This window comes from Protopterus annectens, chromosome 6.part0, assembly GCF_019279795.1.
Source record: "Protopterus annectens isolate FY-2018-M chromosome 6.part0, PAN1.0, whole genome shotgun sequence".
NCBI classification, from domain to species: Eukaryota; Metazoa; Chordata; order Ceratodontiformes; family Protopteridae; genus Protopterus; species Protopterus annectens.
The window spans coordinates 394,127,880-394,199,968 of NC_056737.1; the positions used below are offsets into that span (position 1 = coordinate 394,127,880).

Below are 72,089 nucleotides of genomic sequence, written 5' to 3' on the forward strand. Positions count from 1 at the left end.
TGAAAAAGGATCCCTGGATTCAGAGACAACTGCTGAATCCACCAGAGAAGTTCCTGTATGAGACAAGGAAGAAGAGGAACTACAAAGTCTAGAGGATGTGCAAGTTGGAGCCACTCTGACTTCAAAAATGTCTGAAACTTTCTCATGTGAAGTTTGGTTTGAGGGAACATCAGAATAGTGGATTACATGAAACCTAGTTGTAGGGGTCTATATCAAATGCTTGAAGAGGCGTTGCAGCGAATGCCTCTTCATGGAGACATACACAGCGAATGCACAAAACTGTGAATGCTGACATCAGCAATTTCTTTCCCTGGGAAAGAAATCACATGGTCATCCCTATAAGTTTGCCGTTTTCCCCATTGTAGTGCGATCTTGGAGTTGGTATATTTAGTTAGGGGGGTTATGGAGGGTGAAGCCCCCCAATTTGTTATGTTTGTAATGATGTGTTTATGTTTTGAGGCAAGCAATTTTTTTCCTAGGGAAAGAAATCGTTGATGTCAGCGTTCATGGTTTTGTGCATTCTCTGTGTATGTGTTGAAGAGGCGTTCGCTGCAATGTCTCTTCAGTGATATGATATAGACCTCAGTTGTAGAATAGTGTGTGTGTGTGTGTGTGTGTGTGTGTGTGTGTGTGTGTGTGTGTGTGTGTGTGTGTGTGTGTGTGTGTGTGTGTGTGTGTGTGTGTGTGTGTGTGTGTGTGTGTGTGTGTGTGTGTGTGTGTGTGTGGTGTACCTTTCAGAAGTGTTTCAAGGACAGCACATGCATATAAATTGCAAGGATGTGCTAGCTTCAGTGCCATTTTAAGAGTGCAGCCAAAGCATGTATGAGTGTGACAGCCAGTTAGTTTATAAGATTATTTAAGTTAAAGTTATTAGGCATCAATCCTGATGTGTTTGTACCCAACAAAGCTGCTTGAATGGAACCTACAGATGTTCATCTGTTTTATACTGACCAGATGAGCTACATGGTGTCAGAACTGGGATTCCAGGGCCTCCTTTTCAAAGCTACAAGGTGCAGAGTTAACAGCGAAGGTAAACTAAGTGAATTGAGTACAAAAAAGGGCCAGAAATTATTTAAAAGTAATGAAAACTTGCACAAATGATTTATTTTATCAAAAAGATAAAATGGTGCATTACAAAGGCACAGAACACATTATAAAGCAAATGAGAGGCACAAAAAATGTATTAATTAAACAAAATGTTTAAAATTAAGTTATTTGATAAAACAATTATCAGAAAAGCATATAAGGGGTTTGGAATTACCTCGGAATTACAAAACGAGCATGTTTAAAATAAAATGAGCATGTTTAGAGTAAAACGAGCACATGAAAAGTATAATGGGCATGAAAAGAGATTAAACGAACAAAATGTTGCGTCTTTCAGCTTTTCCCGGTTAAGGGTCACCACAGCAGAACTCCGGTCCGCTAATGATTGGTAGTTGATTTTTACATGCCGAGTTACCAGCCCTGGTGCACAGCCTTCAACAAAGGTACACCCATTCACGCATGTCTCCACGCAGAATACGCTCTAGCTGAGAATCGAACCAGACAGTGTCTTACTGTGAGGCGACAATGCTACCGCAGCACCACCGCGGAACAGACTAAACGAGCAAAAGAAATATAATAAAAGGCATAAAGGGCACAAAAAGGGCACAATAAGCATAAATAAGGCAAGGCAACTGCATGTTTTTTGACAAGATACTGTGTTTTGGCATAAACTGCTATTTCACATTGATTGAAGCTGTACATGGCATAACTGCAGTTATTTGAAGTATCTCAAAGTGTGTAAAAGTGCTTACAGTGTGTGCTTATTACTTTGCATTTATTCTGAATAGTTTTTTTTGTGTGCAAAGTGAAGTATTTCATAAAGTGCAGTCAAAATACAGCCATTTCAAAAAGTTTCTTGTGCTAGGTGTGTCTATTCGCAGAGTGCTGCCATTACAGAGTGTTTCTTGCACTGTACAGAGTTACTTAGCAAAGTACAGCCATTTTGGGAAAGTTTCAGTGTTCTGTGCACTGTTTATTTGCAAAGTGCAGTTACTTTGAAATGTTTTTTACTCTGAGCTTCTTCTGCCCAGTTTATTCGCACAGTGCAGTTATTTTGAAATGTTTTTTACACTGATAAGAGGTGATTTCTTACAGTACAATGATTTCAGGAGTATTCTTGTGCCCAGGAGACTTATTTCACAAAGTTCAGTTATTCAGAGGCTTGTTGTGCTACTGGGCATAGTTACAAGTACTGACATAAATTTCTGGCAAATGTATATGTGTGTGTGTTCGTGCATACCTGCAAAAGTCTTCACTGGTATGTATTAATATGGCAGAGGCATTTCACAGACCACGTCAACTTGGATTTAATCAGAATATTGCAGAGAATTGGAGAATATTTAGCAAGAGTACGATATTTTTATACAAGCAGCTTTATTCTGACAAAGATGCATGCACCAGGACATTCATTTTCCTAAACCTAGCTGGGTCAGAGGGCACTGAAAGAGAGTGATAATCTGTGTATGCACCAGCAGTATATGAAGGAGAAGGTGAAAACCGTCATATTGTTGTATAGCCTGAATCAATGGAAGACCCCCAAGTGTGTGAAATACAAATTCAGGGAAATGTGCAACCCCAGACAAATATTACATGAGAGAGGCATTTGTTTTACACAAGAGATCAAAAGCCAGGATAAACTTTTGCAGCTTATATTACTGACCTGAGAAACAAAACTAAAATGTGTAGGTTTGGTGACTGGAAAGATGAGTTAATAAAGGACAGGCTTGTGTGCGGTATTAATAGTGCTGCAGTGAGAAAGATTTTGCTTCATGGCAGTGATTTAATGCTGAGCAAAGCTATTGAGATTTGTCAAATCCATGAAGTTACAGAATGGCACACAAGTATGCTTGCAAGTGATAACAGCATGGTTTCAGTTGGCTCTAGAGGAAAGGTAGACAGCATGCAACACATGGCTAGCAGAAGCAGGCCTAAGTACATGGCAGCTGTAAACCCGATAGGTGTGGCAGGTAAAACCCGTAGTTTTCCAGCAAGTTCTAAGACTAGTTCAGTGAAAAGGACATGTTCAGTGCAGTACAAGGGTGAGTCAGCAAAACCCAAATCAAGCTTTATTGTTAACTGTGGCAATTGTGGTGCCACTCATGAGTCTAAAAGAGAAAAGTGCTTGGCGTTTGGTCAGCGATGTTACAAGTGTAAAAAAATGGAACCATTTTCAAAAGATTTACAAATCGAGTAAACCTCGCACAGTAACAAAGAAGGGTCACTTAAAAAAGCAAGTTGATAATATAGAAAGCTGCAACCCTACTTTTTATGTAGTTGGTGCATCAGTAATTGGTGAAAAGGTTGATGCAGTAGATTTGTTGACAAAGAACAAAGTGTTTTGTACTGTCCAGATCAATGGTAAATCCACCAAGCTCAAAGTAGACACTGGTTCAAAGTGTAATGTTATGTCAGCAGACACATTTGGTAAGGTAAGAGCTGGTGAGCAATTTAATGTAGACATTTGTGCGAATCTTGTTGCTTATGGAGGTGAAGAAATTCAAACCGAAGGTTCAGTAGTGCTGTCATATTATTTGGCCAGGAACTGCTACAGCTTGCTATTCTATGTAGTTCAAAGACCTGTGCAGTCATTACTGGGTCTCAGAGACAGTTTGAGAATGAATCTGCTTTCCTTTACTAAAGAAGTTCATCATATAAGCACATGTCCTAGTTCCAATTTTACTGAAGCTATTTTCTCAGAGTATGCTGACGTTTTTGAAGACAAGTTAGGCAAACCTCCAGTTGTCTATTCTATGAAGTTAGACCTAGAGGTCAGTCCAGTGGTCAGACCAGCAAGAAAAGTTCCGATAGCTATGTGGAATAAAGTCAAAGCTCAGTTGGATAAAATGGTGCAGCGAGGTATAATTTGTCAAGTTACAGAACCTACTGAATGGGCATCGTCTGTGGTAGCAGTCCACAAAAAAGGCTCAGATGAAATCAAAATATGTATTGACCCAAGAGATTTGAACAAAGCATTAGAGAGACCACATCATCCTATGTGTACAGTCAAGAAAGTAACCGCTCTAATACCGAATGCCACTGGTTTTTCTGTCTTGGATGCAAAAAGTTCATTTTGGGAAGTGATGCTTGATGGCAAATCTTCACAACTGACTACTTTCAGTATCCCATTTGGAAGCTATAGATTACTCAGAATGCCATTTGGAATAAATTCTGCAAGTAAAGTCTTTCAGCATGCAACGGAGCAAATTTTTTCAGGTTATCGTTGTGCCATAATAGTAGATGATTTATTGGTTGGAGGTAATGGTGAAGCAGAGCATGACAGAAACCTTAAGAAAGTTCTAGACAGAACATGTGAAGTGAGCTTGAAGCTCAATCCTCTGAAGTGCACATTCAGACTACCAGAAGTTACATATATAGGTCATTTATTTACTAACACTGGCTTGTGACCAGGCCCGTCCAAGCAAGCAGCCATTCTTAAGATGCCAGCACCAGATAATGTTCCAGCTGTACAAAGTTTTCTTGGTATGGTCAACTACTTAGGCAAGTTTGTACCAGACTTCATTGAGTTGATAGCATCTTTGAGAGAGATGACGTGCAAAAATGTTACATGGTCTTGGCCGGATCATTTGAAGACCTTAAGCAGAATATTGCCACCCCACCTACATTAAGATACTATGATGTCAATAAACCAGTAACTCTTTCCTGTGATGCTTCTAAATTTGGTCTTGGTGCAGTTATTCTTCAAGAAGGCAGACCAGTAGCCTATGCATCTAGAACTCTTACCCAAGCTGAAATGCAATATGCTCAAATTGAGAAAGAACTTTTGGCAATAGTATCTGCATGTTTAAAGTTTTATGATAAATTATTATATTTATGGTTGATATATTCAGACTGAAACTGATCACCAACCTCTAGTCACTATTTTAAAGAAGCCTATGCATTCAGCTACAGCGAGATTACAAAGAATGATGCTCAGACTGCAAAAGTACAACTTCAAAATGGTCTATACAAAAGTCAAACTTCTTTATTTGGCTGATACCTTATCCAGATCACCCAGAAATACAATGGAACAGCTTAAATCAGAAAATTTTGACTTTGATGTCATGGAAGTGTGTACGTTTTCTACCAGGAGACTTGATGAGCTGAGAGATCATACAAAGACTGATTCAGTTTTGCAAAAGCTTAACCACTATATTAATGTTGGATGGTCGTCAAAGCAATATAGTGTACCACCTGAAGTGCAGACCTATTTTCCTTACAGAGATGAGATGTTGATGGAAGATGGCACTATTTTCAAAGGTCCTAAAATTGTTGTTCCTGCTTCCTTACAATGTGAATACATCTAGATTTTGCATTGTGGTCACCCAGGTTCTGAATCTACCAAAAGAAGGGCAAGCGGACTAATATTCTGGCCTTCTCTAGCAAAAGATATTGATAAAGTACTTTCTTCTTGTTCAATATACAATAGTGTTAAACCACATTTGCAAAAAGAACCACTTCAGCTAAGTCAAGTTCCTGAACAACCTTGATCAACAGCAGCAACTGATATATTTGAGTGGAACAATCAGCATTACTTAATGTTGGTAGACTCTTATTTGAACTGGTTTGAGATTGATTTACTACCTGATCTAACATCCACTGCTGTTATCACCAAGTTGAAACATCATTTCTCAGTCCATGGCAGTCCACACAAAGTTATTTCTGACAATGGTACCTAATTTACCAGTCAGTTGTTTCAGAAATTTGCAAAATAATTGGATTTTGTACATGTTACTAGTAGTCCAGAATGCCCACAGTCAAATGGACTAGCTGAACATTCAGTACAGAGTGCAAAGCCGAGATCCTACTAAGTAGAATCTGAGGGTGTGGAATACAGAAGAAATCGCAGACATCTGCCTGTATTAGAATCAATATCGTAGCATTGTTCCTGTGATACATACTCTATATCTCACAGCAGTCCAGACAATGTTCCTGTTGCAGAATGTATTTAAACTTCTACTTCCGCTCCTGATGATGTTCCTGATGTCCTCAAAGTTGAACATTCAGCAGAGACAGTCTCAGTTACTAGACCTAGCTCTAATTTCTATGTCATACGATTTGGTTGTATTTCCAGACCTAGTGTGACATACACAGCAACGTGGACATAACTGTCTATATGTATTTAGTTTTGTATAACTACATGTCAAACAATTATTTTGTATCAATTGCATGTCAATTAATGTCGTCTATAATGCATGACTCATTTCTCAAAGTGGGAGGATGTATAATAGTGTGTGTGTTTTACCTTTAAGAAGTGATTCAAGGACAGCACGTGCATATAAATAGCAAGCACGTGCTAGCTTCAGTGCCATTTTGAGAGTGCAGCCAGAGAGTGAGCATGCATGAGTGTGATATCTAGTTTGTTTACAAGTTTATCTAAGTTAAAGTTATTAAGCCTCAATCCTGATGTGTTTGTACATAACAAAGCTGCTTGAACAGAACCCACAAATGTGCGTCTGTTTTATCCTAACCAGACCAGTGACACCAGTGTTCTCAGAAACTCCCTGGCGGTAATGGAAGCCAGAAGGAGAAGAGTTTGACAGAAAATAATGAGAGTTAAGACCTTTGGAAGGGGTAGGGATGCAAGCATTGGCACTGTCTGAATCCTGCAACCCAGAAAAACATGATCCTGAGATGAAGTCAGAGAAGACTTTGAAATTTATAGTGAACCCCAGGCTCTGAAGAGGAGAAACAGCAAAATGAAAATTTTGCAAAAGGGTCCCTGGAGATGATGCCTGAATCAACAGGTCGTCTAAGTAAAGAAATATTTGTATCCCTCAAAGCCTGCAAAATGCAATCACAAGAGCAAGGCATTTGATGAACACCTGTGGGGAAGTTGAAAGGCCAAAGGGCAAAGCAGAGAACTGAAAATGCCAGGAACCAGCAGAGAAACACAAAAACTTCCTGAAAAGAGGATGCATTGGAATATGGAGATAAGCATCGTTGAGATCCAGAAGCACCATATAGCCCTGAGGGAGCAAGAGAGGAAACAGAATCTGAAGGGACAACATCCAAAAAGAAGACACTTTTAGAAGAGTGTTTAGATGAGAGATGTCTAGAATAGGTCTTCAAGTGCCCTCTTTTCTGGGCACTAGAAACAGTCTGGAGTAGAACCTTTTCCCCCTTTGGAACACAGGCACCTCTTGAATAGTATCTTGTGTCAAGAGATTTTGAAGAACTTCTGGGAAAAAAAGGAGGTTGTGGAATGCCGATAAAAGGAGGATGAGATTTCCACACCATGAAGTAACCCTGAAGAATAAATGACAGAAGCCAAGAATCCTGAGTGATCTAAAGTCAAACAGAAAGAGAAGGTGAAAGGCAAAGAGAAAGAGGAACGTGTCTGGGAAGAGAGTAAGAGTCATACAGCACTTGGTGTGGCTGGAAAGAAATGCTTTGTCATCCCTGAAAACTGAGTAGCCTTAGCAAGAGGAGCCCCTTTGCCACTTTTCCTACCATTAGTAGAAGGGCAATAGTGCCTACGAACAAAGACAAGTGTAGCAGGGTAGTTTCTCAGAAATTTAGGCACAGGAGAAACAAATACATGTTTAAGCTCCTGTAAGGCCTTACCCTTATCCTGACGGGACTTAAACAAAGAAAAGTTTAAATCCAGAGGAGGCTCCATCAACTTAGCTTTAATATCATTAGGTAGAGGTTGAAGCCTAAGCTAAGAATACCTCCTCAACACTGAACCAAAAAAAAAGTTGCCCTAGAAGAGACATCTGCTGCATCATAACTACATTTAATAGAATTATGAATGACTTGAAATGAATTCCCTAGCAAGGAAAGAACAGAAGTTTTAACCTTGGAGTCAGGAAAATCAGAAATAAGTTGACAGGCCTGAGAAAGAAGAGCCAACACATATCTAGACATATGGATGTGATAATTAATAGCCCTAAATGCTAGGGTAGCAGAAGTGTAAACCTTCTTACCCAACCTTTCCATAGTTCTGCTATCCTTGTCAGAGGCAATAACTTGGACAAAGGATGCTTTATCAGAGGCTACAGACATGGCAGAGGGATCAGCAGCAGGACATTTAGATAGGAAAGAACAATCCACAGGCACCCTATGAAACCTGTCAGGCTTCTTGGGAGCAGGGGGCAGAGAATCAGGCGCATGAGATGCATTGGAAAAAGCATCCAGCAAAGCAGGTAAAACAGGAGGAATAGCTGCAGGTTTAGGGGAATCCAACTGCAGCAACTCATAGTACCTCTTATGGATATCAGAGACCTGAGCACCAAGGGAGCCCACAGGATTTTTTGCAGGGGGGGTGCAAATCTCTTAGTGTGCATACTGTTTTATGCTTTACTTCTACAATGATTACAGATATTTGGATTTAATTTACAACTTTTATTTCAAATGTTACAGCACAAACATTGATCGACATTTATTAAATCTAAACAAAGCAATAGTCTTACAATGAAAACAGACTTAGCGTTAAAACTTCTCTACCTTTGAAACCCACATTCACTGAAACAGCAATGAAACCCACATTCAAAGAAAATGCATCTAGCCAGTGGCAGGGTAAGTTTACCTTTGGGCTGTTTTCAAATCACAGGCTCCTTGCACACATTTTTAGAACCATGCAAAAGTTCTTTGATTCACCTTCCTGATTGTATTAATTATACTATATAATAATTGAATTATACCCCTTGTATAATACAGCTCCACTTGTTAGAGTGTGTTTTAAATTTCTAGTTCTAAACATTTTTCCTTTAAGCAATGAAACAAATCATATGAACCAATAATGGCAAACTGCCCCATTCAAAACATTTCAACCATAAAGGGCCACTCAAACTTCTGTCATGCAATCCACCAATATCAGTCAATATGCAGAATCTCTGCAAAAGTAAAAGCCATCTGAATAATTCCACTTTAAAGAGATCTGAAACCAATGAAGAGGTTGTTGCTAGAAAACAACTTTATATTTCAGTGTTTCATTTACAAATTCAGTGCCTGTTGCCCTTGAAGAATACCTTGCCTATGTTACATTAAAATAAATGGTAAGCTGCTATATTGCAATAGGGAATGGGTGGCAAGCTGAAAAACAGGTTCACAGCTACTAGGCATCTCATCCAAAGGAGGACATACTCAGGACTGCAGCACCCTCCCCCTTCAAATATAAATCTACATGCCGTGGGAGTAGAACCTACAGCTCTCTGCATAAAAATGCATGCTTTCTACCTGCTGTGCTACTAACACTACTTTAAAACCCTATACCACAACAGTGTTACCATTTGCTAAACAAAACAGTTGCACATTTTAAGCAAACTTAGCGTGAGCAGCAGTAAACTTCTCTTCCCTTGAAGCTCGCATTTTCTTGAAAACGCACTTGAAAATAAATTCCACCTGCTAACTCTGCATTTCACTCTCTCTCACACACATACTTCAACCTTTTAGTTCGAGAAATCTGGACAAAGCCTAAAATAAAAAGGGACAGATTATAAATATTGTTCTCATGAACTTATAAAATTGCTATAATAACAGGATTTGCGTTAAGATACTTCACAAGACTGGATGAAGAGTCTACAAAATGGGTGGCATGAATCTGTGTAAAATAAAACTGTATCTGACAAGCAAAAGAGAAATATGACTGGAAAGAAAGTAACAGCAACGACAAAGGAAGGATTGGTTACTCTTATCAGATGACTTATAGGTAATCAAGCACATGACATGTGGCAAAGCAGATGGGTTAGTGATATGCACAGTAATAGGTGACACCAACAGAAAAGAAGAATATATTGCTCCTTGCTGTTGACAGCCTTTGAGCACTATCTAAAACAAGGATGTATCGTCCTTCACCGTTGACATTTTGTATGCATCACTTAAGGCAAAAGCACACTGTTCCTTGTTGTAGACAGTTTGTTAGCACCACCTAAAGTATTGTCTGCATTTTTGTAAATCTCATTTCTGTAAGGGCATAGAATATAAGTAATGCAATTGTGACTGGTATTTAAAAGACACCATGTAAAGAAGTATTGCAAGATCAATGCAATCTATAATGAAGTTCCAATAACCTGGAACAGAATATCCAGGATATTGCAGGAAACGTATGTCAGCAGTATGCAGAAGCCACACTCCTAATCAATTAATTAGTTTAAGCGATGCAATGTAATGCAATACTTATTAACTAATTATACACACAATGAAACAATTATACGTGGGTACAGAAAAAAACAACAAACTTCTTCCAAAGCAGAGGACTTTAATGGTTACCAATGAAGTCCTCTGCTTTGGAAGAAGTTCATTGTTTTTTTGCGGTTCCTAGTTTGTTTTATCGGTTGGTGTGAGTTATACGTGGGTGCCTAAATGCTATGCAATGAGCGACAGAGAAATCAATAAATGGAAACTCAAAGAAAGTTTCAAAACAAAAGTAATGATGAGCACAAAGAAGCATAGCACTGTTGGGTTCAACACTTGCCTGCAGATTGTGACTATGGCTCTCTCACAGAATTCCAGGTCTTACAGATCTCCTAACACCAATTTTTATAGCCTGCATAAATCTGCAATCCATGGATGCCATCTGCTGCAAGTAAACTACGCAAATCCTGCCCAGGATGAAAGAAAAGGAAACTTTTACTTGCGGTTATACACACACAACAGAACGTCATCTTATATTTAAAATTTTGCGCGCGAGCGGAAAGGAATAACAGACTGTGTGACAATGCATGACGTGGCAGGTGTGTGCGACTGGAACGCTCTTAAAGAAGAACGCCCGTATAAACAAAAACAGTATATATTTTTTTTAAATTAAAAAGCTAATGTGACAGACTCTCGGCAAGCAAGTCAAAATCCAGGGGGGTGCACTGCACCTGCCTGCGGGCACCCTTGCTGAGCACAATCCCACTTAAAAAAAATCCATCATCCTAGAAAGTGTGTCCCCAAATGAAATTTCCACAAAAGGAGCATCTAGACTAATAGAGTGCTCCTTCTCTGACCCATAGCCTAATGGAGATGGAATTTGAGTAGAATAAGTCAGGGATTCATTATCTGAATCCAACTCATCAGCAGAAGAATCCTGTTCTCTAGGCCTTTTAAGGGGAGTAGAGGACAAAGGAGGAGCAGGAACTGAAACTCCTTGAGGAGGCTTTAAGGACATTAAAGCAGTAAATAGCCCCTGAGTGATGGCCTGCCACTCACTTTGCACATACGTAGGAAGAGAAGAAACATGTTTAATTTTTTTTTTTCTTTTTTAAGTGAACATCCCCTCTAAAAAACTGAGAATGCTGAATCCTGGGACAGCAGTTGAGAACCATAGTAGGATCTTCTTCCCCAACCAAAAACTGAGGAACTCCCCTAAGTCCCTTGAAGAAAATCAGCTCTGTTTCCCCCTGAATGTCTGAGACAGATGCCTGCAAAGCCTCTTCAGACATGCTGCCAGCTGCACCCTCACCGGCCTCTGACATGGTCATGGCAGAGAAATCTGACAACACAGCTGGGTGAGCCTCCTGGTTTGTAACGACCTCTGGAGAAACATCTGGCAGAGGCTGGACAGTGGAAGATTCCAGTCATACCTTTTTCACCTTCTTCTTCCTTAACTGCTGACCCTCTGGGTGGGAGATTCCTTCCACTGTATCTTTAGTGAGAAGCGTAAGATACTGGTTCTCAAAATGCAAGGAAAGGGAAGAAAGTCTACTGCGAAGGGTTTTGGAATGAACGCCTGACAAATGGAACAAGATGTAAGGTCATGAGAAGCTCCTATACAAAAAAGACACATCATGGTGGTCTTTATGGGGAATCTGTCTCCCACACTAGCATTTACCCTTTCTGGATGACTTTAACCCCAAGGAGCACAAAAAAAGTACAAAAAAATAAATCCCCAATGGGGCACCTATCTGCAACTGCAACAGATGTCAGCAAACAGGTGTAGCTAGTCACTGGTGAATGAAAATGTGTTCAACTGTCCGAAAACGGATACAGGTAAACAGCCCAACAAAAGAGAAAAAAGATATGTTCAGAAGTTCTGATTATGGTAGGTCTGAACATCATCACCTTTATGCCCTATGCTAAGCAAGGAGCATTTGGGTAATGTTCAGCATACCTTTTAAAAGCAACAAGCAGTCTTTGGTAGACCGGCTGGATGTTCGGACTTCCATGGCAGGGAATCCCATCTATTAAGAATACTGCAACAGTGAATGTGAGGACATCTGCATTTACTGAAGTCACTCCCTTTGGCTATTTAAATAACTTTTCTACCATTGTTAGGGTGCTCACCATTCTACCAATGTTGTTCTTGATTGTTTATTTGCCCTGACTACAAAATATTCTTTGGAAGCTCCTAGCAGTCTCATAGTAGTGAGCACTAGAAGACCAGACTTGAAGTTCATCTCCTTAGACTGCTAAAGCTTGAGTTAGTCTCTCCTTCATACCTTTCTGCTTGTTCAGTGCACAACCCAGTACCAAGAATGGAAAGTGAGCCCACTTGTTTCTCTTTTGCCAGCCTCATAGCACTTTGTATCCTTAGACAGTGTTGTGACTGCAATATTCTCACAGATAATGAACTCTTAGCACAAAAAATTCTGTTTGTAAGAGATGCAGATATTTAAAAAATATGGAGGCCTCACTGTCACAAGAATACATGGACTGTAAGCAACCTATACAACCAGGTCTATATTAAATCATCAAATAATTGGATCATCGAATGGCGTTTCATCAGAAATGTAGTTAGTTGAACCCCCACACCCCTCACTAATTATATATACCAACTCCGAGATCACACTAAAGTGGGGACAGGGCAAATTTTCAAATCCCTACCATAATGCAACCTCAGTCAGAACAGTTCAATGAACAGCATGTTCAATAAAATGCCATTTGAAATGTCATTTGATGATCCAGTCATTCAATGAAATAATAGGGATGCCATACGACCACCACACTTTACACTGACTCTCACTAAAATGTTTTATGTTGAGACTGTAAAAAAATCATTGCCAGAGCCTCCCAGATCTATGAAGACTATGTCTCATCAAAAATCCAGTACCACATCATTTTAAGTCACATGGTCAACAAAGAGTCACCAAAAGTTAAATTACATCAAATCCAGTGGACAAGACCACTCTACAAATAGAAATGTTTTAGTGATTGGTAACTTTATAGCCTGGCACTCTGCTTCTCCTCTCACTAGGTGGACAAATACAGGGTAACAGTGAGTTATATTTCAGGTGCCAGGATCTCTAATATCTCAAGGGCACTAAAGACCCTTTCACCTAGCAAATATGACTATGCCATAGTGGTTACTTACCTCATCTGAGGAAGTCTCTTTGTTGAGATGAAAGTGCTCATCTTGGTTTATTATTTTAATAAATTATCAGAGCTGTTTAACAGTGGCTGGAACCCTTCTTTCGTTTTATTCTTGTTCTTGAGTGTGCTTTTTTTTACTTTTATTGGTTATGCCATGGTGGTGATGGTCCACATGGGGGTGAACAACTTAAAATGCAAACTCCTGAGGTTTATGCAGAAAGACATGTCAGAATTCTGCCTGCATGCCACAAATGCAGTTATGACTGTGGTTCTGTGAATGATGCGTAGATAGAAAAAAAAGATAATTATTTTCAACAACTGGATAAATAGTTGGCATCATTCCGGGGGGGGGGATCCAATATATATCAACAATAGACGAGATGCTTGACAATCATACTTGCATTGCAAAGAATGGTTTGCACCTGTAATTTCAAAGGTTTCACATACTGCCTAAAGCTTTTGCTGATTGTCCAGGTAATGTACATCCGAACATAACAAACATATCAAATCCAAAACAGGATCCGATTAAAGAGGTGCTGATCAATACCAGAAGTCTCAATAACAAACTGCCCAACCTGGGGACTCTACAGCATTTGGAACATGTCCATACCTATGTAATTATGGAAACTTGGTTTAAATATTCACAAAGTACACCCTTCATACCTGAGTTTTGTGCCTATCATACCTTTAGACCTAATGACACAGTGGTGGTGCCTTCATTTTTGTTAGAGACCATATCACTTTTAGACAGATTCTGAGAGCCCCACAAATGGAACTGACTGATCTCCAAAATCACACTAAAGAAGACCAACTACCAGCTTATAGGCTGTTTCAGGACATCCTCTATATAGCGTAAAAATCTTGTAAGGTTCCTAAATGTACCCAATGAAATCCTTGTAAACAATAAACTGGCATACCCATATCAGAGGTGCAGGATATATTCAAATCTTATCAAATTTAATAAACAAATCCCCCTTAGAACAGACATTTAACAAAACACATTACAGGAACTAATATTCTTGACCTAGTCTTTATGGATATAAATGCTTTGTGTACTGTTCCTTGTCTCTCCATTCATTGTCAGCTCTGAACATAAAGTAGTTTCCTTCACCATCCAGTTCTCTAAACTCAATGAAATGAATATGTCAGAAATCAAGGATTTCAAATGTAATCTCATAAAATTCAAAAATGAAGTTTCAGAATTCACTTATAGCGGTATCATTCCATTATCATTCCAGACCTCAAGTAGCTTCACAGAGGAATTCTATGCTCATTTAGATAAACATATGGATCTGACAGGCCCAACCTGATCTAAATATAACTGGAAATTTAAAAACAAACCACCTTCTTAGTCCACCAACACAAATAAACTGCACTAAAAGAAAAAAATCCTTAACATATACAGCAGATCAAAAGACCCTATATCAACAAATTATCCAACAGACATGAGTGTATAAAATGGCACAACACTCTCTCTCTCTTCCTGTCAGTTGCTGTCAGGGTATATTCCAAGGCTATATTCTTGGTCTTCTTCTTCTCTTTAATGCTTTCATTAACAGTTAGTATACCTCCTAACAGCAAGTCTTCTTAATCCAATACATATATGATTCAACCCTTACTTGCTCTACAGACAGCTTTAGCCATCTTCAACAAATCACCCAAAAGCTTTCACTCAACTGAAAATTGGCTCCACGATACACAGCTACTGTTAAACCCCTGAAAATGAAGTTACTCCTTTTCTTCCCTAAATCCGACACACAAGACAAAACCAACTTTAAAATGACCTCCTTTGATAATATATGTAATACATAGGTTCATAGGTTTATAGGTTGGTACTGGGCTATCTGCCTGAAGGCATATATTAGCCCAGATATGTTGTGTGGTACTAACCACCCCTTTAGTAGTTCCCTAGACCCTTGTACTAGCAGCTAGTACCCTTGGCCCCTATCTAGTAGTGCTGTTGGTGTGATCCCCGGTGTGAACTTTCTGTTACCCATCCACTCATCAAGGTTCCTCTTGAAGAGTGATAGTGAGGGGCTCTGTCTTATGTTGATCGGGACCCTGTTCATAGTAAGGGAAGTCTCTGTGAAGGGAATCTATCCCTCCAGCATGTTCTATTCATTGCTGTGTTGAGGTTTATATCCCTAGAGTGTGTAGCTCGAGCTGATTTGGTTTTGCTAAGATGGAGCATGTTCAACAATTCTGGGTTGGGCATGGCTCTGTACGTTAGACAGAGATCGCCTCTGAGAAAGCAGTATGCAACAGAGAACAGTCTTAGCTTTTTCAATCGTGCTGCATAGGGCAACTGTTTGAGGCCAGTAATCCTCTTGGTTAGGTACCTTTGTGGTCTCTCCAGCTGCTGGAGATGTCTAGCCAGGTACATTCCAATTGGTGCATTGTACTCAATAATAGGTCTGATGAGGGAAGAGTAGAGGGGCACCATTACATCCTTAGATCTTGATGCGAACCCTTTCGTGATCAGATGGGTCACATAGAAGGATTTTCTAACCACTTTGGCAACATGGTTATCAAAGGAAAACTGACTATCTACTTGGGTTCCTAGAGCCCTTATTTCTTCTTCAGATTTCAGGGGATTACCTCCTATGTTGTAGTTTGCGGTTACTCTGTTTTTTCCAAAGGGGATTACTACGCATTTTTTTGCATTTAGCTTGAGACCATGGCTTTGACATCATGCGTCAGTGTCATTTAGGCCCTTCTGGAGGATTTCCATGTCAGCTGTAGACTCTATTATAGCACCCAGTTTGCAGTCGTCCACAAACTTAGTCAGCCACAGCCCTTCCGTGCTTGCCTGTACTTCTGAGAAGTATATGCCAAATAGGAGGGGCCCCAGGACAGACCCCTGAGGCACACCACTCGTTACTGGTCTGGATTCGGACATAGATCCTGCTACTCTTACTTTATGGGATCTGTCTGAGAGCCAGTTTGCGATCCAACTTGTGACATAAGGGTTTATGCCCAGGCTGGTGAGCTTATCAATAATACCTGAATGGGGAATGGTGTCAAATGCTTTAGCAAGGTCAAGGTAAGACGTGTGTACCTCCTTTCCCTTATCTATAGCCTGAGTAACTGTCTCAAAGAAATCCACCAGGTTCAGGAGGCATGATCTGCCCTTGACGAAGCCAAACTGTGTGAGGTCCAGCGACTGGAGGTTCCCAATCTCTCCATTTATGAGTTCCATAATGATTCACTCCATAGCCTTACAGATCAGACTGGTCAGGCTTATTGGACGGTAGTTCCCAGGGTCAGTTGTGGCCCCACCCTTGTGTAGTGGGACCACCATTGCTGTGCACCATTCTATGGGCACATATCCTGTGGAGAGGCTGAGACTGAACAGGGTATTAAGATGCGGGGTTAATTCCTTTTGGAGATCGCGTATGACACAGCCTGAGACACCATCTGGTCACATGGAGGCAGTGTTTTTAGCTTTAGATAGAGCCTTGTTAACCAACGTATCGGTAATAATTGGACTTACACAATCCCCTAGAATGGTAATAGGCCCTGTAGGTAGTGAGGGGTGGAGAAATTTGCACTGAACCTGTCAGCCAAGATGTTGCCAATGTCAGAAGGGTCAGTGTATTTTGTTCCATTTTGTACTAGCTCAGAACAGATCTGAGCGTTGCCATTTAGGTTTTTGACGTAGCCATAGAAGGCCTTATGGTTATCCTTGGCATCCTTGGCAACTTTCTTTTCAAAATTAGCTTTAGTTGACTTGATGAGGGCCCTCAATTTCTTACTAATGCTGATCAGGGATGATTTTTCTACTTGAGATTTGGCTTTTTTTTGTATAAGTCTCCTCCTTTTATTGTAAAGTTTGCTTATGGCCGGGGTCCACCAGACTGGTTTCTTCTTGCTTGAGGAAGGAGTCTTGGTTTTATTTGGGATAGCACAGTCCATGTAATCCTGAAGATGCATATAGAGTGCCTTGGTGTAGGATTCCGCATCCTGGATATCATTATCCTTCTGCAAGGGAATAGTGAAGCTTTCCACTTCGGATGCAAGTAGTTTGAAGTTTGCTTTGGAAAGGTTTTTGACTATGGTTTCTTTGATTGGGGGAGGTGGAGGAGTAAGGATGTCCAGGGTTATCAGTTTGTGGTCAGATCTGACCAAGGAGGGGGTGATAATGGGTGTGGTACAATGGGTGCCCATATTTGTGATGATTAAATCCAATATGTTGTCCCCTCTAGTGGGGGAACATACTAGTTGTTCAAGGGCATTTGAATTTATAAATTCTATGAATCGCTGAGCATAGGAGTTGGAACATTGGTAGTTCGCCCAGGAGCATGTGGTTCCATACACTAAACTATTAGGGATGTTAATAGATGACAGCCTTAAATTTGATCTGCACATTCAACAAACAATTAAAATCACAACAGAAACTAGGAATCAACCAAGAACAAGGGTGAATTCCGGTGCTGGTAGAACAGAAAACTAACAACAGCAAAAAACACCAAACTATCAGCTGTTAAACAATTGTAGGAAACGGTTAATAGAAAAACATTAAAAGTATCCACAGTTAAGCACTTTCATCTTTTTGTTACCAAGACATCATCAGAACTCTGAATGCAACTCAAACTAGCTCCATTTTAAAATGATGCAAATATAGACACACCTCTAAAACAAACCAGTCACTACAAATTAGTGATGTAATCAGTAAAGAAAAAGAGAAAAATTCTTAAATGAACACAGACTGTCCTAACCATTAATGACATAAAATGGGATATATCCTTTAAAGTCCATCCACAAGCTTAACAAAGTCAACAAAAGTCTAATTTTTTCTCAGTCACTTTTTCTGGCAAAGCCATATTTCACAAATGCGATTGAAATTGTACTGTCTCCCATTTACTCACTAATTTCAATGTTGCTGGTCTTCTTCCTCCTCATCTCCTAACACCAGACTATGTTTTTCAAGTTCAAGGTACTCCTGATTCTTCTAGTGAACCCATGTACTTTTTTCTGTCTCTCATGCATTCAACTCAAATTTGTCTGAAAAGTGATAGTGTTATGGATAGGTCATTTGCAAGGTAAACTGCACCTTAGGTTAGGAGCTTCGTCGCAAAAAAAAAAACAAAAAAAAAACAACAACAATTAACAAGTATACAATAGCGACGGAAGCAGATAAGGTCTGACAGCCACTTCAGAGGACATCCAAGCATGGTTTTAAGCAAGAGAGGCAGAAAGAGAGGGAGATGGAGTAGTAGCTTTCCTAAGGTCAAGATGACCCCAAATTAAATAGATTGGTGCCAGAGTGCTAATGGCAGAGAACTTGTCATTCCATCAAAGGAAGGAGGTTGATGACTTTATTTGAAGATCAGGGATGTTTTCTCTATCCCCATAAAAAGAACTATCTGGGACAGATGTAATGCTGTTGCAGAACTTGCATAGGGAGTCAAACTGAAGCCCTATAGAAACTTGGTCATTTCTGAGGAAATGATGTAGACGGTGATGAAACCTCATATATAATATATTGGGACTGAAATGAATACGATATTCATTTAGGGAGAGCACTGGGATTCCTACTTACCTTGAATTCAAATAGTTTTGCATTCCATCAGAGCAGTAGACTTGGCCACTTAAACTAAGGTCTGTTTGACTCCCTGTGTCTAAGATGAGGGGAAGATGTGTGACAGAGCACAAACATTGCTTTGCTTGCTGTTGCCTTCTAAAGAAGACTGATTCTTTTCTGAATATACAGTAAATTGAAGTTGAATTAGCTCACAGATGGGTGTTGCTAGAGAGCATTCTGGAAGTGGGTTAGAGTGCAAAAGTTTCAAACTGAAGTCAGCAGGGTAGCATGTGAATAGTCTGCAAAAGTTGAATGCTTTGTGAATTCTTTTTGAAGAGTAACATCTGACTTTTATTTTCACAGGAATGGGGAGGGATGGTGAGGGGGGTGCCCATGAGCACACTCTCTGCAGTGGAATCCCCAGCAGAGAGTAGGGTGCACACAGAAGTTCTTGTCTACAGGGAGGGGGAAGCAGGGCTAATTGTATCACATGGTGGTGTGGAGTGCATTGACAAGACTCACTGCACACCAGCCCCTTGGACAGGAATGAGCATGTTCATGTAGTCAGGGCTTAAATCTTTATCCTCCTAGCAAATGATAGTACTACTCCTGTTACACTTGCTCCTCATCCTCAGGGAATAAATGAGGCATGTCACATTTACCTAAGGAGAAAGAATGCATCAACAGAGTTGCCAGTGAAGGTAAAGTCAATGGTCCTAAATTAAATAGCATTTACTTAGTTCTGTCAATATAATTGCACATCACCATTTCGATTCCATCAAACACTAACTTTTGTTTAATGCTTGTGTCTGTCACTAATTGTAATATACAAGGTTTATGAACAGTGGGGGAGATAAGACTTCTACCATAAAAATATGTTTGCTCTGAAAGTAGAAAGTTAGAATGACATGCTTATACTGTCATATGCCAGTGGTTTACTGGTACTGCAACCATTAAAAATGATTAAAAAATGGATTAGCTCAAAGAAACACTAACGTAAGAGATCTGTTTCCAAATGCTGAGTTACCAGGCATTTGCCTGCTTCCTCACAGATTACATGTATTACAGTTTCATGTGATACTTATGTGTCACAAATGTAAGCTGTTTAACAAAACATTCCCATGGATCCAAAAACAGATCCACTCTTTCCATTAAAAGCTGCAGTAAAGAGGGACTATTTACACAATGCAGGAATTTGCAGTTCAGAGGCACATTAGCTTCTATGGGGAAAGGCTTCATTATCAGCTAATTTTCATGACTGTATTGCCATTAATCATCTCATGTGCAGACCAGTACTTTCCTGTCACTAACACTGTTGGTCAATGCATTGTATTGCATTGCCTACACACACACACACACACATACACACACACACACACACACACACACACACACACACACACACACACACACACCCACACACACGCACACACACTACACCCTACCCATCCTTGTGCTGTGACAATCTCCCTGATGTCTCCTTTTTTCCTGCCCTTATACATCATGGATGATTACAGTTAGTCATTAATGAAAGACATTAGAATTTCACACTTAATATTCTTCGATAAATGCATGCTAATGCAAAAAGTGTTGTTCTAGTGATATTATAAGAAGAATAATTGCAATCCCCTCCTGATAGTGTGTATTTGACACTACTCATTATTTTGGCTTTGTCAAGATTTTTTGCACTATGAGGTTGAGAGCTATGCTTACATGTGTCCTGTCTCTCTGCTTCATAGCTTACAAACTGTTGCAGGCTTTGAATAATGCTTGAGATCTTTGGTATATTATATATCTATATCTATATCAATATCTATATCTATGTATATATAAAAACTTGCTCAACTAATTTATCAGAGTAGCAGTTTAATGCTTCCATTTCCTCTATAAAGGATGCACAGCTCAAAGCCTTTTCTCCCCTCCTTTGCACTTTACTTTTATAAAGTTTTATTTATTATTATTATGTCGTTTTCCTGGTGTTTAGTATTGGTACAGGATCTAATATCCTCTGTAGGAGGTGGAAGGGTGCAACATTTTAAATCTCTTTAGTGACTTTAAGACATGCTATTTAGAATATCCCTGATGCCTAGTGGTCCCCTTTAAAACCATATTCACCTGGATTCTCAAAAGCTTGCACGGCATGCAAGATTAGTACAGGAGCTCAAGCAGGCAATATGTCTGCCGTGCGATCCAGGAACAGCCTGCAGGGGCATGCACGAGTGCTCCTGCACTAACCCTGAACGGATGAAGCTCTTGTATGCAAATCACCCCATTTGCAGGAGAAATCTATGCAAATAAGGTGATTTTGCAATCCAGGAAGCTTGCAACCGGCCGTGTAGGACTAGTGCTATCTGCAGAAATGTACTCGGTTAGTAACCGAGTACATTTCTGCAAAATCCAAAACTGAGATGTGACAGCTCCAAATAAAGGCTGTATATCATGTAGTAAGCATGCCAATGGCCAAGTATAAGGCAATTGGCATTGCAAACATTAAAAGAAATACAAAATTCAACTTTTTTTTTTTGCCGATCTCGGCTGTTTAAGCTTAGGGCAGCGGCGCGCAAATGGGATCAGGGGGAAAATAACAAAATGAACTTAAATTAAGCATTCAAACTAAAATCAGTATTCTGCCATGCAAGTCAATGGCAGGCCGAAGACAACATGGCTAATGAGTAGTGGTTGCTATGGGGGGAGGCTCAGTGCGAGATCCTATGCAAATGAGGGAAAGGATAGTGAATCCTAGTTTTCCCCAGCATGTGAGCCAGGTCCCAACAGTGTAAGAGTAAGAATAGCTTGGTGCAAGCCTAGGAGTTAGGTGACATCATGAGGGTGTGTGTCAGGCAAACTGTAAGCAGATTGGAGCCCTGTGGCTCGGGTTTGCTCCTAGTTTAACACAGCTAAGCTAGGGGTGTGTGTCCAAACCTGCTTAGTACTCTTTACAATGCCTAAGCGGGTGTGCGCACCACGCTCCATGTTTTACAGGAAGAAAAAAGATGTTAAACCAGGAAATAGCAGCACGTGCACATTTGAGCACTATGTTTGCGCGGCGTGCACCCGGGCTTAAACAGGAAGGCAATGGGAAGGGAAAACAGCAGTAGGAAGGTAATCAAGGAGAACTAGCTTAGCTGGCAGGTGAAATGTATCAGAATCAGCCAATTACACAGGCAGCAGACCGGCCCAGCCCAGAACACTACTATAAACTATGCAAACACCTTTCCCTCTGGTATTTCCCACACTCTACACCACCGGTGTATAAAGCGGGGGAATTTTAACAAACAAACATACAAAATGAGAAGGGCTGCAGCAGGCAACATAGAACAATATGTGCAAGAGGCTGAGGGTGGTGAGGATGTGAATGCTGCCGATCAACCCACAGTGAGGAGATGGAGAAGAGTGCACAGACACAGGGTAACCTACCAGGAGCTACATGAGCTGGAGATAGTGGAATGCTATAGGGTGGACAGAGACTTCCTACAGCAAGTTGTTGAGCTGTGCTGGCCACACCTGACACACCAAACTGACTGAGGGTAGCCCATCCCAGTGAATACCAAGGTATGAGTGGGCCTAGGAATACTAGCCACAGGTACCTCCCAAAGCTCAACTGGGGATATCATGGGGATCTCACAGGCATCAGCATCCAGAGTATTCCACCAGTTCCTGGATGCCATGTCAGCACATGCCAGTGAGCACATATATTTCCTCAACACCCGTGAGGTGTTGGCCAGCAATGTGCATCTCTTCCACCAAATAGTAGAATACCCTGAGGTAGTGGGTGCTATAAACTGCATGCACATATGCATCAAAGCACCACCTGGTGATCAGAGTAGGGCCTACATCAACCACAGGGGCACCCCCTCCAGCAACTGCCAGGTCGTATGTGATGCCCAGGGCATTATAATGAATGTGTGTGTTGGCTGCCCTGGAAGCTATGACAATTCCCACATATAGCATCTGACACAGCTGTACCAGAGATTTGCCAATGGGGACATCCCCTACAATCACCTAGTGGGGGATGCTGGTTGCACACTGCAGCTGTGGCTGATGACACCCATCAGAAATGCACACACACCTGAACAAGAACGCTATAATGAAGCACACGCACAGACCAGACTTATAATAGAGCATGTGTTTGGGATGCTCAGGTCACTGTTCCAGTGTCTGGACACATCCAGTGGAGCCTTGCAGTACTCACCAGCTACATGTACCCAAGTTGTTATGGTATGTGCCATGCTACACAATATAATCCTGCGGAAACAGCTGCAGCAGGAACAGCATGGGGCAGAGCCACACAGCCACCCCCCCCACCATTGCCAAGGCCTGCACAGGTACAGAGTGACTCGTAGGAGGAACAACCTAAGCCTGCCCCAGTAGGCAGATGGAGGTGTGCCCAGTATGCCGAGGCTGCGGCAAAGAGACAATGCATGGCACATGCACTGACACAGTAAGGACCCAGAGAATGACACCTCTCTCTGACTCGCACATACAGTAAAAGGGATGCCAAACATGACACTACCTGTGGTCAACCATGTATAGGGAGTGTACTATATGCATCCGACATAGGCAGCCCTCCAGCACCATTTGCAAGTCTGGCACACCCGCAAGGTAAGTCAATCAACCTACCAATTGCCAAATGGAGTAGAATGTGTCATTACCTGTATCTATGGTATGGATGTGAGCATACAAGGGAATAGGGTGGCTGAATGTTATGGCAGCAGACAGTAAACACCCATAGTGGCACCATGATAACTGTAACACATACTGGAGTCACCATAGTAGCCAGTACTACACATGGTGACAAAACCCACTGCAGAAAATGTGCTGAGCAACATGTGAGTCCATATGACCCACACATGCCAGTCAGGGCAGTTCACATACCAAAACAGTCTCATTCAGCAGGACAGGTGTAAACAAACCCAAACAGAGCCTGTGCTATGGCTCCTGAATGATGGCTATGGTTAACCCCCCCAGGCCTACACAGACAGACTACAGCAGGTCAGGCACTGGGATGTTAGTTCTGAAGGGTAGGAAGTCAGACACTAATATGTAGGGCATCCAAAGCTACGATCTGTTGTACACTGGTGTGCCTCTAGTCAGCATGATAGGTAAGAATACAGAATGAACAGTCATAGAAAATGTGTACAAGTGTCAGGTGTGCCCCCCCCCATCCTACGTAGTAATGTAATAACAGTCAGGTGTGCCCCACAATCCTATGTAGAAATAGACAGGTGTGCCTCCCCCATCATATGTAGTAATGTAATAACAGTCAGGTGTGCCCCCCAACCCTGTGTAGAAATGTAGACATAGACAGGTGTGCCCCCCCACCCTATGTAGTAATGTAATAATAGTCAGGTGTGCCCATCCCAATCCTGTATAGAAATGTAGAAATAGTCAGGTGTGCCCCCCCATCCAACATAGAAATGTAGTAACAGTCAGGTGTGCCCCCCCAATCCTGTGTAGAAATGTAGAAATAGTCAGGTGAGCCCACCCCATCCTATCCAGAAATGCAGGAACAGTCATTGCCAAATGCTTGATGGATACCCTGCAGAAACAGCATGCCACCTGTCGGTGTACAAGACATAGGTCAGCACTGCAGTACAAACTACCTGGACATGATCCATACATTAAATACAGATGGGCATACTGGGCATGCTCACACACTTAGAGAAATGAAGGCAATGTCAGTCAACAACACACTGAAAGGTCATACTGTGCATGCTCACACAAACACATGAAGACCATGTCTGCAAACACCAGTGGACCAGACATATCTGGCAGTCACAGTTGTTAGTGCAGACACTCATCATTAGTATGCACCACTCATGCTTTGCACACACAGTGGACAGGAATACAGACATATATGTAAGGACAACACACTATAATAAGCCAAAGGTAGACGTACATAGATGTGTGGAAGAGGGTGACTGTGACAAGGAGACATCCAGGCCTGTCCTATCCAGCAAACAGCCAAAGGGCCCCAACCACATGAGGGCCAGATGTCACTCACTGCAGATACTAGCCACCAGTATCTGTCAGCATTACAGACTATGAGGTGCATGTGCTAGCTGTGCAACATGACTGTACAAAGAAGTAGTCATCTAGCAGCTGTATACATGTTCCTGTGAAATATGACGTGTGCCTGCATGTGGTGTGTCACCTTATAGATGAATGGGTTATGGCTCATGCACACACACTGCCTAGCCCATAGCCCTACTATGACAAGCCTGCTGAGGTCATCCACTGTGAAATACACCTTTGGGAGAACTGTAGCCCAGTAATTTCTGTGGTGTGTCCCATAACTTCATACTGCTGTAGTGTGATAAAATAGTTAGGTAGGAGTTCAAATCGCAGACATGGCAACTGTGTTTATGTGTGTCTCTATCTGTGTAGAGAGCAATGCTTTTTAGGGTAGTCACACTCCCTACAATTCAAATGCTCAACTTTGGCAAGGCTGCTGATGTCATCCACCTAGAAATACACCTCTGGGAAAGGTGTAGCCCAGTAATCTCTGTAGCATGTCCTGTAACTGCGTACTATTGCAGTGTGATATCGACCTCTGGTAGGGTTCTATTCCAACCTGTGACATGTCTGGATGTCTGTGTAGGGAGCAATGCATTGTAGGCTAGTCACACTCAACACATTTCAAATGCCCTACTTTGGCAATCCTGCTGATGTCATTCATTGTGAAATACACCTTTGGGGAAGGAGTTCTCTAATCACTCCTGTGGTGCGTCCTATAACAACTCCATGCTGTAGTGTGATGTAGACCTCTGTTAGGGGTTCTGTACTCACACATGTCAGTTGTAAATGTTTTGTGTGTCTGTGTATGGAGCAATGCACTTTAGCCTAGGTGTTTGTGTGTGTGTGTGTGTGTGTGTGTGTGTGTGTGTGTGTGTGTGTGTGTGTGTGTGTGTGTGTGTGTGTGTGTGTGTGTGTGCATGTGTGTGCGTGTGTGTGTGTGTGTGTGTGTGTGTGCGTGTGTGTGTGTGTGTGTGTGTGTGTGTGTGTGTGTGTGTGTGTGTGTGTAACTCATATCCTGTGTGGAGGTGGGTGGGTGGGAGTGTGTGACACCTGGGCCCAATGTGGAGCGGGTTTTGCAAACTTTTTATATGGTGGCCTTAGTATATATCACAATGTCCACCATACAGGGATAACATATGTGAAATAGCCGAAAGGCTGGGGTGCAAATCCATACCCATATGTGACATCAAGGCCAGGCAATCACAGTTAGCAACCCCAGTATTACCCAGAGCATGCTCTCAACCCATGTCTCATGCACATACACATATGCCTAGGCAACAGCCAATATGTGCATAGTACACTGCATATTGGCCACTGATAGTAACAATGGAGTGATTGCAGTGGGCTACAGAGGGCATGGCACTCTGTCCATCTGTCCAATAGGCACACACATGCAGACAGTGCACCTTCCCCATGTTCCCCACTGGATACCTGTATCATGTGTGGTGCCATTATATGTGACCCACAAAGGACATACCATGCCTGAAAACATGCCCTGTATGGACAGATGCCACTGGCACCAGGGAATGCTGTTAGCATGCTATCAATGTACGTGCAGGGTAAACCTGCTGTCCATTACCAATTCCCACCACAGGTGGCCAAGGATGGCACATCTGATGATAATCTGTATACACAACATGGGCCAGACACCCCAAGTACAGTTACACATGTCACTGTACATGCATGTGGGAGGTGTGCACATTCCAGACACCGTCCATGTCATGGACCAAGGAACACATACATGGCAAGCGATGCACAGCATTGGCCATACACAATAGTCACCTAGGTGACTGGATGGGGGATACCATACCCACCTATGTGGGCAAATGCTGACCATTGTCATGTGGCCTGATGCCAAGGTATACCCATCACCTAGCCTTGTGTAGCCATCTGGCACAGTTGACCACAACAAACCCATGCAGCAATGCACCCATGCATGTCAGTACTGGCACCTTGTGTGTTTGTGTGTGTGCTGTATGATGCGTATGATCACATCCACACTCACTACAACCCCATTGGCATACTGAAGCATGATGTCTGATGTCAGACACCTCCTCATACCCTTCGCTGGATTCACTTCTGTATGTCCCCTGTGGTGCATGTGATACTACACAGTAATGTGTTGTGGCAATCTCACTAGTGATGGGTTGTATTCCTGGCCCTGCCAAGTGTGTCAATGTGTATGCATCCCTGTGAGAATGTGGCTGTATTGATGCTGGCACTTGTTCATGCAGACAGGCATGTGTACTACACCTACCGTATAGCTACCATATCCCTGTTGCAGATGTCACTCACCATCACATATACATTATGAGGGCTCCACAACAAGTAACCTATGTGGTGCATCCAATAACTGCATAGAAATGTGATAGCACTACATAGATATTAGGAGTTCGATACCCTGTGCTGGTAGGTGTGTGACACGAGCATGCTTAAGTTTTACTCTCCCACCCCTCCCTGAACTTGTCTTTGTCTCTGTCTGCCTCTCTCACTCCCTCTCGGGTGGATGTGGAGACCTACACCTTCTTTGCTTATCCAGCAGCATGTGTATTTTAAGTGATGCTCATGATGAGCTGGTGGCCTCTGCATGAATTGCAGCCCTCCCCAAGCTGATTGCATGTAGAACAGCTGTGGTAACATTCCCATAGCCAATTGCATGGAAACACACTCCAATATCTAGGAACATCATGTTGGTGCTGGCCCTTTTCATTCACTGTGAGCAGGGACTAGATCTGTTGTTTGTCAAACAGCATCTCAGATGGATTGGGGATTTACCTCTAGCAACATACACTGTGGAAACAGGGCAACACACAGGAGGGGGATGTACCCGACCTGACTACAGACTGTAAGTGTTGCTATACTGCATTTGGAGTAATGTTGGTTTAACACCGTGTGTGTGTGGATATGGCTGTCCTACATGTTTTAATACCTGCCACGTCAGTTCTGTTTATGAGGAATCCCCATTTGTAGGGTCATCTGCAGACTGGGCAGTGTATTCTGCCTTTGGTTTCATGTGTTATCCACAGAGCATCTATTTGTGAACTGCAGAAGGTAGTGTGAAGATTGCAGTCTGTATATAGTGAAAGCTGTGACAGTTACTGACTTCATAGCCCTCATAGGACATATGTTGCAACAAACCTTGTTACAACAGTAAATGTTTGAGGTTATCACAGCAACATGTCAATATTGGCCCTGTCTATGTGCTTTAAGCCACAACTCTTATAGGTTCATAGGTTAGTACTAAGCTAACTGCCCTTGCGAGCCATTTTAAGCTTAGCCAGTTATCCCTTGAGAGACTCAAACCCTGCACCTTGTGTTTTAAGGCAAACATAGGCCACCCTCCCAACCCCCTTTTTTTTTTTTTTACTCTTCGGTATGAATGCCACAGAGTTTGCTTCCTGATACTAATTTGTGTTTCAAGCTCTTGTTCTCTTGCTGTAGGTCTCGAATAATTTTCGTCTTCCATTCCATTTCACTCTTCAGAAACTTAATTGTAGCCTGCTGTTTATCTTCTTTTTCTGCTGCTTCATTAAGCTGCTTTTGAAGAGTTTCCTGCAGAGACTTCATTTCTTCCCGTTGTTTCTGGCTTAAATCCAGCAGTTTCTGAACATCATTCTTGGCAGCCATCTCATCAGTGTTCAAGGCCTTAAAATTTACTTTAATTCCCTCAAGTTCTTTTGAAGTTTCTGATAGCTGATGTAGGATGTTGCTTCTTTCTGTGAATACTTCTTTCAGTTTTCTTTCCAGATCTTCATATCCCAACCTGGTGGTAAGACTCAAAGCAGGAAAGAATAACAGCAGATAGTAGATACCGGTGGCTTTCATAGTTTCTTTCCTTTTGCTCTGCTTTCTTTCTCTCTAGCTAACAAATATCCCTATAAGTACGAGTTTTGGGTAATGCAGAACTGTGTGTAACAGAGAAAATCCAAGAGGCACAGCAGTGCAGATGGAAAGACGGACAGGTGAAAGAAGGTGTACATATGTCATGCACTAAGAGGTGAATATGTGCTGTAAACCATCATTAGTGTCATCATATCTGATAACAAGCCAATGAGATATCAGACTGCTACACATGTTATGTACAGTAGGGGTTATATTTGATGACATAACCTGGACATTCTGTGGTTGTTTGTACAGTGCTGAGGTCTGAGTACTTATGGTGAATGCCGACAGTGTGTGTATTGTTAATATGTACTGTAGCCTATGTACATACTGTGGTAGATGTCATGGTTCTAGCTCCCATCCTATCTGATGTTACATGCTGCTCCACTGTATATTACTGTATTGGCTTATGTGTTTGTTGGGCCATACACACACATGTCCCTTACCACAGCCAGCCATCAGACCAAACTGGGTAGCAGCCCAGTATATGTAGGGTTAGTCTGTGAGTGGCACATATGAGGATGGTGTTGAACAGATAGTCCATATACTAATATTATGCTAGATTACCATATGTAACTGTGGCTGTGTTCACATTGGTTGTGGTTATGCACTTTCACACAGGTGTATCTTACCCTGTGCTGTGACATGTTTGTAGAGCCTGCTATATATGCAGATTCATGTGCATTCCCCCATAGGAGATGTAGGCCAGTGTTGAGCCATTTTCCCTGTAGCCTGCACAGTGCATTGCTACATACCTACAGCTTAGTGTACTCATTGAGATGTCATGTGCAGATACTTACCAGATTTACTGCTGCCTGGCCTCCCTTAACAGTCATGTATGTCAGACATAGTAGTGGGATGCTGTACAGATGTATGTCAATATCTAGTGGGTAGTATGTGGCCATGGCACCCCTGTACCAGCAGTTATTATGTGTCAGGCCAGACAGGGGTGTGTGAATGCATAACCTATGGTGGCATATGTATGCCAGTCATTATGTGTTATACCTACCTAAATAGCTGTTAACATCCATATTGTCAGGCATGGTACACATGTTTTGCACTAAGGGGTTCTGTGTATACCTCTCAACTGTACAGAATGTGTCAGAATGTCCACATATATTGTCTATTATCTCTTCTTCAGTCCACAGGGGCATTACGTGCTAACATCGGTACTTTACTATGATGTCCTTCAGATGGCTGTCAGTAGCCAATGGCACACAAGTGAAAAGCAGATATGTCCTCCCACACACACCATGTCTGTGAAGACAATCCCAGTAGCAATAGTCTACTAATATACCTGCTATACATATCTGACATCCCCTTGCACTACGAAGTTGGGACTATAGGGGCTGGGGTAGGGCTACACTCCATGTCCAGGACATATGGTGAAAATATATGTACATATAATTATCCAGATATCTATATATATGATTATACATACACATATCTTCATATATAGATGGGTATGTATATGTATATAGATATACATATACACACCCAGATATATACATATACAGAGCAATATATGTCTACACATATACAGATAGTGATACATATGCACATATACTTATGGATATCTACAGATGTATTGACAGTAGTAGGTATATCAGAATAGATATGTATGCACATATAGTTGTACATATCTATATATATATATATATATATATATATATATATATATATATATATCAACATAACTAGGCATATCTTTACACATAGGATGTGCATACATATATAGCTATATACACAAATATCTATATGTACACATACGTATACCTATATATACACATATATATATTTATATATATATATATATATATATATATATATATATATATATATATATATATATACACTGTACATACAAAGAGATGTACACATGGCCATATATATGTAGCACTGTACAGATGTGTATACAGACATATGTATGAGTATACATGTGTATGTTCATGTATACATATATACACCTATGATATGTATACAACCATATTCCTGTCATGAGTAAATGTCACAGTTGTGTATACCCTCCCACATGTATCTCACCGTATGTATCTGCTATGTGTACATTATGATAAAACAACATATGTGATGCAGCAGTCATATTAATAAGAAGGACTACACAATATAGGAAGTAAAGGCAATTGTTCAATACTACTCAGTATGTGTATTGACAGCTATATTGGTAAAACAACAGCTGTCTCCACAGTGGTCATGGTGTAGGGGTTAAATGTTGTGACTTCAGTGTAAAGGGTCCTGGGTTCAAGACCTGCAAGTGCTGTTCATTTTGTTCCTGGGCAGGACAAGGGCTGTTGGATACAGAGTGGTTAAGGCAGTTTTGAGCAGCTTTAAATTGGTTTGCACGGGTTTGCGTGAAGCTAAGCTGTGCTAAGCTATGGGTAAACATATGGGCACTTACACAGTATAGGCAGTACTTATCAGTGCGCAAATCAGCTTAGCTGTTATATTGCAGCAATGTTGATACTTGCTAAGCATAGCTTAGCCCTGGTAACCTGGACACACAACCCAGTCTTATAACCTGTAATAAGTGTATGTAATGCCATGTACAATAGATGCACCTATGTGCTGTCATTACAGTAGCAAGGGGTGTGAGTGTCATGTGTGGGACACAGACATATATGAAGCCTGTACAGCACTGTTATCCATGTGAAAGTGTGACATACAGTGTAGTAGCCCAGGGTACATGCTGTCACACTGGCATGTAGTGTATCATGGCAGTACTACTGTTGACAGTGCTAACCCAGGCAAGAGCAGAGTGCTTAATGTAGTACTGACAACAGACATACCTGCAAGCATGGCGGGACACCGATGACTCCCTGTCATATCCTTGGTGTGTGAGCTGTGTCATAGGATATACCACTTACTGGTCTGTCAATGTACTCATGCTACTACATAGCTACCCGCAAAGCTGATGACTGTCAGCCCCTGTACAGATGTGCGGATGGCAGGTATCCAGCTGGGATATGTACAGGCAACCTACACCTGATTGATGCCCTACTACGCATGTGGCATGTGCATGAGATGCATATCCCTATATTACCAATGTTGGGATATACTATGGTATATATCACAGTCGTGGTCAATGTGTGATGGTGGGTATGACAGAATGTCATCATGGGTTTCAGGGAGTAAAATATCCAGTAGGGGATTTGGGTGCTGTGTATACTATTACACCAAAGTACACCAGGTATATGTGCCATGTACCATGTTATGGTTACCACTGTTACCATCAAGCATACAGGTAACTGTTACCACAATCAAAGCTAGTTATGCATGTGATGTGTGCAGCCTACCTGTAACACATTGGAGACATGGTCAAGGTAGTTAGCAGCGATAGGCCCTGGTATCTCAGATGTGTGTCTGTCTGTTATGTGTCTGTAAATGTGTATATGACAGTATGCTACACTATGTATCATCCAAATACACCCATTACATCCCCCATTAGCATACTGTACATGCCAGGGGATGTTCTGCATGTACCATGTAACCTGGGACACACCTCATCCTAAACGCTGTGTGGTGTGTGCAGTGTAAGCCACACACATCAGTATCACGACATTGCTAGGTAGGGGTCTAGTCCCAGTGTTGGCAAGTAACACTGTGCATGTATGTGGATGGGTATAAATCAGGTTGCAGGGTATACATGCCTCAGCAGGCCACCTGTCCATGTGGCACAGGCAATAACCGGTATAGTAACCTGTGAAATGTGTTTGACTGTACCCTTGATATGTCACTGCTATAGTGTCAGCACAGTGACATACCCCGTTGTGCAATATGACTGCAGACCCTCCTTGTGCTGACACATGTACACTTACAACACACACATGGATAACAGTTTAGGGACCACAACCAACCAGTGTTACTAACAGCTATAAGGCATCATTGCTGGATGGCTACACTACATGCCAAATATGCCTCACACCCTACTCCCTACAGCATGTTAAACAGCAGGACTGTGAAACACTGTTGTACAGTCGCCGTGTGCATCAGAACCATATCAGCCTGTCCCTACATCGATAGTATGGATGACAGGGATGGGGCACAGGTATCATCATATGCAGAGGGCATCCTCGTGCTAACACATGTACACCTTCAACACAATTGGATAACATTGTAGAGACAGCATCATTGCTGGATGGCTACACTACCTGCCAAATATGCCTCACACTCTACTCCCTACAACATGTTACACTGCAGGACTGTGGTACACTGTTGTACATTCACCATGTGTATCAGAACAGCATACCTGGCAGGGTGTGTAGTTCACTGCCTCCCCTGCCAGGGGTTCCACGGGTGCATCCAGGTGCAGGCATTGATGTGCTACTCTCACCTGCTGATGACATTTGTCTGCTGGTACCAGTTCCATCTTGGGTCTGGCCAGGACCACGTGCACATGGCCTGCTGTGGTGTGATGTGGACAGCACACCCCCGCACTGCTGGGGCTGCTACTGCAAATACAGGAGCCTCTTGGTTTCCTAGCACGTCCATGTTGACTGCCAGCTGTTGGTGTTGCTGGCCCACATCCACGTGGGCATCACCGCATCCCCACCACATGTTGAAGCATGGACACACCAAGGCCTATGAGGGCCATCATCTCATCATGCCATCTATCTGCTTGCTCGTTAGAAGCACAGATGGCACCAGACAATTCACGGAGGTTGTCGCTTACAGATGCGAGAGCAGCCCTCTGCAGCATAAGGTCCTGTCTGGTGTAATGCTCAATACATGCCTGCACCACAATTATAGCCTGAAACATGCTTCTGCTGGTAGCAGCTACGTCACCTTTGCCAGTGGCATGATGTCCAGCGGACCTTAGCACTAGCACCCTGGGACATCTGCCTATGTAGCAGCCTGCCGGACATCCGGCTATGCTTGCTGTGTCTGGACACAGTAGGCATGGTTACCACACTTTCTTGTGCACTGCCACTGAATGCCAGCTGTCCCTCTGCTATGGCCACTGGTGATGGGGTGTGTATAGGCACTGAAACTGTGTGCAAGGGTGGGGTGGCTAAAAGGGGTATTTCAAATGTTTGCGCAGTGTTAGCCCCTGACAACTCCACCTGTGCCTCAACATTATTATCATCATCATCATCGGTATCTGTATGGACACCTACATCAGATTGCATGCAGGAGGGACCCTGACCCACCTCGCCACCTGTGGAGGAAAACAATAAATGCACTTTAAAATCTGTACAGCATTGCCTAATAGTACACACATACACACACACACACGCACACACACGCACACACACACACACACACACACGCACACGCACACACACCTCTGTAATACCTACCTGTGCATGGCTTTACAGACAGTCCCACGTATATGTCCATGTGTTACCCCATCCTGCATCACACTTGTTAACATACATACATTGATACCACTCATTAACATCACAGTCCACTAAATGCCCACACAAGCAGACACAACACAAGGCCTGTTGCTGCTTTACCTGCCTGACCTGTGTGTAGTGCATTTACATGGCCTCACTGCTGTCATGGCTGGAATGATGTACATGGCCTCTATATGTGTGGGCTACTATGTTGTATCCATAATACCTCCCAATAGTGTGTCATGTGTATGTAATGCTCAGTACATGCCAGATATGCTGCCCCATCAGCCCATCATGTGACACCTGTAATATTTCAGTACACTCCCTGGTGTTGACTATTACTTCCCCAATGCATCTGTAGAGCTCCATACGTGGGTTGTAGGTGACCTCTCTGCTGACTGCGATAGTAAGTGTGTACCTGGAGTCTACCTTCCCTCTGGATACCTGTTCCATGCTACAAACCATATTATACTATTTGCTGTCCTGTGATTACACATATGCCAGGTATTCCTGGTGTGTAATGTGGCAGCCAATGCCCATGTACTGCACGGTCCCAAAGGGGGGTACAGACATATGAACACCCCACAATCACACATGTGCATACATGGCCACACACACAAACACACACGTGCACACACGCATCATACATGCTTCTACCTCCCACCACTTCATCAGAGTGACCCTGCAGGCAAACTAACTAGCCACCAGGATGCATACATGCACATTAACATACAGGTGAGGTTGCACAATGATCGTACACACAGTCCTCCTATTACCCATCTGCCAACTTGCAGAACATATGGTACAGAACGGCATGCAGTTCAGCTATAGTCAATCCATGCTAGCAACAGTATGCATGTGTGTGATGCATGTGCTGTGACTAGGTGATGCCCCCTCCCCAGGATACCACTGCATCCATGTACACAGTATTGCTGTGCACCTTTTCTGCACCCTACCATGTACTGTGCGTCACAACACACAGGTGTACAACCCATTGCGGAATGTGTAGTACTGTGTCAGTTATGTCAACTTTACTTCTCACAGCCCCTATGTTTTTCAGCAACACATACCTGAGATGATATGTGGACTGTTGTCACTGGTGAATACCTGATGCCTGATTTACAGCTGTCAACATCAACAGACCATGTACAAGCACTGCAGAAATGCTTACACTGACAACCATCAGAGCATACTGTGATTATGGGGGGTGTACACACCTTTATTGATTTTACACACACATCCTTGAGCTGCCATGGGACCATAGCACCACATATCTTAGCAGTACACAAGCCCGGTATGTGACATATGTCCTGTACTTTCACATGCAGTGTCTACAGATTGTGTTAGGTGTGCAGCTGCTGACCGCAATGCATACACACCATGTGGGCATATGTGTGCACACCCTTATCATGACGGTTTATCACACCTCTTGTTGTGTGTACTGCTGTAGTACACACACCTCTTGTTGTGTGTACTACAGCAGTCACTGCTCATGGCAGGGGTGTACCAGCATGGGCCTTCTGCAATTACCAGTGTATGTTCAGTTTACCCTACACATGTCCCTCTATTCTGCATGATTGCAAGGTCTACTCATGTGCACATTCCATGGTGTTCACACAATGTCGTCACTACTGCATTGTGGGTAGGGTTATGGCTGCCACAGGTCCTGGACCTGACTATATGCAGATAGAGCCATTCCTGCCATCCTTATAATTTCTGCTGCAGTGCTCTGGTGTGTCATGCTGAGACCCCCCCCCAGTTTTTATGCAGATGCATGAAAGGTAAGTCCCTCACATTTGTGTCACTTTGCAGTGTCCCAGACACAGAACACCACATGTTGCAGTCTAGACCCAGCTGATAATGTGGACTACTGTATTGCCTTATGCCATAGTGTATCTCTGCAGCAGTTAGCATTGTCCTACAGGTATATACACTGGTGTTGCACTGTATATGGGTGTTGTTCAGAACATGTCATTACTGTAGGCCATGTCTACCAACAGCATGTTACTCCCTGTGGACACATTCTGCAATGACAGGATGTTAGTTGTCATGCAGGTGTGTGACATACCCTTTCAATACCCCATCATGGTTGCCCCTGTGAGACTGCATTTCACAGCAACAATACATGCACATGTACAGCATGCATTCAGGGTAGGTGTGTTATTTGTGTGCATGGAATATACAATCACCATTACATGCCCGGTGTGTTGGCATGTATCCACATAAGACATACTCACCAGCTACAGGCTACTGCCTTGTTGTTATCCCGGAGGGACCTACGTAAGACAGTGAGATATGCAATGTCAGTGGTCACAACTGTGGCACTGTTACAGGCTGGATGCAGTACTACCATACATCAGTGGTAAATTCCCACAATGCAACCACTACAATGCAGCAACACAATATATCTATGACATGTCAGATATGCATGATCTACCTGTACCACAGTGGATATTTCCACAACAGTGGTCTACTGATGTGCACTGTGTTTTTACCTGCTGGTGTGTGGGTGACACCCACCTCCATGAAGGGGTCCAGAGGTTGTTGGTGTAATGGATGGGCAGGTGCCATGAGGCTGGCCAGGAGATCCTCCACATGTGCCAGGGGGGATGGATGGCATGGCCCACGCCTGTGGCAAGGTGATTCCCCCCCAGACTGCTGCAGCATGCCGATAGGCATTGTGAAGCAAGTTGCTACAATGATGCCGGACTTGCTCATAACTGTGGTTATGCAGGCCACCATCATTGACCCTGTGGACTAGATCGTTCCACAGGGCAGTCTGCTCCTGCTGCTCATGGGCTGTCCTGCCAAAGAGCACCTGGTAGTGCTGTACCAGGTGGTTGATGATGACCTCATTTTCGTCTGCTGAATACACTGGTAACCTGCCATGTGACATCTTGCCTGAAAGACATAAAGATGGAAACAGGTTTGAGCAACCCATACGGCAAGGTTACCACAGTTTGTAATACACATCTCTATCACCCACCCACCATATCAGCTTCAACAGTCTGTACACACAACTCATTATGTATGGCTACAGCTTAACTACCGTTTGGACAGATTTTGTATTGCACCACACCTTCTGCTATGTGATTGTAGCCATGTCCCCTGTGTGGACACTATCATTGCTGGCCTGTTACAGATTATTCACCTGCATGCCATTGTCAGGGCTGCTATGGTTACATATATGCCAGTGGTATGGCTGCTCTGAGATTGCTGCACATCTGACAGTCTTTGTTATTGGATATGTCTATGTCTGCTGTTGGACATGTACTGGGATTATGTAGACTATCACTACCAACAAATGTTCTATAACAGTGACACAATAACATGTATATGTTCTATTGGCTAGCTGATCCACTTCTCCACACCCATCTGTCCATGATACCTGGCCACATTACATGTGTGTGCCAACCTGGGGCCTCCTCGTGTACTGTTACAGCAATACCATCAGGTGGAGCCACCCAGGGAATGCTGGCTCCCCCAGGGCACACACAGACATGTTCCTGTCACCTGAGCTCTGGTCTAGGGTCTGTTCCATATCAGGCTCCACAGACACATGTGGAATGCACTACATTAGTCTGAGGTACCCAGTACACATTCACATGACCAACATGCTCCTCCTGCTCAGCCTCCAGACCAGACACCTTCAGGAAGTGGACTGCTGTTGTGAGTGGCAGTGGGTGGGAGGCTTGTTCCCATTGTGCACATATTGGGGACCATGGGGCATCCACATCACAGACCACACACACCATCCATGGTGTTTACCCACCACATGTGTCACATACCACCCCTGTAGACTGTCCTATATATCTACCAATCTTGACCACCTCCACATGTGTACCCGCCATACTTCCCCATATTCCCATTGCATACTTCATAGATGAGGGCAATGTGATGCCAACAAGGGACTAACATGTGACATACCTGTCCATGGTGCACACACTGCCAGCTGTAGATATCTTTGTGTATTGCTATGTGTGCTGCTGCCTCGCACATAGCACACCACTGAGGTAGTGATATAGGGGACATGTCTTTACATACATATATGTTTGTGTGTGTTTTTGTACATATGTAGACATGTGCACATTGGTGTATATCTATATATTTGTAGATATATGTGATGTCATATATATATGCGCATATATATGTCTACACATGAGTATATGTATATTTCTGGACATACATGCTGATATACATATATATATATCCTTATTTATTATATATGTGACATATGTACACATATGCATACCTATATGTGGGGTACATTCAGACATCAGCTCTACAATCTCACAACACCTTCCTGCACAGCTGCACTGTTCTGCCTTGCTACAACACAGACAGGTGCCACATATGGACTTGGCCTGACATTAGTGGGGTATATGTGGGACCTGATTGCAGGTAACCCAATTACACACCTATGGCATTCAGGCATGCTACATTGCAGATTCACCTGAGTGTCCTGCCAGTGGTGGGCCATGGTTCTCATATGTCCATCATAATGACATTACTTCCACCACTAGCTACTGGCCATGTCATATACATACTTCCCATTACACAACACACACTATGATGGCTTACATCTTGCCTGTCAGTGCTGACCTGCACAGTTAACAGCTGTGGCCCACTACCCACAGGGACAGACACTATTGTCCATAGCAGCTGTTCATTTGAACATCATCACAACAACACCTGATGGCACATATAACTCATTCCACATTATCTATCTCATTATGATAGACCAGGTACTACATTCTAATACATGTGCATATATATCACATACCTGTTGTGGGAATTATGTCTTTATGAATGACAGCTGCCTAAATGCCTGCATCTTTGGCTGTTAGTTTGATGAGCTGTAGTTTTTTTTTTCCTCTTTTTCTCTCTCTCTCTCTCTCTCTCTCTCTCTCTCTCCCCTCTCTCTCCAGTGAATTGATAGAGCTGCTTTGAGCAGATTGCAGCCTGGCTTTAGTCGGTGATGCACTTGATCAGGTGATAGCCTCTGCACCAATCAGTGTCCTACACTTGCTAACTTCATGCAGCTTGCCGTGTAGTACTTCCAATTACCAGTGTCATGGCAACCACCTACTATAAATTCCTACATCATGTGGGCATGGTCCCTTTACCTTTCCTGTGTGATGGACATCCTTCCTGTGTGTGGGCATCAGTGTTACAGCCAGCATGTAGCAATACCTCTTACAGGAGAACTGGCACACTCAGGCCAACTACATATTTGTAGGAGGTTCCAGAACTACAGAGTGTGAGTAGAGCTGTGTTATGCTTTGTATAGTACTGGTGTTACAGGGTGTGTATGTACATACTAGTTTACCTTGGAATGCAGTCTGTCTGCAAAGCTTTCAACTGTGGGCCTATCCTCTTGGTGGCCAGAGGTGTGCCTATCATGTTTTGTCTGTCCACCACACAGGTCCTGTGTCAGATATTTCACTGGCAGTGTGTGTGTTGAGTGCTATCAGTACATGGCTACATCCATTTATGTTTCTAACCTCAATTCCCTGACTAAGGGTATGTTGCAGACTATTCTGTAACACCAGCAACTTGGTTAGTGCATGGCACCAGTTTTCCACATATGTGCCTGTGTTCCAGCCTCTGTCCTCCACCTACATACCAAGCTTTGCACATATGACATGCTGTCAGGGGTTGTTCTGTAGTGGGCTGTGAGTATATCATACTGCCATTGCTGCCATCAGCCCACTGCTGTTGTATCCCCCACACATACATTGGGGCTGGGGCCATATATGTGTGGGCTTCACCTACACAATACATGTGTGCCCTTATGCACTCCAGAGGCCAGTGTAACAGTGGTATATGGCCTTGTATTATTGAGTCTGGGGAGGATGCACCATAAATGACCTAGGCTGTTACAAGATGTGGGGGTATCAAGGGTGAGCTGCCTTAAGGTATCCGGATGTACAGTACCATATACTTCACCTATATTTACATGACTTACATAAATTGGGTTAATGCAGGCCTACTGCCACGTGCCATACAGACTTCTCTGTTTGTCAGTGTGCTTGTGATGGTGTCAGTTATGCCTTGTTATGTAACAGTTGCATCCCATTTGGTCAACTGAAGTCTTTACCACCAAGTGATTTTGTAAGGAGTGTAGATAGAGGCTGCTGAACTATACACCTGCATTACATACTGTTGATTGTTTGGTATCCTGTGGCCCAGTCTGTCTTAACTACTTTACAATTTGAAGGGCTTGGCCTGGACAGCAACAGTTGCGAACCTTTCCAGACTACTGTATTAGTATAACTGTTTATATGGATGTCAGTGTCTGAACAGCTATATGACATGGCATATAGAACTGTAATAGTACACAAATAAAGGCGTTCCATTTCTGCAAACCTGTGTGTGGTGTTTTTTCCTATGACATCTCTGTGGGCATATGTTGCAGGCAATGATCGTCATTTGTATGGATGGCCCATACAGTGTCCAGTTGTTCAGGTGTTAACTGTAAGCATAGTGGCTGTTCTATATTGTGTTCACCTTCTACATACGCATCTTACTGTACATATCTCTGTGCGTATGTGTAGTCACATGTGTATATATATATATATATATATATATATGTGTGTGTGTGTGTGTGTGTGTGTATATCTGTATCTGCATAAATGTGTCTGTGTATATGTTTCCTGGGGATGTTGATAGCTTCCATATTTTACATTTCCTATGGGAGGCAGACTGTACTGCACAATATGTTACCAATACCAGCATGACATCATACAAGTGGGATGTAGTACTGTTAACATCTTGTGCTCATGTCGTGTCATGTCATGGTTATGGGATCTGAAAAACTTGGTGGTGTATTGCAGGGCGGACATGTTTGGCTGTGGGGGTATGCCTATTCGTACAAGACGTATATTGTTTGGGGCTTCTCAACCCCATTAACGGTACATGTGGACATATTTGTTTTTGTTAATCTACCATTGCTATCTACAGATATATAGCCATATATACCTATCTATCTATCTATCTATATATATATATATATATATATATATATATATATATATATATATAGATATATATATAGATATATATATATATATATATATATATATATATATATATCGGCTTGCATATATATAACTATGTCCATATATACCTACATAGATATATATCTATGTACATATATGTAACTTGCTGTGTATATGTAGACATATAGGTGTAGACATATATATGTGCCGATGTAGGCATTTGCATGTATATATGTTCATATATATTTATATTTGTGTATATATATCTAAATATTTATATATATATATATATATATATATATATATATATATATATATATATATATATATCTACATATATAGATATGTTGTATCTGTTTAGATATTAATATATTTACACACACACATACATCTAGATGTTGGCATACATTCTCTGTACTGGTGCATGACTGGGCTGGATGATATGTTTCTGAAAACATCAGATTTATGTGTATCTGGCATGGCTTAGTGGTAAATCACTTTGTCTATGGTGTGCAGGGTCCTGTGTTCAAGACTTGCAGAGGCTGTTTATTTTGTTGCTGGGTAGAACATGGGCCATTGGATACAGAGTGATTAAGGCACTTTAAAGCAGTTGTAAGAGTGTTTGAGCGTATCTATGCGAAGGTAAGCACTGCTAACTTCCGATTACAGTGTCTTATACTCAGTTATCTTCTAAATTGCTTAATCTGTGTAGGCAGTGCTTACCCCTGCGCAAACAGGCTTAGACCAGCTTACTACTGCGTAAAAGTGCTTACTCCTGCTTATCCCTATGCTAATTTCTTTAAAAGAAAAGAAAAAAGGGTTGATAGGAAAGTGGTGAAAAGGGAGCACAAAGAGGGAAAGACAGGAGGGAAAATAGCTAGGGATATGCAGGCAGGGTGTAGGGAAGGTCCATAGCTGCCCATTTCTTCTACAGCAACAGCTGTGCATATACACTGAATTTGGAGGTCGATTTTGACACTCAAACCCCTGGGAGAGGGGAGAGGACAACAATAATAAGTTGTGATGCCAATTAGACTGGATTACATGTGTCCAGTGGACACATATGTGAAATGGACAGCTATGTATGGGGCGAGATTTTTTTGTGGGAACAGATTGCCCTTTTTTCTTTTTGGTGAGAGTGGGATGTTGGGGAGGGATACTAGGTATATTCGGGGAGGTAGGTTGGGTAGGTTAACAAACAAGACATACAAGACGCATACAGGGGTGGTATATGACACATGTGGGGGGTAAACACTTTGATGGGGAGGGGTGTTGGGATATTGGAAGCCCACAAGCCCCCAAGTGGTAACAGTGGGACTGAGGTCCCCACCCATGGACAGTCACTACTGCACCTTCACAGCTCCGAAGGTGGCTGTGCTGGGGCTTAGCTGTAGTGACAGGCTGACTCTCTAATTCTGACATGCAGCCCTCGAGCTGGTGTAGAAGATCACCGAACTGCTCGTTGATCGCTCTATGCACCACAACCCCAGCCTGGCGATGGATGACAGGTGCCTGTCTGCGCCCACTCCCGGGGGGGGTGAGCCCCATCCCCTGAGGCAGTTCCACCTGAAGGTGGTGCAGAACCAATGGACAGGGAGGTCTGGGGTGGGGCCCCAGACATGCTGGTGCCCGGTGCCTTGGCCAGCTGAGGTGGGACAGGTGGGTCCGCTGGGACCAGCCTTCCCAAGAGTGCTATAGTGTTTAGAGTTCATCATCATATATGGGTTAGTAATAGTCAACACATTCCAGGGTTAGGTATAACAGCATGCATAGATATTTCCATTAACCCAGACACCAGATACGGAGCAGTTGCATAGCAAACAAAACACATGCATATATGGGACCACAGTGGTAATAAGAACAGCATGCAGGTACGCTGATGGGACCATGCCAACAATGTTGGAATAATTCAATATGGCACATGCATGGGAACTATTAAAATATTTACCAAACAGTTGGACATTATCAGAGTCAGTACATACCAGTCCGGGTGGGTATGTTGATTATTGTTGGAGATAAGGTGGGGGTAGAAAGATGCCAATTAACAAGAAGTATATTCCTGTACTCCACATTACTTTCCTAGTCAGTGCTGTTATCTGTATCTTACAAGTCTTACTACACTACCATATAGACTTATATTGCACACTGATATGGCTGTCAACATCATTACACATGAACTGGTTTTATCTGCAGTATACACCTCTTAGCTGGTATACCTGTGGAGGGAATGTTTATTAACACTGACTAACTATACACATATGCCCGGATTCTGGGTTGATGTTTTGCACTATGCTATCCAACTCTTTCTGCACAGACTCTGGTCATGTGTTGATCACATGCTGGTGCTCCTGGACATATCTAGAATATTGCCCTTTTCCACCTTTAGTGACCTGACACACACATATACATGCTTTCCTACACAGTTATATTATGTAGCACAGTATGGGTGACAGTGACCAGTGATACTTTATTATTCAGAGAAACTGCAACACTCACAATCCCCTACAATACCAGGATGGATGGTACCAGTACAGGTTATATTGGTCTGCATTTCTTAGCACAGTGTTCGTATCCAATGTACCTGTGGGAGCAATGTTTGTTAGCACTACCTGACTCTTGCCACACAAGGTTCCAGATTACACATTAGTATTATGCACATACATCTCACTCTGTTACTGTACACACTTTGCTCACAGCTTGACAACATGTGAGTGTAGATAGGACATACTTGAAATATTACTCTCCTAACAGTTTTGGGGGTTGCTAGAGTGACAGGTGAGTTCTCATGATGGTTGACAATCACTTGTATTCCCTGTTTGCTGGCTACACATCTGGGATCATCCCACAGACTTACCAGGGAGACAGGCAGTAGACATGGGCACATATACTGGACATTGTGGCCTCATGTGTACAAATGGGGGGCTATGAATCTGTATGCAGTCTAATTCCACTCCCATGATTCAGATCATGGCTGTGTCTGCTACAACTTAAACACTGTCCATCATAGTTCTGTCTGCTATATTGATATTGCTGTATATCTCCAATCTGCTTTCTGTCTTATTAATCCTCTGTGCTTATGCATTCTGACCTTGTATAACAACACTCTTATCCACATTTCCTAGACAGATATATGTTGTGGGACAGTGTGGATGACAGTGATGTGTAATACCTCATTATTCAAAGCAACTGCATATCATTCTTGTATTTCTGGGCACATTGTTGGTATCTGACAGACCTGTGGGAGCAATGTTTATTAGCACTACACACACAGTACCAAGTTCCACATTACTATTATGCACATACATCTCACTCTGGTACTGTACACACTCTGACCACAGCTTAACAAGTTGGGGTGTAAATGGGACATACATGGCTTCTTAGTCACATAAGGTATTGGGGAGTTGCTAGTGTGCCAGATTTGTTGTCATAGATGTGTGTCAATCAGTTGTATTTCCTCTTTGCTGTCTATATGTCTGAGATCATCCCACTGATTTCCCAGGGGAACAGGTTGATAGGCAATAGATATGGGCCACATTAATATACATTCTGAACATATCTATCTCTACAGTTGTGGGGTATGATTCTGTATGCAGACTACTACCACTGGCAGGATTCGAACGGTCACTGTGTGTGCTAAAAGAACAACAGTTCACATCTCAGTTGCATGTGCTATTCGTTTTTTGTTGTCTGAATTTTCACTGTTTACTGTCTATGTGTCTCTCAGTTGTACTAAATGGCCTCTGGGGATTACACCTATCATATACAGGCATTCCTACACATTCAATTATGGTGCATGTTGTGGGTAACAGTGCTTAATACTACAGTACTATTACATGATTGCAAATCTACATTGCCATATGATACCAGAATATACACATGCAGTCCAGCAGTTAGACTTGTCTTGTCAGGATATTACACTTTTATACAATATGAGACTCTTCCTGACATATTTTCTAGTGTATGCAGTACTTGCATTGAACAATACAGGTTTTATACTAGCAATGAATTTACTACTACTTTTATTTTTATTTCCTATGACAGTAAAAGCATGGGTATTACTGACCTGCCTCGCGTCACAATCACACCAGGCAGCAGATGTGGGCCTCCTGGTTCGCGGCCTGCTCCGTTGCAGCTGTGGGGGACATAAGAGGAATATTTAGCCTTACCTATCCATGATGTACCTGAGCTGGCACTTATTACACGCATACTGGGGTGATACTTACACACGTCTGGAACATCCCCTGATGCTCTAGCCTCTTGGAGCCACTCTTCCAAGAGGTCCACCTTCTGCCACTTCAGGTTGGCATAGTGGTGCCTGACCTGCTCACCAGTTTGGGGTATGCCAGTGGCACTGAGGAGGTCATGGGTGAGACAGTTGCAGGCCTCTGCCTTATATTGGGAGCCTGGTACTGTTTCTGCAGCAGTCTCTGTGCATGGTCTTTAACTAGGAGTCCTGCCATGACCTTGGACTCCTGGATGCAGCAGCGCTGTGCCCTGAAGTGCACTCTTTCTCCCTTTACTGCCATAGTGTCTGCAAGGGGAAGCTACAACCAGGTATGAGATGTATTCCTGCCTCTTGGGTTTAAGTAGGGCCGATTTCCCACACTTTTCCATGATTGGCCGGTTTTGAAAAGGCTAAGCTATGGGCAGACCTGCTTACCTAAGGTTGGCATTGTTTAAAGGGGTATACCACTGGGCGCAAAGAGTTAGCTGGTCTACACATTGCTCAGACCTCCTAAGCTGGCCTGTGCAATGCTTAGCATTGCTTACATTAGACCTTCATTATAATGCCTTTTTGGCATTGTGTTATTATTCATTACACCTTATATATATGCCTGATATCCCTGATTGATGTGTATGTACACTCTGTGGGATCATTGTGTTTTATTGGGGACTTCAACACTCTGTTACAATTACACCTCACATCTGGGCTTACTACTGTACTCCAATTCACATATTTATGTTATATAGTGGGTATGGCGCATATGACTGTATACTGATGCCTTTCACAGGTTCAGTTTGGTTATACTATGGTGGGGACATGTTTACTACTACCTCATTCTTCTGTACTTCTGTGATGGGTTGGTGGATAACTACTGGGACTATGGTGTATAGGGTTTGAGACCTGTATGGCTGTTTATGTTGCTGGTGGGCAGAACAAGGGCCATTGGATATAGAGTGATTTAGGCACTTTTGAGCAGTTGTAAGTGGGTTTGCGCAATGGTAAGCACTACTAACCTGCCATTACATCTGCTTACAGAGAGTTAACTTTGGAATTGCTTAGCCAGTGTAGGCATTGCTTACCGCTGCGCAAACGGGCTTACGCCCACTAACTAGTTCTTAATTATGCTTATTTGTGCTTAGACCTGCTTACTAGTGCCTTATTCATTATGATACTGACACCTCACATATGCATTTACTGCAGTACTCCATTTTATAAATATATGTTATTTAGTAGGTTAAGCAACATAAATATTGGTCATAACGTGCTTTGCCATGTAAAATAGAATGTGCTGTAGTGGGACTCAAACCGGGAATGCCTGCTTGTTAGGCAAATGCACTGCCCACTACACTATTGCTGTGCTGCTTCATTGGTATATATCTTCCTTGTTATATTCTTCAGCCTTTTAAGCTGCTTTAACTGTAGCTAAGTGATGGGCATACCCGCACACCTACGGTTAGCTTCAATCGGATTTTTAAAACAATATATGGTTTCTTCATTTTATTACTACATTCTGTTGCTGTTATACACAAGGGGGACTTTTGGTGGGGATATGCAGACACCTGTGAATGGTCTTGCTCATTGCATACCCCTTTCTACTGTTCTACATTGCCGGGTCATGTTTATTCTGAGAGCTCTGCTCTCAGACACACCCCCTGCACTCTTACACGCTCCGTGTAAGCCTAAGAGCTCGGGCAGCATGCCTTATTAATATGCATGGCACGCTGCCATCCTGCTCCTAATTGGTCACTTCCGTGCAGGACTAAGCTAGTTCTGCATGGAAGTTTAGTAAATCCGGGTGACTGTCTTTCTTGTTTTTTAATGCACGTCCTTCAGGCACATTGTTATAGGGTTATGTTTGGTGTCCAGTGTTTCCCCAACCCATGTCTTAGTTAAGTGCCTGTAAGGCATGTTCTAAGAATTATCCCTAGTGTCTACTGTTACTTCCCCAACCCACATCTTTGTTAAATGCCCTTAAAGCACAGAGTGATCTCTGGTGTTTAGTCCCCCCCTCACATCTGCTTTAAGAGCTGTTAAGGCACAATACTAATGAATTATCCTTGGTGACTAATGTTTCCCTCCTTGCTCACATCTTAGTAAATTGTCACTAAGGCACAATAGGTAAGAGATATTCTTGGTGAATAGTTTTCCCCCCACTCATATATTGTTTAAGTACTGTTAAGGCATGATAGTGAAGAGTTATATCTGGTAGCAAGTGTTGCCCCTGTCACATGTCTTTCTTAAATGCCATTGAAGCATGTTGTTAAAGATGTATCCCTGATTTAGTGGTTCCCCAACCCATGTATTTAGAGTCCAACCTGTTGTCTAGTGGTCTCTCCAATGTTGTAGAATTTCCTTGTTAGTCTAGGGGAGTGTGGAGGTATGACAGCCCCCCATTCCAAACACAGACATGTAACAAGCATTCACACATTTATGCATATACACACACACATGCAGCCACCCACCTACATACACACACTCACGCACACACACACCCGATCACACTCACATACACATGCTCCCATTCACCCATAAACACACACAAACACACACACACACACACACACACACACACACACACACACACACACACACGCACACGCACACACGCGCACACACACACGCACACACACACCCGATCACACTCACATACACATACTCCCATTCACCCATAAACACACACAAACACACACACATACACACACACGCACACACACACACACACACACACACACACACACACACACTACCCTATCCCGTACATAACCCACATATTATGACCTTCTAGGCAGACAAACACTCACAAATACAGTCTCACACATACATCCACACAGACACCCCCCAACAATAGTAGTCTGCTAAACAACATTGCACTTAACTCTACAGCGATGGATGAATATGAGCCTCTGGTCATATTTATTAACACAGGCATGGGAGGAGCAGTATTTACTTTTACAGAGAAGCGATTCTCTAAATTGCTTGATAGCATAAATGGCTTACTGCAGGCAGTTCTGGGCTCCTCAAATGCCTCATTAGGATTTAGCAAAACTCAAAGACAGTGCACTGTTGTGCTGTAAGGCTTCATATTGCAGCACGATGGTAGGGCTGTCTCTGAATCAGAAATGATTACTACTAAGCATACACATCATGTACACCTTGTGGTAACCGTTCTGCATTGGGCCATTGACTATACAGACCTGTCTAGTGAAAAAAAAAAAAAACAACAAAGGAAATATATATATTGCATTGTCAGAAGTTAAAGTGGATTAATAACTCTGAATGCAGTTTCTTAGAGTGCAAATAATTTGAAGTAGTGGCACTGAAAAACACTTACAGTAAGCAAAAACATTTTTTGCAGGGAGCAAGCCCAACCCTCCCATATGGGGGTACACCACCAGATCCCCATCTTTTACATACTAACTGTATGCTGCACAGCAGTGGAGCAGGGGCAAAGTCACATTTTATTGAAAGTGGTTTCAGAGTAACTGTTTCATACTATTGGCTCTTGAAATAATTCTTTTCAGAGAGTTGGCACATTCCTATCAAAGTAGAGCAGCTAAAAACTATTTAAATGCCTAAACAATGGCATTCCATTAAATGGCCAGAAAAGATCCACTTTCTGTGATTCTGAAGCAGTCTTTGGAAACTAACGTGTAAATGGTTAAAAAATAAATTACAGACATCAATGCACTTTGTCTAGAATGCACCAAGATGTGTATTGAAACTTTAGTATAATATAAGCATCAGTTTTGAGGACTTAAGTAGACTGAAGTAACTGTGAAATTCTTCATCCTGAAAAACAAAACAAAATGAATTCTTAAGGCAATTATTAAGAATTCTGGTAGCAGTACAGAAACACAGCATGCATGCCTCATTAAGATGAGGATGCATATCAAGGGCTAAATTGAAAGTCCAATTTCATGAAATTAACAGCTATTAAATCCAGAAACAATTAGCCTCCCATACCCAGCTTTCAGAACATTACAAGTTTGCTGCAACTGCAGGTGCATATACTCAGAACATTATTTCATTCTAAATCTAGTTTATCATCTTTTAGCAGTCCAACAAAATCAGACTGGAAAATAGTCATCAAAACATTTCAGTGGTCTGGGTTTTCAGAGCTCTGAAATTGAAAAACATGATAATTCCATATGTGATGCCTTTATGTTAAGTACAGCAATTGGGTACATATACTGTAATCTGAGATTTCTGAAACTATCTAAGAAAAATGAGGGGAAAAGATCAAAAGAGAATGTATTCATTTCCCTAAAGCAGAAGAAATGGCTGCCAGCAATGTCTTCTGAAAGTTGCATATGACCTTTGCAGAGGCTAGCCCTAATATATGTCTCTGTGTAATGACTTGATGCACATACTGCATATCCATAAAGAAAGAGAAGGGGAGAGTGGAAGAGAAATTGATAGATGCAGAGAAAGAGAGAAAAGCAATAAAGTCTCAGGCTGAAAGGATGAAAGACAGATGCCCATCCCTTCTACTTAGTTGCACAGTATAGCTTTTTATTTCCAGCTGGTACTGATAGAAACTATCTTTGGGAATATCTGATCAAAAGTACAACCCAGTGACATATAATAGATATTTTATATGGGCTGGTTTAATACCAGTGAGCAAAGAAAACAGGTCAGCAAGATGGTGCATAACAAAGAAGACTTGGAAAAAATGATGTACCAAGTATAAGATGAACTGGAAAAGCGATGAGCACTGGTGGCACAAGGGTATTAGTTGTAGGTATCTTGCACATTCTGTAGCTTCCATGTATGTTTGGGCTACAAGGACTGATAAGAGAACATGGCACTATGATTACAAAATTCTAATGAAACACTTTTATGTTTTATATTGTATGAGGTTAAAGGTGACACACTATTAACACTGTTGCCTAGAAAATATAAAGAAAAAGTATGTTCATATCAGTATCAGTCAAACAAATGTGACAATCTCAGAAATCTAGCTGCTACACTGGTGAATAAAATGCTTTCTCTTGATGCTATGCAAGCACTGAAGTCTTTCAGCTGTTATTTTACCTATTAGTCAAACAAGGCAAACATATATTTTATTTAACATACAATGAAAAAAAGGCTTTAGGAAGGCTTACACTCTGAGGTGGCACAGATTTTGAAGGTGGGTAAAAGCATTATTGCTTGGTGATACAGTTATACAAAGATCAGTGTTCCTATGTCTCAGACCAGGGGTCCATACTTCAGCGATGGCCTCCAGTTACTAATACATAAGGAATCTGTATATTATACAACTAAGTGTATTGGTTTCCTTTGGGCACTGTACTTTACCCCCATATTCCCAAGACTTGCTGTTCTGGATCAATGCTTTACCCCCATATTCCCAAGACATGTTGTTTTGTATCTGTACTTTACCTCCATATTCCCAAGACATGATGTTTTGGATGACTGTTTTTTTTTCAGGCTGAGGTAAATTTTGATTAAGAAAACCTTAAACTGCATAGGGCTTAAATCTGGCCTGGGCCTGTGATTACACTTCCATCCTGTGGGTGCGGAAAGCAGATGAGTTTCATTCATGACTTCTACAACTGGATGACTACAAAGAACTAGAAAAAATATGTTACTCCATTTATAGAATTCATAAATATTGCCACAGTTGTGTTTCAAAACAAAATGTTTACCATTAAAATAACAGCAAACAAAATAACTACGCAATATAATTATAGATTAAATTGAATTTGTCAATAGAAAAATTCTAGTTTTTGATAGACACATACACACACACACACACACACACACACACACACACACACACACATGCATACCCACACACACACATGCATACCCACACACACACACACACACACACACACACACACACATAAAATAATTGATGCAGACACGTGTAAATAGTTATTTGTTTTATGTTAGTGACTTGTTTCTGTTTCTAAAAAGTCAATAAAATGTAAAGGAAAAATACTACTACAGATGGGATCAAATAGATAAAGGTCAGATTGAGATCTCAAGTTCAATATCTTGTTATATGTGCCATTTATATGGGTGTACTAAAATCTGTTTAGGTTTACAGCTTATATAAATGATTAAAAGTAGGAAAATGTATACATTACAAATAATTTAAAGGTAGTATAAAAAGAGTGTGTTTACATTCTTGAACATTTTTGTTCTTATGTGTTTTGCAGGAATTATATGAAACATTTCAGGTCTTCTTCATTATAGCTGAATGGCTGATTACATTGTCTTTTTTTCTCCTTTGAGTAGCTTTCCAGCTGACCATTGGCTACTTGGTGGGACTGGGACTGTTTTGGCTATCAGTGGTTTTTAAAGAGGCAAGGGAGAACAGAGAGTGGGAAAACTTGGCAGAATTGTATAGTTCATACTAGTATACCAGGGATTTTTGTTATGCCCTAACTGACAAGGCTGCTTGATATAATCTGCATCATTGTGCACAGTATCAGTTAGCAGTCCACCCTCCACGCACACACACACACACACACACACACACACACACACACACACACACACACACGATCACACTCACATACACAAGCTCCCATTCACCCATAAACACACACAAACACACGCACACACACACACACACACACACACACACACACACACACACACACACACACACACACACACACACACACACACACACACACAAACACATTACACATTCCCCAATGCCAACTCCCTCCTTCCCAGGCTTTAATGTATGCTGTGTCCAATCAGTCATAACTAACAAAGCAAGGACATATCTTACTGTTTAGCCTTAAAATATGCAAATGGTAGCAATTGGATCAAATCAGTCACCATTCCAAGGGTGGATGTCTTGAAGTTTGGTATAAAATACATATATTAACTAATAAATAAACCATCAGCCATAAGCATTCAGGGTTGAGTAATACAATTATTTATTTGAAATATATAAGTTAAAGTATGTATTTCCAAATAAATGTAAACACTGTAATAACTGCACAAGAAATTGAAATAATGTATTCAAGAGTAACAACAGATGGTCAGAAAAACATATCTCAGACAGAGAGTGAAAAAGTACCAGATTGAGATCAGTACACGAGGGAGCAGCACTCTAAATGCTGATTATTAATATGCAGCTCCAGGGTTTGTGCAGGGAACATCAAAATTACACCGTCTTAGAAAGTTCTCTTTTTCCTGTGTACAACCTAAAAGTTAGTATATAAAAATATTGGCGTACGGGAGGCACTATCCCTGTACATGGGCTACAGATGGGCTTAATCCCTGCTACAAATAATGTTTAAGGAATTTTAGCATTCTTGACTGTAGATCATAATACATTTATTCCAATGGACAGTAACTGGTGTTTTGTGACTCAATGACAGTTCAGTCAGAATTTCTTTAGTGAACCAAACTAAAGGAAACCTGCTTCTGTTCGAAATATATACTGTTCTTTACTGTTTCTGGCTTTTCAGGATAAAATGTAATTTCAGTGATTTTTTTGGGCAGAAGAAGCTGAGATTTTTTTCAAGACCATGCTTCAGCAGTCAAAACACTAGCTACACTATCTTTTAATACCTTCTGTAATCATTACCTGCTTCAATTAATGGAGAATCCCTCTCAGACAGGATTTCCTCTGTCTTTCATTTGGATTTAATAGATGCCAGTCCTGATTCCACAATTGCATGTCCAAAAAGGAAGATACTAATTAGCATGCCAGAGTCAAAGTAAATACATCCTCTGGCATAGCCAGAATATTCATGATGCAGGATCTGCAATTGTGCACAGAGTCCTGAGGCACAGTTTAGTTAAGTGTAAAACAGGTTTTTAGTGGTAGTAAATGCAGATGCACACTATTTTACACATCAGTCTCTTCACACACTTCACTTTTGCTGAAAAGGAGAGTGCAGTGTAATATCATTTAGTTTTCTCTTTTGAACAACCATTTGCAGAAAGCTTTTTAATCTGAAACAACTTGCATTTTCCATTTGAAAGGCAGTTAACATTTTCTGAGCCAATTATAATCTAAAAGGTCATCAGAGAAAGACAACTGGTCAGATGTAAAAAGCAGTAATGACAGAGCACCCATTGGACTTTATCCTGTTTACAACACTGCTATTAATAAGGAAGTATCGGCTCCTACGGATAATCATGTTCCTGTTAATGGCATAGGTAATGTATCACATTTTTCTTGGGCATACAGTCCTGAGGGTAAAAAAATGCCTACAAAAAAGTTAGATTTTAGCCATGATGCCCAAAGGGATATTGGTAGTCTCACTAAGTGTCTAGAGGATTTCAAATATAACCTTTTTAAAATACATAAGTCACAGCTGAAGAACAGTTATCTTTTGGAATCTTTTAAAACTAATAGGGTCCCTAAGGGACTTAGGATATGGAAATACCCCACTGGTCTTGCTAACAATTCATCGCTGCATCAACAACTGCTCCAACAATTTGATAGGCATGGGTGTGAGTTCATGGAGCTCTTGATCAAGCATTATGCCAAACAAATTAATGCTTTGAGCAATGAAATTAGTTTGCTTGACAAGTCCATCACTGAAGATTGTTCATATGACCAGTATAAAACTAAGCATTCTTGCAGTTTTCATTCCACTGATGTCCAAATTGAAAGACTGAAGGAAAGGAATATAAAAAAAATAGAAATGGACAGAGTGGATTATATGGACCATAAGGCCTACCCCAAACCACTCAAGTCACAAGAATGGCCTAAGAAACTCACAGAAAGTAATTACCAACAAAATGAACCAGTACAAGACATGGCACATATTGGTAATGGACCACACTGGAGAGAAGAAAACCTGGGCGAATACCCATTAGAGTTTTCACCCCTGCTGTGATACGAATGTTCGAAAGGGAAGTAACAAGAGACAAGAGGACAGTGTTCGGTCAGACCTACACACTACAGTATCCTGGGGAATGGCAGAAAACAGCGCAGAGGAAGAAATCACAGAAACACTGATCAATGAAACAATTGATTTCAATACCAGGCAACTATATCAAGTGATGACCAACAAAACAGGTGACTTTAATGTATTTAAGTTTAGTTCCTATAACATCAATAACAGACATGCTGGCATGTTTTCTAAAGGTTTAACCTTTGTTAAGGGCAAAAGGGCCACTATTGCTCAAACTATTACTGATTTAAAAATGTATGTAAGGAAACTTTATTTGAGTATCCTGTATGAGCATAGTGGCCCAGTGACACAAAGTTTGAAATTGCTGAATATTTTTAACCCACCCCTGCATCCTATTTTACAACTAATTGAAAAAGTGTGAGAACTGGACTTGAGATCTACCTTTAAGTCAATCATATGGGGTAGAAGGTTCCAATTTAACCGAAGGGGATACAGGTTTATTGAATTTTTTGAGAACTTCTGAAATAAGAATCATGAAACTAGATGGGAGGGGCTTGTTGTTATGGAAAATATGGACTATATGGATAGAATGTACATCTTGTTTGAGGATACTTACAGCCAAGTCTCAAAAATGAACTAAATATTGTATATAGAAATATTCACATGGTGGTGCATGACATGTTGATGCAAGAACAAATTAATCTTGATGAATTTAACTACCTGAATATGAAAGACTCTATGGTACCAACTATATTTTGGGGTACCTAAAATATATAAAGACAGACAAAATCCACCAATGCAACCCAATGTGGATGGGAGATGTTCCATTAGTTCCCCTGGACTACCATCTAAAAGAAGCAATGCCGAAGGTTGCACATTTGTGTAAAGATTCTTGGGACTTTCTCAAAAAATGTAACAACTTGATTTTTGATGATGCTCTTATTTTTTTAACTACTGACGTTAAGGACTTGTTTACAGTTATCCTGCACACCACAGAGGTACAATAGGTTATGGATTTTCTTAGTAACAGTGCTGACTTGTCCCAAGATATAATTAATTTATTTACTACACTGCCTGACTTACTCTTGTATAATAATTACATCTAGTTTGAAAATCAATATTTTGTTCAAAAAAGGTGTGGCTATGGGTATCTGCTTGTGGGTCTTTATACGCTAATGCAGTCATAGTAGAGTGGGAAACGAGGTACGTCCTTAATAGTGAATTCCAAAATCCATGGTACATCTATACGTCATACCTGGATGACATCTTTGTAGCATGGAAGGATGACATTAATAAGATTCTTGCTTTCCTGGATTAAGTTAATAGCACTACAGACTTTTTAAAATTCACTCATGATATAGGAGAGAATAGTATTTCTTATCTAGTCATCATGCTGATAAAAGATAATACCAACAGAAAAATAATTTCTAGAATATACAGGAAGCCCACCTATTCTAATTATGTTTTACACTTCACTAGTTCATACCCCGCCAAGCAAAAGAAGGCAGTAATAAAGGAGTAATTTGTGTGTGCAATATGGTTAGTAACCTTCTTTAATGACTTCATAGAAGAATGTGAAAAATGTAAGACTATGTTTTTCAAAAAGAGAGTACCCTGAAGCCTTTATTGACAATTCTCTGTACAAAGTTATTAATAAAAGGAAAGATCACTTCTACATTCCCATCTTAATGAAAGATAGAGCTAACACACAACCTATGACTATTACCTGCAAGCCTTCTGGGCCCTTGCAGGCTGGGCCTAAGCCTGATTATAAATGCAGTTTCATTACTACTTTTTCTTTGGACCATGAGTAAATTAAGTAGGTTTTAAATAAAAATTGGTCCATAATGAATAATAGTTTGTCCATTAGATAAAAATTAGGCAATAGGCCATTTATCATATACAGAAAAGGCTTAACTTTTAAAAATATTATTGAATTTCAGAAAAGGAAAGAGAGAGATGACATTATTTATGGAATATATCAAGGAGGGAGCTGTAATAACTACAAAAATACACTTTGCTGTCATCATGTCATAGTAACCCAATGAATCAAAATGAAAGAAAGCCATAGCTATTTAACAAAAGGTGTTGTTTACCTGGCTCTGTGCCAGAGGTATTGTGGATTCTATATTGGTAAAACTGAATGTATGTTAAAAGAAAGAATTTATGAACACCTTTATGAGATGGAAGAAGAGTAACAAAAATGCCTTATCTAAACATATTATCGACTGTCCAGGTCATGAGTTTAAATTTGTGTTGCTAGATGTGAACCCAAGGGGGGACCATGGGGTCTGCTATTAGAAAGGAAAGAGTTGTATTGGCAGTTAAGGCTTAATGCCCCAGGGCTCAATGAACTTTCATCTATTGCCTGTCTATTCAAACTAAAAGCGTACAGGCGATGAAACTATAATTTAAAAAAGGTTTTATTACTTTTTCATTACATGATTTTATTCTTGAATTTTGAGTGTTTATTTAGCTTGGAATTGTTATGCTGATTTTTTATGAATCTTTTTAACGTAATATTACGGCTTCACTTTAAGAAATGAACTTTAGGAAGTCATGTGACTGCTCACTAGCTTTTAAATTTCCTGTCTTTGTTACCTTGCAGTATCTGATGAAGTCTTTTATAATAGTCAAGATGATAGTGCTTATTTGTTTTATAAAATAAACTGCTGTGTGTGTTTACAGTGACATATGTGCATCCGTGTATCATTTTATTCAACTCCAAACAGGCAACATCCTTCTTCCACTGCTCCTTCCAATCGCCGGCTAACAGGTGCAGACCACTCCAGAAACACACCTATTCCAATACTTACCACTGCAGCTGTAAACCACTTCAGTTCCCCATGATCAACCCAATCTGTCTGCCATAAAGAAACACCATTAAACTGCTGAAAGAATGACACCCAGAGTGCTAAATCTGCCCGCACTAGCTTACCAATCTTTACCCAATGATGTTTTATGTTTCCCCCTTTCAACAAAAAGGACACTGTCCTTCAAAAAGTATGCCCTGGATGAACTGCCTGATATGCAAAATTCAGAAGCTCTAAAAGCTCCATAACATCCCTAATCTACACTTTGTCCTTACACACCAACCATACAATCTTTTATTTCAAATTTACTATCTTGTCTGCCAGTAAACAAAACAATCCTCTCTCCATATCCACTAGCAAACCCAAAAAATCCAATGCCTTAGCTGGGCCTTCCAACTTCTGCCTAGCCATAGGAACTGCCAGCTCCTCACACATACCCAAAAATTCATTCATACCTTCCTGTACTCCTTCAATCCCATCACTTACTATCAAGAAATCATCTAGGTAATGCACTGCTCTCTGAATTCCCACCCATTGCTGCCAAACCCATTGAAGTACAGTGCTAAACCTCTCAAATGTAGTGCAGGCTACCGAGCATCTTCATTGGCATAGTCTTATTAAAATAAAACCTGTTCCCAACCACCACACCTAACTTCCTTTTGTACCGGCAAATGTTGAAACTCAGATTCAATGTCTACCTTCACCAACCACTGATCCTTAAACCCCCGAATCATCTTCATGGCATCATCCATAGACTCATTAATAACCTTGGTGTCCTCCACTAAAATAAAATTGTTAACGAAGCTCCCTTCAGGGTAAGACAAACAGTGAATCATACAGAATTCCCAGGCTGACTTCTTAGGAACAAGACTCAATGGTGAGACCTTAAAACTGTCAAGGGGGGGGGGGCACTGTCAAAAGGGCCCAGAAACCTATCTGCCTTCTATTCCTTTTCCAACAAACCCTCTAAGATATCTTCCTTCCCCTGCACTGATTGCAAATTCCTACAGACTAGTTCATCCTCCACCACCCTCAATTTAATAGAAAAACAGCGGGTAAATCCATCAATTAATTCCTCCTTAAGAGACAAATCAGGAAATTGCTGGAGCATATGTCAGAGTACCTGCACTTTAATGGGAGAATGCATCCCCTGGTTTTCCAAAAGGAAAGGATGTGGAAATTGTACCTCTACCTAGTAGATACAAGTCTGCCATTGTACAAATTCATTGAATACCAACTTATTGAAGCTACTCTTCGGTGAACTGTGGATTTTAACTAGAGAAAAGCAGTGGTTGGCCACCATCTAGAATTTGCCCTTTTCCCCACTGTAGTGCGATCTCAGAGTTGGTATATTTAGTTGGGGGGTGTGAAGGTGTAGCCTTCCACCTTGGCAGGTTTTAAATTTTCTTTTCTTTTTTGTGGTTGCTCAGTTGACCAACCACTTGTGTGCCCTAGTAAAAATCCACCATTCGTTGAAGAGTGGCTTTGATAAATAGGTATTCGATTAATGGGTATTCAATAGCCATGCAACGAAATGTCATAGACCCCCTGGTGCCCACTGGTTTTCCAACACCAGATGCTTTGCTTGGCATAGGCTGAGGTGATTGACAGTAGTTCTCACCACTTTGCCTGCAGAATGAAGGGAAAGCAAAAAGAAGACATTAAAAGGCACATATGTTCGATATATTGTAGAAGCAGTACAGTACAGTAATACACAGGATATATGCAACTGACCGCTGGGAGAGGAGGTCCTTCCTCCAGGAGCATCCTTCCTTGTAATCCTTCCACTTCATTGCCACTGTAAGACACAGTAGGAAGAACTTAGCACAATGCCTTACTTGGATAAGTCATGAAAAAAAACACAAGAAAAAATATACTTGCTGTCAAACTCTGGCTGTCTATCCCTAATCTCTGCTTCCCACTGGCAAAACAGGCTAGGGTCACATCACCACAGGTTGTTATTGTGATGCCTGCACTAATCACCAGAATACATAATGCCAATGGCATCATTTACCATCCTAGCATGCTTGTGCCAGGCATTAACCTGGTATAACAGGTCATGATAGTGACCCACCAGGTGCTCCCTTAAGTCTTTGTGGAGGAAGAGAAAATAAATATTTTTCTCCCTTGTACATTGTGCAGGAAGCCTGCTGTTCCCAGCGCCTGAAGCAGCCACAGTCAATCAGACTGGTCCACTTGAGGAGCAAAAAGGTAGCCCCATGTGCACAGACAGACATGAATTCAGATATCATGTGATGTGGATCACAGTGCAGCAGTGGAGCATTACAAAATGAATATGTAGCATAGACTTGCAATGTTATGAGCTTCATAGGTGCTATGCACACGCATATAATGCACATCATTGGGATAAACAGGATAGGGCTGTCTGTGCTGATAGTGAAGTGCTGTAATGTGGTGAGCTGGACAACTGTGATAAATTCCCACATTATCATAACTGCTATGATATGAGCCATGAATTAATGTGTTAAAAAGTGCATCATCATTTTCAAAGAGGCTGTGGTAGTCTGTACAACTATTAAATTAGGACTTTACTGTATTAGAACACTGAATTTTGAAATAGGTCATATAGGTATACTGAAGAAAAACAGGACATCTGGAAATGTAACCCTCCAATGTACTGAAGACCATGAAGGGAAACAGCAACATGGGCATATTAGAACAGCTACATATGGGCATTTGGCCACACCTCAGTGACATCACACTCTTTTACCTGGCTGTGGGTGGGGCCAGACCAGTGTCAACATACACAGAGGGCAGGACATGCACAGTCAGCCGAGAAACGTGTACGCCACAGTTGTACATGATTAGGCATGTGCCCACAAGAGAAGTAACAACTGGAAAAGTACACCATCCAGGAGACAGAGATGTTACTGCAGGCCCTCCATACACAAATGGTGCACTCATCATATCCAAAGATAAAGCAGACAAGAATTTTTGAGAGTAGGTATGGACATCAGTGCTAGTAGAAGTCTACATCATGTTTATTGAAAGGTAACCAGTATGATATTCCATGCTAAGAACAAGGCACTGGAGATTACCAGGGGCATGTCCACCACAGGAGGTGGATCATCAATGCAGAAGAAGTATGCAAAGCTAAAGAATTTCCTGTTGCCCCTATTTGGAGCAAAAAGCAGACCTTCATACCTGCTGATGACCTGAATGTGTGTGATACACTGGTGATAAGTGCATGAGTATCAATAGCCGATGCATCAGGTTAGCACAGAGAGTTAAGATTAAGCTGTTAACAAGCTGATCCCTGTAGTCCAGGCTACAGTGTTTTATTCCTTCTACCTCTGCTTGCCAACTGTGTGACTAAAACAGTTAACTTGACAATGCTCATGCGCTACCCGTGAAATGGAACACTTATGCTTGGTGGGCTTACCTGGTTAATAAATAAACAAACAAACAAAAAAAAACCAAAATATACTACAGTTCAGTGTATGTGATGAACATTTTATTCAGCTCAAGGCTTCTTCGGATCTATCCTACAGTTACCTCTAGGTTGCAACTGCACCACCCTGCACATTGGGGGATTTGGGCATCTATATGGCATTCATAACTTCTGCCATATGTCAGTTATGCCTGCTGCTTGGGCGGGGGGGGGGGGTCAATGTATTACATGCTGTCACAATTATATTTCATTTCTGCTATCACTGGTTTTACTGGTTGAGATTTCAGTGCAATGGAGCAACACAGCTTAATATCAGCAGCTTGTCTGTGGCTGATGATGATGATGGCAATGTGCACATAGCAAGTGCTGATGACACAGTGGCACTGTCAGTAGCATTAATAATTTAGTCTCATACACAACATGCATTTATGAGGGACCTAAGCAGGTACAGGATGAAACCCCAGCTTCACAAGTGTTTGGTGGATGTTCTTTAACCATGAATCCCACTCTGGCTACACAGGAGTTCTTAGGCCTCTGTGAGTTGTACTACCCATGACATACATGTTTATCCCAAAGGGTAGAGGAGTGCTGGTCTGTGGCATGGGTGCAACTCTTTACATTGATGAGTTCATGTATATGTCAGTCATATGGGCTGCTATATTATTATGGAGGTAGTGAGTATGATGCATGGCTTGTGGGATGATGTGCAACACCTGTATCAGCTGCAAAATGACATCTAGCACCTGCATACTTGCAGTGAGCAAAGGGACAGACAGCAGACAGTGCTGCTCCTGTTAGTGGTGACTAACTTAGGATGCATTGGGGAGGCCATGTGGCAGATGATAAACATCCTTTGGTTGGCCTCTGTTGTTTCTACTCTCCATGGCTATGGAAGGGTCCAGATGTGAAGTGACCAGCCAAAGGCTGGGCATATCCAGTGACATAGACCATTACTAAGTCAAAACAACTATCAGTTCTGACCACAAAGACAAAACACACGGTCATGGTTACTCTCACATATGTGGCCACCAACCCTCCTCATGGATCACTCTGGGATACCTCACCAAGTTGCTTTCTCTGACTCCAATAATTCAGTATTACCCCTGTCTTCTGTGGGCAGATAGAATGGCATGGCTATACATGCCAATTATTCTAGTCAAGGATGACATACATCCCATAGCTTCTAATATGGAAATCCTATCATGGTGTACAGGTATGGGTGACCTTTCTAGGCTGTTTCCTTGCTGAGTGTATCATCCATGTGCTGCAGATGGCACACTGCTGAGATGTGTGTGGCGCCTGTTGAGTGTCTCACAGATACTGGAGCACACTAACATGTAGCTATTTCTTTTCTAAAGAAGTGACTCTGGACTGCATGGCACAGCTGCTATTGTACTCTTTGACCTTCATCTCATAATAACTCAGTGGGCAAGTCCAACAACTCCTCTGGCTGTTGGATGTTTTGACTGCTTGCACTAAAAGCCAAAGACTCCAGACTCTGTTTAGTAGCTAGCTTTAGAGGTATTTATTCTTGTGTCTAATCCCATCAGCTTTTGTAACCAAGTGGAGTCTTGTTCATTGACACTATAATAATTTTTCAAAACCACCTATGCAATTGGTTCATCATCTGTCATTCCACCACCCCCACTTTATGGATAAGCCAAGCTTCTAGTTTCCACTGGAGGTCAGTTGAAAAGCTCAAGCTCCCATGCCCTCTCTCCATAGGTTCATATATACTGGGTAATGACCACTGCAGCCTTTATAAGCCTAGCCATGCAACCCATCTGATTTGTTTCCTTATGCATAATGGGCACTTATTAGGATGGGGTACATTAGGAAGTATCTGAAGGTTATATGTGTGTGTAAGGGGATATTCTAGTTTGGGCATTGCTGTCTGGCTCTGTCTAGCAGAGACATGGGGACCAGACCCAGGGTGAATTTCCAATGTCCCATCCATTGGTCAAGGTTATGCTTAAATAGGGCTAGGTATGGACTGTGATTCACATGGCTGAGGAGCCTGTTCCAGCATATGGGGATCCTCTGAGACACATAGCTGTCTTGCCAACATGTTGTATTTATGTCACAAGCAAAACTGAAATCATTGGATGTATTGGTTCTGATACTGTTCATTTTGTGGATGTGCAAAAAGTCCATCAGAGGTAGATCTGAGGATGCCTTGTATACCTGGCATAGATCTCCTCTCAATAACCTGTAGGAGACTGAGTATAGAGATAGGGCTTTCAGGCAATTCTTATAGGACAATGTATTTATACCCTGGATTCTCCTGGTAAAGATCCTTTGTGGCCATTCCAACTGTCTTGTCAGAGACATGCTGAAGGCATATTATTTGCAGTCCGATAAGGGTCAAATAAAGTAGCACTTTGACTTCTTTGGGCCTGGATGCCATGCTCTTACAAATATGTTGTACAACATAGAATGATTTTCTTACTACCTTGGCCACACGTTGGTCAAAGGTCAGATTATTGTTTGTATATGTTCCCAAATTCCTGACTACTGGGTCCACTCTTATGGGTGTCTTATCAACGGAGTTATTAGCCTACATGGCAGATTTCCTAAACTACACTATAATGCATTTCTTAACATTGAGTTTTAATCCATGACTTTGACACTGGTCATTTGTCTATATTAGACCATTTTGTAAGATGTTTGTGGCATGGGGTGATATTATGATAGCACCCAATTTGCAATCATTTGTGAACTTGATCACCAAAAGGCCCTGAGCCTTTACCTACAAGAAATAGATGTCAAATAGGAGTGGTCCTAACATGAAGCCCTAAGGTACCCCTCTGCTGAACAGTTTCTTAGTGTGGGTGGTCGAACCAATCCTGACTTGCTGGGTCCTGTCTGTGAGCCAGCTAGCAATCCAGTGAGTTATGTAGGGGGTTAGGTCCAATTTGTTGCATTTGTCAACTATTTCTGAGTGGGTATTGTATCAACCACCTTAGCCAAGTCCGGGTTGGTGGTATATACTATTTTCCCCTCATCCATTTCCTCGGTGACCTTCTCCCCCTTGTTTAGTAGGCATGACCTTTCCTTGACAAAGCCAAACTGGGTTAGGTCCAGTGTTGCCTATGTCTTTGTTGATCATGTCCACAATAATTAATTCTATGGCTTTGCATATTAGACTAGTCAGTCTAATAGGTTTGTAGTTTCTGGGGTTGGTTAATGGACTACCCTTGTGAAGTTGGATAACAATTTCAGTCTTCCATTCTCATGGTCCAAACCCTGTTTTGAGGCTATAGTTGAAAAGTGACTCAAGTGGTCCTGATAAGTCATGCTTCAAGTTATTTAAGATGCATCCTGGGATATTGTCTGGGCCCACTGAGGCTGTATTTTTGGCCTTAGTGAGTGCTGTCATGACCTGCACCTTGTTAATAGTTGGGGGGATAATACTAGTAGGCATTTCATGGAAGGAGGCATGGGGGAGTTGGGGTTGAAGTTTGAGCTGAATTTGTTAGCCAGCAAGATTGCTGATATGTGTTGCCTTTGAGGTTTCAGACATAGCTGTAGAAAGCCTTGTGGTTGTCTTTAACCTGTGAGGGCATTTTGACCTCGTGCTTGGCCTTGTTGATCTTAACTAGTCCTGTTAGTTTCTTATTTAGTTTAATCAGATATTATTATTGTGGGAGTTACTCATCCTGATTTTAGCCATAGCTTTTTTCCTTTTGCTGTATAACCTATTGTGTGGTTTGTTTTTAGAGTTTCTTTTGGGCTTGCTTCTAGTATGTACAGCAGCCTCTATACATCTATTGACATGGTTATACAGGGTCTCTTTGAGGAATTCTGTATAAGTTGCTGTGAACTTGGGGTTGGGAGGGCCACTGAAACTTGACAAACTATCGCTTAATAGGATGTAGTTTGCTTTGGGATTATTCCTACTTGTTACATGGCTTGCTGGGGTTACTGAGTTAATTTTTATTTTGAAGGAGACAGTTTTGTGGTCTGATCTCACCAGCAAGGAGAGTACCAGGACAAGTATGTTTGAACCTCTGGTGGGTGTGTGTACTATCTGATCAAGGGTATTTGTGTTAATAAATTCCAGGAATCGTTGTGCCTACAAGTATAAGGCAGTTTATGTTTCAAAGTTTAAAGAGAGGTAGTTAAAGTCTCCCATGAGTAGGGTATTTTGTTTAATGGTGAGTGTCTCTAGTAATGTAAGGACATGCTATGTATTGTAGGGACATAGAAGGTGACCTATAGCTTGTTAGGATATTGTATGGGACTTTGTTTATGGTGGTTTGCACTTGGATAAATTCCAAGGCATCATCCTGTTTAACCGGCTTAGTGTTATTATTATTATTGTTAATATAGACTGACACTCCACCTTTTGTCCCTGTCTATGCAGTGATGGTATAACTGTGTGGAAGGCATTGAAACCTTACACTGCTGAGTACATTCTGCAGACTTCAACCATGTCTCAGTGACAGCACAGATACCTATATTCTCCAGAGTGAGTGAGGAGAGCTTGTAGGGAATGGACTTTCTTGTTTAGGTTCCTACCATCGAGCAGTAACACATTTAGGTTTCTTTAGGTTTTATTTGCTATATTGTCAGGTTTGTCAGTTTGGTAATGACTAAAAAAGGCTCTAAGGGGTGGATAAAATTTAGCCAATATTTGGAAGCCTAAGGGAGACAGCTGCAGACTATCCTTTGAAAAGCAACATGGTTTGTTAACAGTGTCCTCACATGCTGACAGATACTGAATCTCTTCTGGAAAGTTACCAGAAACTAAGCCAATTATTGAAGTCAGTCATCTTTTATTCATACTGTGGCATCAGGTTAGGTGAAGGTAGAGTACTGCTCAATGTAAGGCATATACCTGCCTGAGACACATAATCAGATAGCTCAACAATACCTCTCTTCATATAGTCCAGGGATGTACATCTCAAGTCATTAACAAACACACATGGACTCTGATAGAATGTTACTGGTATATGTGAGGTATTAACTTGAATGCATGCATAACCTGGCTGGTCCTGACTCCAGGTAAGCAACTAAAAGTGATCTCCCTGTTCAGTCTGTTGAGTGGGGCATCTGTGTTTTGTACAGTGTAGTCTATGACAAGAGTCCTGGGAAATGTGTTTGCTTACATTATGGGCTTTGCTGTTGGGGCTCCACTGGGTTTAGGTGTATGTGTGGCGTTTGATGTTGCTTTTAATGAGCACTTTAGAGATTTCTGAGAATAGGCATTGCTGTTTATAGGCTTAGGAGATAGTTGAGATTTGGGAAATTATTTTTTAGTGCCTCAGTATAAGTTGGTCTATGTGTGTGTTCTTGACAACCTTGTTTGTATACAACATTTTTGCCTCCAGTGAAATTGTGGATGTGCATACTATGTTTGTTTCTTTAAGGATTAAATAGTCATCTTTGAGCATTGTGTCAGGATGCCCATATCTACCAAGTTAGCTAATGAGACATTTGGAAATTGTATATCCAGGATATGGAATCAGGCCAACAGCCACTTCGTCTTATTTCAGTGACCAGCCCTTTGGGCAAACTGAGTTCATTCCAGAGCCCAGATTACTGGAAGTACAAGAATAAGCATTATCTCTGTACCCCAGTTGATATGCAACATATTTGCAATTTACTTTGTTTCCTGAAATTAAAGAAAAAATATTTTATAGCTCAGTCACAGGGGTCCAGATGTTTATTCCCTTATATATTTGATTATCCTTTCTGAAATAACAATAATAACAGCAACATTTCTGGAGGACCAGGACTCTGTTATCCATTATGCTATCCATTGTAAATAAATAGATAAGTAATGCTGCATAGATATACATTCAGATAAATTAGTGCTTCATCCTATGCATCTACCCCTGAGAAAGACTCATTCCAGTGTCTTCTACATGGAATTTACTTAGTCTTCCTGTAAATGACAGTTCAGTCCTCAAAAAAACAAAATAAACTGCTGCTTAATTATAATAATTAATAATTACGAGCATACAAGTAAAGTAAAGTAAAAAATGGATTATGATTTGACATGTTTTCTCTTAGGAGAAGGGAATCAGAAATACAGAATGTGATGGGACTGACACATGAACAAAGACATTTTTTTTATAACACCAACCACAGCAAAAACATTGAAACTACATTGACTGCTAAAAATGAACAACACGGAGCTTGTACAGACATGAAGGTGCTAATCTGACTCCATCTGTCTTGCCATGCAGGTGTGAATGCAGTAGTTGCTGCAACGTTTCATTTAAAATATTACTGGGTTGTGTAATAATTTCATTGTTTTGATGGTTCATATTCTAGATGTCTGCAGCATTTTTGAGGAAATGTGGATGAAAATAGAATAACATCTTCTGGTGTGTGTCTTAATTGGAGGACCAGTGCCATTACGGAAGAAGAAAATGCTTTTATAAAAGATGACCTGAGAGCCATCAGCACTTCAGTAGATGTGCGACCAGATATGAAGCAAATGGTAACAGACAAGGCTAATCATGACACACAGCTGTATTCTATTGAAGTGGTCATAGCTGGCCTTATACATAGGCCAACTAGGCAGCCGCCTATGGCGCCTCTTTAGTACGGCCACTTTTCCAGTATTTATTTTGTGTAGGTAGACCAGGATGGGGGCACTGGGTGGTGTGGTGGGGGGTGCCATAGTGCCCTTTTGCCTAGGGTACCAGTTGACCTAAGGCCACTCCTGGAAGTAGTGTTAAGGCAGCAGCAGTCAAAGTGTGGGGACCAACATGCCATAAAAGGAACCGACTCCAAGGATATAGAAGAGCTTCAGCCACATTCTCAGGAGACTAAGAAAAGATCAAAGATTTAGAGAATAAGGCAAGACAAAGTAATTTGCTGTCAAAAGTTGAAGGTTGAGATCCTATTCTCTTCATCAAAGAAGAACTCAGGGGATTCTAGCAGGTGAGTCTGTTCTACTGGTCAAGAGCACCAATTGGATTATATCCTGGACATCAAATTACAAATTTCCAAGGCACTTCACATTTAAGTGGTTTGATTTCGATGGATGAGAGTCTATCCTTCATAAAACTGGGGAGATGAACCCTAAATTAAATGTAGATGGATATTTGTTGAGAGTAACTCTGGATTACTATGCCTCACTGTATAATCACAGGAAGGTGATGGTCTATTATTTAAGTAAATGTTAAGAGTTGGGTTATATGGTGCAGCTGTGATCTCCAGCAACCACCTTCCTTTCAAAAGGAGGTAATAATTTAGTACACAATTCACTACAAGGAGTGGAATATTTTTATTCAAGCCAAGAAAGTACCAGTACTGGCTCCTGTGAAGAATATCCCTCAGTTGCCATCTTTGCTTAACAAGAAGATGGACAGGACCCCATCAGTATTTCTAAAAAAGTCTGCACTACCTAAGAAGGGAAAAGGGGAGTGTCAGGCAATGCAGAAGATCTGAGGAAAGGGAGGTTGGTTAGTTCCACTGGCAGGTACTGATTAGGAACAGATTCCAGGTTGTGGTAGATGTTGGAGATGAAGGGGGAAAGTGTAACTTGGCTTTCTCTACTCCTGAGATTCCTCCTGACAAGATTGCTTTGACAGAGCAGTCATGGGCAGAAATACCTGGCCTTGCTGATGAAAATGATGAGTTGGACATATATTTGATTTAATGTCACATAGATGAGCGGGAATTTTTTGACTTCTTCTTTTATTGCCTTTTACTAGTCAGGCTGATTCCTAAACTAGGTCTTGGATTGTGTTTGTTAAACTGACTTTCTCAGTATTCTGCAGTAATGGGTGAAAGTAAATTATATAATATCTATTTGTGTACTCATCTAGAATGTTTGGACAATTATGTAATTGTATCAGCTAATTAGACATGCAGAAGTTAAGACTGCTATATATGTGGGATATCTAACTGATTAGCTGCAAACTCTTTGCTTGATAAGGACAGAAATGTTTTGACTGATCCTTTTTCTGATATTGTATGCATTAGCTGGAATGTTAAAGGGGTTTTAACCCCCATGAAAGCCTCAACAATACTTAAGTTTTTACAACAGATTTTAGCAAAGATTTCTTAACAAGAATGGCCAGGTTTTCATTATACCAGTTGAACTACATCATCTGAAAGGGAGGGTGGCATTTTCTGTTTGCATAAATCTTTACAATGGTTACCCCTTTTCAATCTCATCATGATAGGCAAGAAAGATGGTTTGTACTTTTTTATGAGTATGGTTCAGTTATATAGTTTTAGCCAAACTTTCTGGGCCAAACAATGAGGAGGTGGCTTCTTTTGTGGTGTTTAACAATGCCCTAAGGGAAATGATTTCACCCACAGTTACTATCTTAACTGAATGTGAATTATTAAAAGCTGACATTGTCAAGCTTCTAAAGTTCCTCGATACTTACAATATTACAATGTTACAATGTGAATAATAGGGCAATGACCTTAAATAAGATCAGTATAGGCCCTACTCCACGTAATGCTGAAGAAATCTATCACCCCCCCCCAAATAGCCCCAAAATAGTCAACATTTCTTTAAAATCTTGCCAAGCTATTTTTCCAATATAATTTATGAGGTAGTATATTCCTTCAGCTTATCTGTACTAAAATAGAAATAATTGCAGCCCAAACATGAGTTTACAAATTTTAATTTTACCATATTGTTGTTATTCTTAGTAAAGTTTTCATGAGTAACAAGTAACATTTCCATAGTGCTTTCTACCAATTCATTGCTCAAACATTTAAATACCCATATTAAATTCCCTCTATAAAATCTATACAACATAGAATAAAACTTTAGTTTTTGCAATCGTTCTTGATAATTCAGGTTTCTACAACCTTGTGTTCTTTTTTTAATAACATTTTGAACCTTTTCAGTCTTGTTCATTTCTAATACTAAGTACAAAACCTGCTTCCATATTCCAAAATCGGTCTAATTATGGCATAATATAATGGATTAATTAATTTTTCATCTCTTAAAGATTTAACTCTGAGTACCGTTCTCATTTAAGCATAATATTTTTTTAACACTTTGCCTGCATATCCTAAAAATTTTCAGTTACTTTCAGTAAGCATTGCCAAGTCCTCATATTGCTCACAATTTCTAGTAATTGTCCCTTTTATTGCACATGGGTAATTATTAATGAATTTACCAAGGTGCATAATTTTGCTCTTAGCATAATTAAATGTTATGTGATTAAGCTGGGCTCATATATACAGTTTATCCAAGTAACACTGTAATATTCTTTAATCACACACTGATATAACTATACTAGCAATTGTAGCTTCATCCACATATCTCTCATCCCAATATTTTTATACAACATAGAAACTTTCCATGAAAACATGGAACAAAAATAGACCCAAAATAGACCCAACACTGATCATTGTGTGACACCTCTTTTAACCTGAATTTCCTTTGATCTTACTCAGCAAGTGCATATCCTAGCTGCTCTATCCTTTATCCAGTTTTCAATCAACCTCACTGCATACCCATTACATTTCTATTTCCCCAAAGCTTCCAGAATAGTTTAATGGGGTACAAAATCAAATTATTTTGCTAAATCTACACAGATCATATCTGCTGCTGTATTTATATCCATCACACTCACTATATCTGTATAAAAATAATTACTATGATATTCATGTAAAGAAAATAATTTATTGGGAAGATCAAAAGGCATGAGTAAATGTGATATGTGTAAGTGGTATGCATTCTTTTATGAGACACCAGTTTTATATTTTGAACACTTTTCAGATTATTATTTTGTAAAATTATTTCCAGAGAAGGTATTTTTATTTTTTAATTGCTGCACCACTTGTTGTATATTGTGCTTTTAGTGTTTCCTGGTATTGTTTTTATATTGGTAAACCTAAAAAGAAGCTTACTGAGCTCATTAAAGAGCACTTACATGGGATTAGTAAAATGACACAAATAACATCTTCTATAAACATTCTTTGGTAGGCAGGGCATTTTAAAAGTTTTTAGTTTTTGTCATGGAATCTGTTAGTGATGATTATAAAGGGACAATGTTGAAAACCATCTTGAAATAGCAGACTTCAAATGTCTGTCAGGGTATTAATGAAAGTATTGATATAAAATCCATTCAAGGTAAAATAGATGTTGATTTCCATATTTTTGTGGATTAAACATCCATAAATGGGATTTTTTGGAGGATTCTTAAGGTACATAAAGAATCTTGTTTATCCTTCCTTTATTGTATCAGCAAAAGGGTATAAAATGTGTTTCCTTATATCTTGATAAAGTTTATGTCATTTAGTACTGTCTACAACTTCTGATATTAAGAATTCCTTGGATCTTTTTAAAGAAATTAAATGAATTAGATATGTCTAATTTTACAGATTGTATTTTTTGTTAATGGAAGATATTGTCTCATTATATACAGTTATTGTACTGGATTTAGGCATAAAAATGTTTAGATCATTTTAAGTCAAGTGGCTAATTTTGCTAATGATTTATATACTTTGTTGTCTTACGGAACTGGTTTTAGAGAATTTTTTTATATTTGGTAAGTTTTTAAACAGACATTTGGAATAGCAATGGGAGTATCAGTTTCTCCAAGCTTTGTAAATCTTCTCTTATGTCAATGGGAACATACTTTTCTTTATATGGTATCTTGGTATAACAAAGTTAAGTTATACAGTCATTTTATTGATTATTTGTTTTTTGCATTAGAAGGTAATTGAAATGATGTGAAGATAATACAAGAAGATTTTCAACAATGTTATTCTTTTTTGGAATTTATTTTTTTGTTGACCCAGTTAAAGTTAATTTTCTTGATTTAAGCATATTTTGTATGATAATATTACACATACATTTGCCTGTAGTATTTGTAGAAAGCCAGTGTTTACTAATAATTTTATATATGCTACCAGTGCACATCCTATTTATGTAAAAGAGAATGTTATTAATGAGTAAGCTTTTTGTCTTTCTTGACTGATTTCAGATGATATTGTTTTTGAAAAGAAATTGAAAAATTAGTTAAATTTGTTTGCAGATAGTGGATATAAAAGAAATTATGATGTGAAATTGACAGATGAAATAAAAAATTACTGGAAGTAAAAATAGGATCCCATCTTGTATAAAGGTGACACTGAGAACGTAGTTAATAGATATGGTTTACTATCAAGTAAACAGATTTGTACAGGGACTCTTGCTTGTGGTTAGTGGGACTAGCAGTCAGGTTAGGGTTAAATTAGTTATGCTGAATTTGGGAAAAAGAGATGCATTTTATAAAGTGGGGGTAGTTGGGGCTGGGAGATTTGATAAGGTCAGGAAGGAAGGAAGGAAGGGGTCTAGTCTCTTTTAGTATTGGTTGGAAGCATGCCCTCCCTTCCCTCCCTTTAGTTTGTATGTGCTGATATTGGGAGGTACAGTTTGTTTTTACAGTAGTTATGTGGGGATGTTTAAAGGGGTCTTTGAAGGATACTCCTCTATTCCCACTTTTTGTGACCTAGATTATGATGTAATCGGAGTGAGCAGTGGCAAGATACTCAGGTGGGAATTTGGTGGTTACAGTGAGAGGTTGTTTTCATGCTGTTATTTTCTGATAGGGTGAGCTGTCCAGTGCTGCCCATTAATGTGTCTCTGTAACTTTAGTTGATGTTATTTGTGTTTAAGAAGCAATATTCAGTACTTATTTATTGATCAAAGAAGTTGTACTACACAAACACACACACACACATACATATATATATATATATATATATATATATATATATATATATATATACGGATCTACTTTGATCCATCAAATTTACATTTCAATG

General features: G+C 41.0%; 1 protein-coding gene across 1 annotated transcript; it reads right to left on the reverse strand.

Annotated features, from left to right (window-relative positions):
* Positions 1–28,138: 28,138 nt before the first annotated feature.
* Positions 28,139–28,654, reverse strand: LOC122803844 (leucine zipper protein 2-like). The gene is given in 1 exon segment (XM_044073526.1): positions 28,139–28,654. A coding segment is annotated over 1 exon segment (507 nt). The 5' UTR covers positions 28,646–28,654.
* Between the last annotated feature and the right edge of the window lie 43,435 nt (positions 28,655–72,089).